The sequence below is a fragment of the Aythya fuligula genome, chromosome 1 (genome assembly GCF_009819795.1).
Source record: "Aythya fuligula isolate bAytFul2 chromosome 1, bAytFul2.pri, whole genome shotgun sequence".
Lineage (NCBI taxonomy): Eukaryota > Metazoa > Chordata > Aves > Anseriformes > Anatidae > Aythya > Aythya fuligula.
In genome coordinates this window covers 129,184,702-129,256,790 of record NC_045559.1, presented here as the reverse complement: position 1 = coordinate 129,256,790, position 72,089 = coordinate 129,184,702, and positions in this window count along the sequence as shown.

The window sequence follows — 72,089 nt, the reverse complement described above, 5'->3', positions numbered from 1 at the left end:
GCACAGTGAAGAACTAATCTTAGTGCCAGCATGCATAATACATCCAAACTACTTTACCTGTCAGGAGCAGGTTCCTTAAAACTGCAGTGCTTAGTGGTACAATGGACTGGGTGACCTCTAAGGTTCCCTTCCAGGCCAAACCACTCTATGATTTTTACCATCAGCAGTAGTGTAATAGAGGGAAATGCATACAGAGGCTAAGAAAACCACACAATATAAATGCACAGGGACAGTATATGCGATGTGGAGGATGGGAAGATGGGAACAGGATTATTAACCAGAAGAGGTCCTGTTTTTTTCAGAATAGACCACCAGTGTAAAAGATCTTCGTTGCTTCATATGTGAGACTGAAGGACCAACACAAGACTTTCAGCATGAGCTTTTCTGTGGCCTCATTTTGAACAGCTATATTCTTGTTGCATCGTCATTTCTCAGATGTGTTAAGATATGCTGAAGGTGCAGGGTGACAGCACGGTGCGATGACTGTGGCAATTAGAGCAAGGTGTTAATGGCAGGTGATGGGGCTCCAAAACAAGGGATGCAGAAGTGGCAGAGAACTGGGCATTACTGTCCTGGGGTTAAATGAGACACAAGAAAGGATGTTCTTCTGATGAGTATGACGACTCAGTGAAATAAAAACCAAAGAAAGGTTTGTCAGCTCTTATTTTAACCAAACTAGTTTTCTCTTCCTTGCTTTCAGAGCACAATACCCAGCATATTCAAATGTGTGGTTACATGCGAACAGTAAGCACGCTCTGCGTTTGGTTTCAGTTGAGTTCAGAAGCCATCAGAAGTCCGATCTCCACAACATGTGTCTGTGTGTGTGCATGTGTTTCTGTGCATCTGTATTCCACTAGAAAGGAAAAATCCCCATTAATTGCTGTGGGCGGGCTTGTGGGCAGGGATCTGCAGGCAATGGGGAGATCACCTCAGGGGCAGCTTCTCGCTCTGACAATAGCACTCAGCCTGCAACAACTTCTTGAGAATAAGCTGTTTAAAAAGACAAAAGACAGATGCCTCATTTCTGTCAAGAAATTTTGTACTTAAACTACATTTTCAAGCGAAACGTGCCCTCAAGGAATCTCCCTAGTGATCTCAGACATTGGCATGCCTCGCTCACAGAGGTGGCGAAAATGGAGGAGAGCGAGCCAAAGGAATTGAGAGCCTCTCCCCCTTGCACCGCTGTAATTACCATGCAGAAAGCACTGCCCGTCCACCTCCTGTCCCTGAAGTGCTACGCTGTGGCACTCCTCACACGGTGCTGTCAGCAGTGAATTTCCACGAGCCAGCCGTGACCTACATTCGAGGCAGCAGCCCCGCTGCCGGCGCTGTGAGTGCGCGCAGGCACCCGGCCTGGCTGCCTTCCAAGCCAGGCTTGAGATTCGCAGAGTTTCATTTCCTGGCTCGTCCCCGACCAGCTTCGCTGCGGAGCATTCGCATGGGAAGGTCACCGCAAAAGGAGGGGCTGGAGTGAATGTTTGTGGGAGGCTTACACGCTCGTCTGACATAAGTTATAAAAATATAGCCTACAATGAACACAAATGAATAGGCGGTGAAGAAAGTAGCAGGCTAGTTAAAGTCTGCGACTATAAGAGTCAACGCTGTGATTCAGTCACAATATGGTTCTTTCAAGCTTTGGGAAACTCTTTTCATTAAGTGAACTATTGAATTAGAAGTTTACTGTTTGTCTTTGATGCTTCATCCTGCTCTGTGCATTCACTTACAGATTAAGCTATCTGACCTGCACAGCAGTGAAAAAATATTGGATAGCCAAACATAAGCACAATTGCAAACCTCTGATGATGACAAAATGAGAGCATGCAAGTTGACTGCATGGTAAATTTATTAATGTATTACTTTAGTTCTACAACACCAGCAACCTGGCTATGAACTTCCTATTTATGGTTTGAATTTTGTTCTGCAAATGAAGCGGTTGCTCAGAGGGCTGCAGAGAGTCATGGTGAAGTGTGTGAATCATCAACATTTTTCAAAGGGAAGCTCTGCTCTAAGTGTGGCTGTCCCAGTGGTCTGGTGGCATGGAGACTGGGCGTCTCAAAGCCAAAGCAGGAATTAAAGAAATGAGCCAAATCTGCTTAGAGATAACCATTTCTTGAGAAATTCAGAATAGCTGTTCCCTTGGACTCACACAGCACAACTTGACACACACTTCAGAAATGCGGCACTGATTTCACTAACGGCTCCCACAGCTGTGAGAGTGACTGAGCATTAGAGCATGTGGCCTGGGCTCCAGAAGAGAGGTCACCGTTCAAAGTCACCTCCGCCTAATGTGAAAATGTGCATGAGACAGGGGAGGGCATTCTTGTCCACTCTGCTCTGCCACACTTCATAACCACACAGAGAGAAAGGCGAACAAAATAAAGAGAACAAGTCAAACCATTCACCAAAAATAAAATAAAAATTAAAAAATCCCCCCAAAATTACAGTCCAAGGACTGAAACTTTCTGTGACTTTGGCAAACCAAGGAGAACTTTTCTTGTCTAGTGAATGAATAGGGAAGATATGTTTATGAATCTTTCGGGTTTTGGGAAGGTGAGCTCAGACTTCAGATCTTGTTTCAGAAGCTAGTTTCAGGCAAAGGACAGCCATTGGAAATGCTGAAGAGGCAGAATCAAAATGATGAATTATCATGACTTCGTGAGCATTTCTCGGTAAGCTCTTTACTTACTGTGAGGCTTATGACAGTGGGGAAGTGCTAGCCTTTGTTTTTGCTTTTCTTTTTGTTTTTGTTTCTCTTCTTAACTTCAGCTAACTGGGGCACCTATACATGAAGCTACTTCAAAATAAAAATGGGTAGGATGTGATAGGAATACCAGCTGTGACAGGGAAGCTTGGCGATTTTGCATTTTTTAATTCCTGGCTATTCCCCTTTAACCAGGAGGGATTTCCCACCTTATTTTCCAGTAATCTCCCTTTCCAGAGTGCCCCACTCACTACTGCTCTGCCCGACCCAGGAGAACAGGCTGGGGCAGCTTTAGTGGCTGTTTGGTGCAGTGGTGTCTCTAAACAGCAGCTGGGCTTGTGCTGGGAACTCACAGCGGAGCAGCGCTGAACTGCTGCGGCTGGGCTAGTGTTAAGTGTCCTTCCAAACCCTCTTTCACTTCCATTTCTGCTTTCACAGCTCCAGCATGCTGTGTGTCTTACTTGTTTCTCTGTCTTGCTCTGGCTGCTTCTCCTTTTCTTTGCTCTCTCTCACATCTCACATCCGACTCTTTTCTTCTTCTCACTCAGTGTGTGTTACCCTTCTGTATGCTTCAGAAATTGCTGCTGTTGCTCTCCACCACCAGCACTCATGGAACTTCACCCTTCTTGAGCATTGAGCAAGACTATGAGTTCAATCAATACAACAAACCTGGTGGACAAATTTAATCCCAGAGATCTTTTCTGGTTGTTGTGCTACAGAAAAGGTCATTTGGGGCATGAAGCCCTAAGGCTTGCCAGCTGTGCTTTACCTGAAGAAATGTAGCAGCCCAACCTACACCATGCTAATATTAGCTGCTAGGTCCAAAGCTAACACTATGCTAAGCCAGGTTTTTAATCTGCAAAAACAAACACAAATGTAGAGCTGCATTGTCCAGCAAAGAATTCAGTGCTCTCGTTTTTCATGAAAAAGTATGGGAAACTGAAGAACAACACTCTGCCACCAGGCACAGCATGAAGCAAGATACAGAAAAATTAATAGTACCAGGCTGCTTTCTTTACATAATTGATGGGGAAAAACACCTAAAGCAAATCTGAATGCTAAAAAGTGTTTGGAGGGATAACAATATGAAACAAATTTTGATTGTTTTGTTTTGTTTTGTTTTTAATAAGGTGCCAATACTTTGAAACTTGACCATTTCCTCAGTACGTAAAAATGAGTCTGCTTAGATTCCATCTCTCCTGTTGACAGCGTGAGAGTAAAAGCTTTTCTGAAAGAAAGAAAGCGCACTTGTGTATTCACTTACCATTCAAAACAACAAATGCTTTTCCTTCTAAAGCTGAGGAACTCAGAAGTGCATCTTTGCCTATAGCAAGCTGATAGATTATGTGTTGGTATAAGCAGCCCATGCCCTGATGTCTCTAAACCTTCTCTTTCCTTTCTATCCAGCCTTCTGGAAACATTTCAGGGTAACACTTCAGACAACTGAAATGCAATTCTAATACTAATATCCCTTCCTCATGCTTGTATAAATTAAAAGAAATCACTAAACTGAGAGCATGCATTAAACATCATTAATAAACACAGACTGCACCAGGACATCAAAAGAAAAATCATCTGAGAAAATTCCTAACGTTAACTCTTCCTTTCATCTATTTTGATTTTTTACAAGAAAAAAAAAAAAAAAGTCTAGTAGCTATCTTAATTTCTTCTATGTCATAGTTACCTTTAATCAAGCCCAAAAGCCTAGCCAAAGTGCTGAGGAGACATGAGATAGACCAGTTCTCAAAGTGAGGAGAGTAGAATATATTTGAGGATGGGGACAGAGATGGACCAGGGAAAATCTATTTTGGCTTTGTTTCTGTTCTTTCTCCCCTTCTCTTTGGGACCTCTTTCATTTTGGTAGCCACAAGATGCAAAGAGAACAAGGAGAGCATGTCAAGCTGAGGTTGGGGTCATGGGAGCTGCATTGGCACTCCACGGGGGCTGTGCCTGGGGAAGGGGAGAGCTGGCAAGATAGGGTGGGAGTGCAGAAAGCTGCCACAGCAGTGGGGATGCATGGCACAAGGGGCCAGGGCACTGGGCTGAGCTGGACTCAGGCTCACTTTGCCAAAACTGTTGACAGAAGGGGTTTAAAATACTTTTCTTTGACATTGGGTTGATTGTTGCATGGGCACATTGTGAATTTATATCCCATTAGTTAATCGGTTTAAATGGATTGTACAGTCTGAAGCAAACAAAGAGACAGGCGTGGGCAAGACGGCAGGGTGCAAATCCATGTTACAGCTAGTTGGTGCTGAAAGGTGGATTCACTCTTCCCACTTTCCTCCCCTCCCTTGTGCCAGTGGTGGCACTTCTCTTACTGCAGGGTGCTGAGCTCGACCCTTCCTTTGGCAGGGTGAATTTTCTACCTTCTTTGCTCCATGAAGAAACAAGGCACCCAGAGCTGGCCATGGGGGAGGAGGTGTGGAGACCACTCTTTTCAGCAGTGGCACTTGTGGAGCAGGTCAGTCAGGATGCTAAATGCTACCCATCTCAGAAAAGGCCATCTCACCACAAGTAGCCTCTCTTCTTGGGTCCATAGGGACTCTGTTACAGGTTGGTTTTGTGAGCAGTACTCAGTTTCAGGTATCCTCATAATTCAGTAACTGCTCAGTTTGGGTAAGAAGCTTGGAACAGAGCTCTAGGCTTGTTCAGAAAACTGCTGATATAACGAAAACAGTACCTTTTCTACCTTTTTCATGCCATCCCCTTTTATGTAACTCCCTAACCTTGCTTGAAAATTGTGATAAGGATTTAATTACCTATAAAATACCTCTTGCACCAATTTAAAAATATAAAATAAAAAATATCACACCCTTCTTGGGTTTCCTGGTTTGCAGGGTTTCTTGCATTGTGTAGCCCAAGTCTCAGCCCCAAAGGTACATGTGGTATTAGGAGCAGCACAATTCCCAGTGACTCAAGCAGCCAAGGATATGTGTGGGAGAACAGCAATGCAGGGGTTTGCCACCAACACTGTTTGCTGGGATCCTGTTTCTCAGACATAACTGCAGTTCTGCATGTCTCTGACTGACACATGTACAACATCTGATGTGAAAAGCCAGGATTTGCACACTAAATCCCTGTGGCATGAGGAAATGGAAAACTTTGCTGAGACATAAGATATACATGTACATGTATACCACATGCAAAGCTTGAATTTTTGCACGAGCTACAATAAAGCTAGCTTTACATATGACTTTCCAGAGAGCTTTGTGGGCTAGAGAGATTGAATAATATTGTCTGGCGTGGTTTGGAAGATTTCAGAGAAAGAAATTCAGTGCCCAGGGATTTAAGAATCATTATTGTACACAAGAAGCCTGACAAGTGTGGGTGGGTGGGAAGGAAAGTCACCCTGTTCCTGTTGCAAAATTATGATCAATAAGAGCAGGGTGATGGCTAGAATGTGCAAAGAGGGTTGCACTGTGAAGAACCAGGATAAGTGAGACAGCAGTAGCTGCAGTCAGTATAAATCAGCTCAGAGCTCAATCATCACTGCATACCGCATGCTGGGGAGGAAGGAAGCTGTTTGTCCCTTGTTGCTTCTCCCTCCTGAACTGTCACCGGCTGCCCTGCTCCTCTGCTTTAGGGGAATGGACTCTGCAACCCCTTCTTCCTCCTTACTCATCCAGCTTTTCCATGGGTTGCCTTTTTCCTGGCACTTCATTTTGGCTATGTCCCACCACTTGCATCCTGGTGGAACTGTATAAGAAAGTGCTGCGCACCTCTGCTGCTCTCTGGTCTATTCTGGGCCCATCAATCCCCCACAGCTCCTCTCAGAGCTGGGTGCAGTCACTACAAAGCTCACTGCTCTCTAATAGTAGCAATAACTCTTTGACTGCCCCCTTAAAAATTTCCTTTGCTGTTTTGCCTACAAAAAAATAAACACAACAGGGAAGTGATAGCTTTGGCTTGCTGTAGTGATCAATGTTGCCCCATTTGCTTTCTTATCTGATCATCCACATCCATCTTCTGCACAGTTTCTCCTTAATGGGACTGGGAAAAGCCTTCAGTAAGCTCACTGGTTGTAGTCATGCACAACAGAAACCACAAATGAGGCTGTCGGGCACCACATCCATTAAAAATATAATAAGCAGAGATATAAAAACCAGCATCAAGCAATGTTTGACTTGGTCAGTCTTGATTGATAGGTTGCAAAAAACATTGTCTGCTCTTCTGATTTTTCACAGTTGTCTCAGACATTTATTTGGGAATCTGTGAATGCACTCTTTAGATTTCTCTTGTGATAATCAAATAATGAGGATACAGAGAGGTAAGAGATTGGGAAGGAACTCAAGGGAACTAGTTCAAACCGCCAGCCCAGCATTCTTGTTCCCAGCTTGTAGAGTCCTTTTCTTCTCCTTCTGCAAAGCTTTCTTCTCTGTGCTGCGTGGTTACTCCCTTCTTCCCCTGGGAAGCAAGCAAGAAACAAAACTTGATAGCAACCAGAGACAAAGCTTGAGAGAGTGTGTTCTTGTCAGCCAGCTCATCACCCTCATGCAGATTTGGTGGGTGTAAGGCCCAGTGCATTTTCTGTGGTGGGCTGCTGCACCTCTGCTTGCAGGGAATTTGCAGAACACTCCACTGCAGGATGCAGAGTGTTGTGTTTGTAAATAAGAAATCCTCCTCTTCACTTTTCTCATCCATTACCAGTCATCTTCAGTGTGTCCAAACAAAAACAAACCCCAGAGAATAAAAAGCCCTGAGAACTCTGCCTTAGACCACAGAAGCCTTTTGCAGTTGCAGCCTGCCAAGTTCACAGCCAGGACACAACCTATATTTGTAGCCAGGGTTTGTCACTTCCTCAGCAGCTCCCCAAGCATTTCAGGGCATGTCCCCCCTGGGCATGCAGGGGACCTGAGTGAGCCCAAATGGTGCAGGGCTTGGTGAAGGTGCTCATAAAGGTGCCAGGCTGGTTGGCACCCAGTATCTTTGCTGGAAATGCTGGGGGAACCTCCCTGAGTTGCTAGCCAAGGGCAGGGGCCTGGTAGCCACAGGCAGTGACTGAGAGTGCCTGCCCAGCCCAAGTCCTATCAGCTGTGTCAAGAGTGGGCTGTGATTTTAACAGCAGTTTTTAACCAAGTTAAAGACCAGTTATTAAGTAATTAAGACAGAATTTTTGTGCTGTGTAAGTAGACATGGCATAAAGACACAATGTGCCATAAAGAGGATGCCACCGGTGATGGGGTGTGAAATCTAAGTTCTTTCTCTTTCTCTGGGCTGCCTCTGCATTGTGGGTGAGAGACATGGAGAGGAAAGATACAGGATAAGAGCTTTAAAGCTATCTAAAGGTTTCAAGGAAACTATACTGGATCAGTTTCCATTTACACATCTTCAATCTGGTTGAGGAAAGCACCAAAAACTCCTCACAATGTAGCCTCAGATAGGCTGTTCTCAAGGGTGGGTTTATAACTGGAGATTACTATAAGCCTACAATGACGTGGTTTACTATCCCTTCTGAAGTATTTCTTGTTGGCTTTTTTTGTTAGCCATTTAAATGCCCATTCCTTGGGTTCAGCAGCCTTCCTGGGGATAAAGCAGCCTTAGCAGAGTTTTGCATCTGAGCCAGTGTCCCTTCCTCTACCATCATCACCCCGACACTACTTCACAGCCAGCAAAAACCAAAAGCCTGAGACAAAAGTGATGACAGCCCCCTTGCCCAGGGACTTGGCAGCTGGGCACCGTCTCATCTGTGGAGAGGGGAGTGGTGGGGTTTTCTCCCAGAGGGTGGTCCCATGCCTGGGGGATGTTTCTGCTGAAGAAACATGGAGCGGGTCTGGCCAGGGATTGGTGCCTGTCCCCAGTGAGCACAGGCTGCATTGCTGGGTGGGCAGTGGTCTTGGCTGTCATCACAGCTCCTGGGGAGTGAGCAGCTGGTACCACTGAGTGCATACATACCCAACCCTGCATGTGTTGTTAAGGAGCCATTTGAATGCATCTGAAATTATTGCTGCAGTAGTGAGCCTGCTATGGTCCTATGTGGAGGTCTTTTTGCTAAGTACCACCAGGAGAAGTGCTTACTTGTTGCTTATGCATTGAAAATCATCATTGTTCCTGTGCTACAGTTCCTGCAAATTCATCCTCAGCATTTTCCTGCTGCTTCCCTCTCAGAAAATATTTTCCCAGTGCAAAAGCTCTCTCCCCATTCCCTCTGTTCTGCAGAACTAAAATATAAACAAAAGCATGATCTAAACACACAGGTCTCCTGTGTAAAGCTCTAACAAGCAGTGCTCCTGCTCAGGGCTGCGTGAATCATCCGGAGAGGGGCTGTTTCTAAGCGCACACCGCGTGTGCTTTAAAGCAAAATAGGAAATACCTGCACTTCAGTCCTGTAATAGTTGTGTTTGAATCAAAGCAGATGATTCGTAGCCAGGGCTGGGTTCACAAGAAAGGGCGAGGTTGCTAGAAAATCATAATGATAAAGCTTCCTGTTTTTAACGATGTATTTCAACAATGATTATTGCTGCCTCAGAGAAGGAAAAGGATGCCTGCTAGCTGAAAAGTACCTTACTATTTCTCCCTGCGCTTGTGTGCCAAAAAGTCACACAAACAAGTGATTTGTGTTGGAAATGAAAAGAGTCTTCCTTCTGGAGTTTTCAGCTACACTGAAATTACTACGTGCTTGCAAAATTAGGGCTGCTCTGGTTTTTGCTGTTATGCAAACTTTAGGCTTTCTCCTTGGCAACGCCGAGTGCCCTTAAGAGCTAGACGTGCTTGATGTCTTATGACTTTATTTTCTTTATATACACAATGATTAAAACGAAAGGCAGTTGTTAATTTCAGGGGAAAAACAAAAACAAAGCAGCAAAACAAAACAAAACAAAAAACAACTGCACATCCAATATATCTTTTGTGTTGCACCAAAATAACCCGCCGACTCAGGCAGACAATTTAGCATAAGAGTTGTCTGTCTTTGGTACTACTTACTAGATGAAGATGTTCTTTTATTTCTAAATATATAGAAGAGCAGGCTGTATGTTCACATTATAAAAGTGAAATCTCACTTATTTTTTCTTCTTAAATGGCAACCGACTGAAGGCATGACATGTTTTCTGCATCCTGACATGAATATTCACCATTCATTTTTCACCAACATCATGTGCTTTTGTGATACAGATGACAGATTTCATGCTCGTTCCCAGTTGACTGAAAGTCATCTTGAGCTGGTGGACAGAAAGGCCTGAATCGCCTCCTTGCCACCAGGGCTCACCTTTGCCATGCTAAGGCGCAAGGCAGGAGGATATGAAGCCCTGTGTGATTTCCTGTTTTTCCTGCCCCAAAACAATTGAACTTTACTTCAGATCAGAAGTGAGAGCGAGTCATCACGTAGGGGGCTGCCCTTCCGCCTCACCATGAGCCATCCCCATGGCAGACATCTGGTTTGCTTCAGCACACTGAGGAGCACCAGAGATGTAGCCCTTCCCACAGCTAGCTGTCATGCAAACACCAGGCTTGTCCTTACTGCATCAGCACTGCATGTTTGAATTTGAAGGATAGCCATAAAACTGAATAGACACACGTCTTTATAATAACACTGGTTTTAATTCACTCTTCCCTGGTTCTGACCAAAGCAGAATAACTGCTTATAGTAGATGAGAATAACTATAGCAGTAAAATCACCTTGATTCAAAAGGAGGTATCCACCATGGGACATGTTCTTCAGCAGTCACATAGAAGTGTTTCTTCAGTTAATATTTCCTCATATGGAGAGCTTCCCCTGTTTGTATCCTTCAGAATCAGTTGAGCTGAACACCTGAAGCACCATCAACACCATTAAGGAGATCACACACCCTCACAGGGCCATAACTCTGCAGAAACAGATCCATAACACAAGCTGATGTGTTATCGCTGAATGGCTAGGCATTTACTGGGACAAACAAATCATGGCAGAACCATGCAGAATTTCAATGCAATGCCTTAAAATAAGCTTTAAAATGCTGGGATGCAAAAAGGATTCTGCCTGTGTGTGTGAGCTCCTCAGTGAACAAAACTGTTTCTCTGTTGAGCCACTCCTGAGGAGAGTAATGAAGTAGCAGTCAGGTAACTAGAGAACACTGAGTCAGCCTGTTTGGTTTAATCATTTCTCAGGATCTATGGGCAAACTTCATGAAAATCTCTGTGGATCTCAAGGGAGGGAGGATTTTACATGCCAGGTGTTATAGAGGATTTAGTGATCCTTCCTCTTGGTTTTAACAGTGCTATAGAAGGAGATACGTGCAGTTCTTTGTTAGGTTCCTCCTACACCTCTATTCTTGGAGGCTCAAGTTAAATTCAGAGTCACCATGAATCTCATTTTTTTTCAGAGTATTTGTTGTACAAGCAGGTAATTTGATACAGAGAAGGTACAAAGAAGGTAAATTACACAGATTTTATGTTTCAGAAGAGGGATTACTTCTGAAATGAAGTTTATGAGGTGATAAATTTTAGCAGTAAAACTCAGATTCAGCTTCTTCCAAGATCTCCCCTAGGTATGGTGGTGCGTGAATTTGGGTCTTGGCTTGTCTTCGGAAAAGTCAGTTTAGAAGTTCAGACTTGGAGCTAGGTACACTTTTCAGACCACTTGCTAGTAGAAGTGTGGGAATAGATTTAAGGAAATTCAAGAAAAAAGATACAAACAAATCCCAAGAGGTCTTTTTCATATTTGGTGTTTGAAAAATATCTTCAAACTGATAGAACTCAGATCAACTTCTGATGATTTTTTATATATTTAGAACCTCTTCTAAGTATAGGCTTGCATATTTTCATGCTCAAATTTTGCAAACCCACTGTAGGATGCCTGCAATTTTCTTCTGGTTTTGTATCACTGGAGCTTATGTCCTAACTGTGGAGTTACCACTGATTCACATTTTGAGAACAGAATAAGGGTTATTATTGAAGTTCTTTTCCCCCCGGCACAATTTTTAAAAATGCCTGATATTGCCAAGAAATGTTCATTTTCACACTGGGAGCATTTTGGAGTTGCTGTCCTCTCGTCTGCAGCCAACAATGAGGACAAGTGAGGGGGGAAAGAGCATGGTCAGAGCATCTGCAGCTATTGGAGCAATTCAAGGATTATGAATTGGACCATCTCAAAATCCTGTTTTATGCTGGGGTTTGGACCGGTGGCCAAACATCCTAAGGACTATAGGAACTATCAAAGCAGTTCAAAGCAACCTTTGCCTGTTGATATCCCACATGTAGTTGAGAAGAATGAAGGAATTCAGCAGCTTTTATGAATGAGCCCTGACTGATAACAGATGAGAGGGAGGCCACACCAGACTAGACTCTTATCACCTCTCCACCCCATTGCTAGCTCACTGCCTAACCCTGGTTTTGGCCACTTGAGCAAGAGAAATCTGCTCTGAAGGGGACCATGGTACTTGGCTGAGTGGTGGGAGATGAGTTTCTGGCCATCTTTTATGCAATAATAAAGACACCTATCTTGACCATCTTGCCAGATTCTCCCCCTCCCTTGTAACCTAGGCATATTTAAAACAAAAGGAAAAAAATCATTCAGAACACCTAAAATGAACAGTAAGACTGTAGTTCAGTCATACAGGGAGCTCTTCTGTGTTGTTGAGTACCATATAAAAAAAAATCCAGCTGGTCCACAATGCAAAGAACTGACCTGATAGAAATACATTCTGTTGATTTCAACCAGATGAACTGCAGGAGGACTGGAGGACCTCAGGATGTTCCTTTCAACCTCAACTATGTTATAATTCAAAGTTTTGTGAAATTTTCTGGAGGATTAACTATGTCCCAGAAAACTTTCTGCCTCATCTGGTATATGCAAGTCTATGCTACTCCAATACTGTGCAGAGAATTTCTGTTCTGATGATTGGCATGGCATGAATATAAAAATGAAGGAATGAGATAAATGTATTTCTGGCAACTCTGCCTTATCAACAGAAATGTCATTTTATGCTCAGTCTTTATCCAAATCACACTTGATCACCAGTGTGTATTTCTGATATCAGCCATCACAAAATCACATTCAAGAGTCAAATGAGAGCTGTAATATTATTTTTTTTTCCTACCTGGCTAGCCAACCCCTAAAGCAAAGTAGCTAGCCTTTCTATTCTTAAAAAATACCTTTATTTTTTAGGTATGATCCAGTAAAATGGATTTTCTGCTGTGCTCATTGGTAAATTTGCTGAAAGTTTACAGTCCTGCTATTGCTGCCACTTGACTTTCTAGCCACTGGACTTCCTTACACTATAGCCATATTTTGTGGAGATGGGCTGATGGCTGGGACTTTCAAACCACAAGATTATTCTAAAATAATCTGCTCTGAAATTGTAGCCATGAACAGATGCATATGTACATACCATGAGGCCAAACCTCACTGAAAAGAAAACAAAACAAAAAGACACTCACATAGCAGTCAGTCTGGCTAAGCTTTTAATAAACCAAGATCCTGGTTTAGAAAAAAAAAAAAAAAAAAACTTTTTCTGCAGGCCAGGCACACCTCTAAATACATACCTGGAATTTAGACAGTTTGGGGTGGGAACAGAACTATTTTGCTTCACAAATTCTGGAAGGCCTTAGGGGGGAAGGTGGAGTGAGATTTCTTAATAGTCTTATTTATTGCAGCTGAAGGGAGATGTTTTGACTGTGTAATAAAAACACATCAGAAAAAAATGAAGAAAACAACAACAATAACAACAAACTAACCAACCAACCAAAAAAACAAAACAAAACAAAAACAAAAACATCAAAGTGGTGAAGTGTGCACTGCAGCTTGGGACTAACACTCTTTAAACTTTGGGATTTTCTTCTCTCCTACCTGAAACATCCTGATCAGTAGCAATACCAGTGTACTTCTGATCATGCGTCTCAGCTCACTAAGACCATGTTTCCACTGGTTAGTGCTTTGAAACCACCAGCAAAATCTGTAAGTGCTGCCTAGTTTTGACCCGAATGCTGATTCACTAGTATGGGGCAAAATCAAGGGGACCAGTCATATCTCTGTCCCAGCAGACCTAGGGCAAGTGTGAAGAACATAAGAGCAGCGGGATAAATTTTCTGCTGTGATTTAGAACAGTTAACTGAAGGCAGTTGCACTCCTTTGGTATGAATCATATTTAACACGCTAGCCTGAAGGAGCCTACAGGCTGCATGCAAGCTCTGTGATGTGAGAAGAATTGCAGACCATAACCATTCACTCTGTCCCCCTTTTCATGTTCTTTAGATATTTTATCATGAGACCTTTATTTACTTTTACACATAAAAGTAGTTTTCTGTTTTTTTTTTGTTTGTTTGTTTGTTTGTTTTTGTTTTTGTTTTTGTTTTTGTTTTTGTTGTTTTTTTTTTTTGGTTAGGTTGGTTTACATGTAAGGGACCTTTCACAAAAGACACTGGTTTGTTTTTCAAGAATTTAGAGCTAGCTATTTAAACTCGTGGTTTGGTTGTACTTTTGATTGATGGCTAGTTCAGCATATTATTAAAACTCATTACAGACTCAGTAGAGAACAGGCAGAGAGGTTTCTCAGATGTTATGAAGTGCATGTTACCTATAAAGTGTAGCCTAGATTTATCAAGCAGGGGATGGTCAAAATTTAGCTAGGTGGAAAATAACTCAAACTTTTAAATAGACGTCAAATGACCACCTAGCTCACCCAGCTGTTTCTGGTGGTCTAAACAAAATAAAATGACTAGGATTTTTTAATAGCAAAGCCTCAAGGCAAAATAAAGAGGGAAGAAAGATGTTTGAGGAGGTCTTCATCAGGACTCCTGATGAACAATTTCTATGCGGGCAATATGGAAACCAGGCTTATTTAAAATTGAAGTCAAAATGAAGCAACCGAAGCCCAGGGCTGAGGAGAGTCTAACATCCCAAAAGGGATCTGCCTTCATCTGTCACAGATGACAAGCTTAGTTTAGCAATGGGAAGTATACTTGAGAGGCCAGTAAGTAAAAGACTCCTCCAAGTCATTTGCTAATGTGGATTAAGGAGGGAAATACTTGTCATAGACACCAGCTGCAAGCCCATTTCCCCCACCCTCACCACCCCCAAAGGAGAAATTCAGCAAATTGTCTTGTTCCAAGCACCATTGCCAGTGTACAAATCCTTGTCTTTGGACTGTGAATTAACAGATTTTCTGTTCTGGATTAAGCAAAGGTTGCTTGTTTGACATATGGCAAACAGAACATCATTTACAGTGCCCAGCAATAGATTCTCATTCAAAGTTCATGCAAATCCCAAAGCTGCTAAAGCTGCACAATTATTTACTTCATAAGGAATTAGCAGCAATGGGCACTGGTCTTCAAGCAATGACAATTTGTGTTTTCTCCTTAGCTTTGATTTTGTTATGGATATTTGTCTTTTATAAATATCTCATGTGCAGATTATTTTGCAGCAAAAGCAAAACTCTCCAGAACTAATCAGATTCTGAACTGATGAGCAAGGCACAGTTTGATTTCTCTTTTGGTTTTAGCAGCCTTTGGGATTAGTTTTGCTTTCAGAGCGGCAAAGTTGAGCAACTGTTGCAGGGTATTCATTCCCAGCAAGCAACCTGTTTTTAAAATTCAAGCAAACATGATTCTCCCCCAGTGTCTGTGAATTCCAGACATCCAGCTGGGTGCTGCTGATAATGAAAAGGAACTGACAGCTATGTCCCAGCTGTCCCAATGCAGAGTTACCTTCCCTGGTTCATGAAGAGAAAACCAGCCCTGAGACTTGCTGGTGTCTCAAGGGGGGATGGCGTAATTGGGCATCAGAAATGATGTCTGACGCAGGTGAAAGTAGAATAGTGGATGGAAAAGTAAGAGATTTTTCACTTTGGTAGCTGAAAAAAACAACCAGCCTTCTAATGTTGAGTAAAGCATGAAGCAATCAGTCAACTTCACATGCAATATATTTCCTTTCTGTTCACATCCTTGAGCAGCATACTCTTCTGAACCAAAAAATATTAACCTTGAGGCTGGATGCACCACAGAGCACGGTGCGAGGATTATTTCTGTGGTCTGAGAGCAATACCTCTTCGGCAGCACCAGTCTCTATCAGTAATGCGTATTCATTGGTGTTACTCTGAGCATGTACAAATGTGGCTCTTTGTTCCATCAGCTGCTCTGCGTGTGACAGGGGGCTCTTTCGGAAACAGGAGTTCCTTGTTTGTGCTGCCCTGAGGATGAATGAATACATACTTCGCAAAATACCCTCACATTAAATGTCCAGCCCTCCAGCCTTGAAGAGTTAATGTTGCCATGGTCTTTTAAAAAGCACCATCAATTTTGTGATTGCATGCTTCTCCCCTCCCTCCGGTGTCAGTGAGTAGTACATGCCAGCTCTGGTGTCCCACAGTGCATTACAGTTACAATTGTATGGAAACAGCCACAATTACTCATGTGTGCTTCTGCTGGCTTTCTTTGCCATCATCTGACTGCTGTTCTTCAGGCACGCCGTGCAAACCTGCTGGTCATAGCTTTTCCTGAATGCAGCCAGCCTTACAAGGGATGGAAGTTGTAGCAGGGACTGCAGCATTCCTCAGATGTCTGCAGCCTCAGTTTGCTGTGCTGAACCATTTTTCTACATTAATTAACTCTTAATTTTTAAGCTTCTGATGAGGTATTTTTCTGTGTCTCTTCTCTCCAGTCTGTGATCCCAGTGGAGGAATTTTTGCAGGGCCTGATTGCTTCTATTTCCTAATAATTACCTGCTAATTACCTTTTGCCAGTGAACATTTGCTAATGATTACCGCCATGGTATCTAAGAGAAAATTTCCTCCCTGTAAGGAGCATGTAAGATATCTATAGTAACTGTGGAATAACATCTGGTAAATAGAGACTTCCTTAATGAAATGCCAGTGCAAGTTAGGAGTGAATTTAAATGATTTGCACAAGACTTTTTAAGAGGTCACTCAGCGTCCTTGCTATCAGAAAAAGTATTTTGGACAAGTAAAGTAAGTCTTCCATCCCTAATTTCAGAAATGTTACCTCTCCTCGACAAAGGAAGGACATTGTTTCCACTGTAGAGTCTACTGCTAAACGTATTTTAACTTTGCTTTGCTATCTACCACTGGCACATCCTACTGAACCTGGCTGGGGAATATCTATATAGCCACTCTCCTTTCTGTGCATTGTAAACTGGGATTAGTCGATATTACCAGGGCTATACAGGCTGCTTCTGCAAGGTGTGTAGCACAGTGTCATCTCTTGTCTGCGTGAGCATGTAGAGAGGGAGGAGGTTTATTGGGTACACAGGGGAGCCACCATCCACGTGTCCTTTTTACTGACATGCACTTTCCTACACAGAAATGCTCCATTGCAATTTTTCCCCCTTCACTATTGCAGATGCCAGGTCCCAGTGATACAGAAGGAGGAAATGCCGTGTAGTGATTTTGTCCCCCAACACGTGTTTGGCTTTCGTAGCATTTTGTCTTTACAAATAAACTCTTCCTGCTGAAGTCAGACTAAAGTAAAGCATTTACTTTAGCTGCACCCACACTACCATGGACTGAGGAGAGCATCTCTTTGTTGTAGACCAGTGTTCATTTTCTGCTATCAATAGTCATTTTAAGTACCATGTAATCTTTGATGCAGAGGTACTTCTATTTATTATAGTTGTGCAGGACAGCAGAACTTTGAAAACTGTGCACAAAACTTCCAAAAGAAGACGCTGCCACTGCTGAAAAAGTAATTTCAGATCTTCGAGCCTAAGGTAAGCATGCAGCTTTTGTGTCATTTGCTGAGCTTTACTAACCATAATTTAATTTCTCTTCTGTTTCTTTCTGTAATCACTTTATCTGAGTAGCAGAGGTAATGTACCAATATCAATGTGCACAGAGGAGCAGAGGTTTATGCCACAGACCATTTCCTAGATAGCAATGGCAGGGTGACTAGAGGAACACTTGTGAATGGAAGACAAAAGTACAAAGAGTACAAAGATGCACTACCATCTTGAGGTCAAACGAATGCCTTCTTCCCTGAAGTTATCGTGCTTCAATCAACCAGTCACTGTTATCATACAATCCATCAAAAGCAGTTGCAGACACAATCTGAGTGAGGGGAAGAGATTCAACATGACAGGTCAGGTTTACCAATATGAGACTGTGATGAGCATCTAAGTTCTTTGATACAGCCAGGAGCAGCGTAGAGCTGTTTGGACACAGGTCACTGAAATGTTCCCCAAAAGGCCCAACGAGGCATCACTGGGGTCTCACATTGTGTGTGGTGTGAGGTTAAGTGTTGAAAGCCTAAAAGCTGTGGGGCTGTTGTGGATGACTGCAACCATGCACTAGAAGAGGCCCTCTTTACCCCTACCTTGCTCTCTCTTATTCCCTGACTCCAGCACTTTGACTCTGCACTAAAATGCAATGTGCTAGCATTTCAGCATCAGAAAAAGGACAGGGCCTACAAGAATCCACTCACATTGCCTCATAAACCCACCTCTGATCCATCGGGATTGAAAGTAACAAATGGGAGACAAGGAGAAGTGAAACTGTGGGTGATATCCATGGTATGCCCAAGGATGCTTTACACAAACAGTGTCAAGGTCATGCTGTAAATGTAAAGACGGGTATGTGGAGGCAGAAGTGTCAAAATACTTACGGTAACAGTGGGGACAAATTTCAACATGGAGCTGCAGTATGAATTTGACACTGCATATTTGCTGTCACCTACTGAAACAAAACATGATGAAGTAGGGGAGGGACAGAATTTCATCTGTATCTGTCCAGATGAAAAGTGACTGGGACTAAACTCAATTTTACACAGAAAAGGTGAAAAGGAAATTAATGCAATTTGAAATATGACATTTATATCTAAAGAACTTGTGACCTTGTTTACATTTTTGAATTATGATTTTCAAGTGTTTTATACATCACTTTGAATTATTGCAATTATTATTTGGATATAAAACTTTTACCTTATTTACTTAGAAAACTAATCCTTACATAGACATTACATCCTTTAAGCAGCAAGACTAATAAATAACCTTAGAAAATCTTTAATGTATTCCTTGAATAGATAGAATAGCCACAAAAGTGCATAATGGTCAAACAAATCTGTTGAGCAAATATAACCTCCTATTCAGACTGTTATTCTGAATATAAATATTTATTTATGTAAATATTTACAATGCTGATGAATTCTGTGAAGACTATTTTGAAGTAAAACCTGCTTGTGGAGTCATTAATGAATAGCAAAATATAAATGGTTTTAGACTGCTTCATTTAATGAGGTGTCTTATTTCCAGAAATTTTCAAATACCATATTGCTACATTCACCAAGCTCATTGAGAGGGTAATAACAGTGATTAATGAGCTATAGCAAGTGAATTATTAGAAGGAACTAAATATATCATTCTTGTTGACTATGAAAGGAACACCTGAAAATATTTGTATGGGAGACTGTGAGGTCTTAAGTCTGATATACAACAAAACAAAGGTTTTACCCACCACCAGGCATCACTGAGGTGGAGAAGGTGTCTTCTGGATCACCACACCAGTAAGAGTGAATGACAGTAGTGTCAGGCTTGAAAAGAGATAAAGGAATTATTGGCCTGATAGCAGTTTAGGGATAAGATGGTAAGAAAGAGAAAAACATCCAGAAGTTTAATGACAGGAAAATATTTCCTAAAGGCACAAATTATTAAGAGTGAAGAGGAATTCCCATCTTTAGGGTTTCACAGCATTGCACAACACCACTAGGACTGTTAGCATAAATTGGCCTGTGCTGGCAAGAAGACGGTGAATGCCACCAAATATTTGGTGATATTCTCTAACTGTAACATTTTTTATGATTCTAAAGCTTTGGTGTGACATCCAAAGATCAAGGTTACCTTATATGGATATGCAGCACCTCAAGTTCAATATGAAGAAAAAATTCCCAGAAAAGGTTATAAATTATTTTGTTGCTTGTCTGTGAGGCTTCTGACTCTTCCTTGGAATACGAAGAAACAAAGTGAAACCTTTGAAAAACACCTAGGTCACCACCCAGCACAAACACCAAGGATCTGCCAAAGAGAAGCATGATTATACTTTTGTGTCAACTGTTTTGGCTGCAATGATAAAGCAGAGAAATATAGACATGCCTGATGATGAGGAGCGTGGAGACAGAAGAATCCATTCACTCTCAGACTTTCTACTCTGAATTCTTATTTTTCGTATGTCCAGGTTTTCTAGATGTGAAAGAGCCTCCTCCCCTATTCTCCCTTGTACAGCAAGTCATACTGTTGCTTCAGATCTGCAGGTGGTGATATCTTCTTTCCTCTTGCTCATTTCCAGATGAAGCAGAAAAGCAGACAGCAATCTGTGGCTGGCACACAGAGGTGCAAAGAAAACTCTTTTTATTTCACACCCATTGTTTTTAATTAAGGCTCCAGCAGGACCTTTCTGCACAGAGACCAAGATTACCTCGTGCAAAACTGAGGGGGTGTGATGTGGGGAATAATGAATCCTAAACCACACAAAACTGTATTCATCAAACTAATTTGGGCTATTGGGAGGCCAGGGAGCATTATGGAAATGAGGCAAGCAAGTAAAGCAATGTCTAAAGACAAGGGAACAATGGCCTGCACTTTCCCCATCTCACATGATTGGCAACAGGCAAAAACATGATCCAGAGGCTTCACAGCCATGGTCCTGCATCTCCCCTGTGCTGGCACAGCAGTTGTAGCTGCACCACAGGAAATCTTCCCTCTGAGCAGTTGACCCAGAGAGGTGATTTCTGCATGACTGAGTGTGTAGATGCTGCTGGGGCTCTGGCAGCCCTTTTTTTTTTCAGTGGCACTGCAACCCCAAACCACTGTTGGCTGCCAGGCTAAATAAGTTCTCTCTTTGCCTTGCCTGTTTACACTCTCAAGTAGTCACAATTACCAGAGTTCTTGGTCAATGTTTAACCAGCTGTACATATTTTGTGCTGTAAAGCTTTCTACACATGCCTTTCACTATGCTTCTTAGCTTTTCTTTTTTTTTTTTTTTTTTTTTTTTTTCCCCAGAATTTCCACTGCTTTGTCTGAATATTTCCCATAGAGAAGCATTTAAAGCTGTGAGTGAGGACATGTTACCTATCATATCATTTGCTATTTGAATTGTGAGAACAGGGCAACAGTTAAGTGTTTCAATTCAACATTACATTTATTGCACGGAGTCTTAAAGTATGTCTTTGACAGCTTTTTGGCTGTGTTGAAACAGTAAACCCCAGGTGTGCTTCCCAGTTGGAAGGTAGAGATGAACACATCTGGCAGGTTCTGACTGAATTTTAGGCTGAGACTCAGATAACCATGAGTTTGGTCCCATTGATGCCCTGTGTACCTTGCTTTCCAGGTGTATCAGATGTGCAGAAACAAATTGCTTTCCTGTAGCTCTCCCAGCGGGGACAAGCAAAGGAACAGGACTGCAGGGAACAAAAACTACCAGGAACCCTCTCTCACAGTGGGCTCACAGTCTTGATGAGTACTGAATGAGGGAGGATAAAATAAAGGGAAGAAGACAAGGTTATAGGAACACGCCTGTGGGTGGTATCATGCCTGTGGGTGGTATAACTTTCAAGCCCAAACTACATTTTTCTCATTAACATAGTGTCACTGGGTATTGTCAAAAAGCTTAACTTTGTAGTGACTGCTAACAAAATATTTGGGAGTGGGACGAAGAAGAAGAAGGAAATGCTTAACCTACAGCCCAGGACTGCACAGCAGTGTGTGACTTGTAGCATGATACAATGAATGGACAAAATACAACATATGAAAACTCATAAAACAAAGTGAAAATGAGCCTTAGAAAAAGAGATGCAAAATACAACACTGTTACCTGAATTACCACCAGCTCATTCAGTCATGACCAGGCCCAAGTATCTTTAAACATCTGACAGGCAAGCCTTACCTAAAGAAAAGCATCATGTATAATTTCAACTGTGGAACTGCACAGCTGTACACTGAGGCTATCCGCAATGTTCTCTCCTGGCTTGATGACAGGGATAAAAGCAGAAATGGGAACTGAGTGTAGCAATGTCTAGATTCCCCTCTAGCAATGAATTTAAACTTTTGACCGGATTAAAGTGTAGAGGAATCCAGGGCAAACATACCTGCTGGTATCCCTTGACACCAATGGTCTGAATGACTCAGAGTACTGCATTTCATTCACAGCTTCTTTCTTTTCAACCATGTATGTGCTAAACTTCAGCCCTGTCCCATGTTCTCCTCCATCCTGCATGCATTATGTACAAAAAATGGACTGTTGCTTGAAGGAAGCATGAGAGTGGTGGAGTGAGTCTTCTCTTTTCCCCTAGCTCCTCCGGTGGAAACACCATTTTTATGTCTTTTTTTTTTTTTTTTTTTATGTCTCTTTTGTCTCTCATTTTAACAGTACAGAAACATCATTTTTAGTCTCTTTGCTATAAAATCCAGCAGAGAACCTTGCTGAGTTCCTCCAGTGCTGGAAACTAGAACTTTGGTCCAAATCCACTTTCAGTTTTGTGAGGTCAGCCTAGGTCCCTGGGACTTGGTTCCTCTTGCTCTAAACACAGTAGAAAAAAAGGCACAAACAGCTACTGTAATCAAGATCTCACTCTTATTCTTACATAACCTAAACTAACACTACTCGTCATGTGTTAGGCTAATGCCTAACCTATTTGCTACCTCATAGCTTGGACAAAATCTTGAACCAAATATAAAACAAGCCAGAGCCAATGCCTGGGTGACCCAATATATACTAGCCTTGTGTTATTCAGGTAGTTTCATGAGTATTGGAACTAAGGAAATTTTCTTTCCTACAGACTTCTGTCCTCTGGCTGATTTATGTCTAGTGAGGTTCAAGATCTGGTTAAACCATTGGCTTTGACTGGGGTTTTCACAGCTTCCTCTCCTGTAGATTCACTCTGGTGTGGTAACTTTTGACTCTGCAAGCTCAGACTGAAGCCCTTCCCTCTGTTACACTGTGATTAAAGCCTTTCTCTGCTGATGTAGTCTTCTTTTCCTAGACACAGATTTTCATGAAACATACTTTGTTGTTGCCTCTGCCCCTTTCAAACTTTTTTGGAGCCTGAGTTCAGATCTTACTTAAACAGGAGGACAGACAGGCAGAGAGATACATGCAGACAATGTGGTTGCACAAGTCTTATTTCCTTTGGAAAGCAGACAAAAGAAGAAATTGTCTCAAAGTGCATTTTACAAGCCTGCCTATTTTTACTCCTCGGATATTTGAATCCTCTGTGTCCAATCTGAATAAAATGCATTCAGCATGATGTTGGTGTAATGGAAAATCAAACAACTCAAGCCCAATGGCTATGAAGGAAACAAATATTGTTTCATATGTTCAACTCGCCAGAGGCCTACAAACAACATAAAAGTAGATACAGAGATGAGATTAATAATTCAACTCTATTTTGGGGGCCTTCCAATGTTTAGAGCTCTCTCCTTCCCTCTTCTACTCACATACAATGTCTTTTCTTTCACTTCCTTTGCACTTCCAGGGACCTCTGTGCAGGGCAAGTCTCCCCTCCAGCCATAAGATGCTGGCATATGACTCTCCCCAAGACTTGGCAAAGCCACACAATGAAGGCGCTCCACTTTGGAGCCTACCAGATGAGAGCCACTCGTCCTCACCTACATCACTGGGGCATCACTACATCTCTTTAGCTTTACTTCCAGCTGTAAACTACATTCCCCTGTTTCAGATTCACAGAGCTTAGACAGACTTTTTGGAGCATTTGGACCAAATCCAATTCACCTCTGCAGCTGCGGATACCTTGGCACCCTGCATTTTCAAAACTCATCATGTGAGAACACCATTGATAATGGTATATGAGCTGTATTAGCTACACAGCTAATACTGCCACATTTTTGCTCGCAGAGACATTGTGCAAAACTGCCATTTAGAAAAAGTGCCATGAGTGTATGTAGGAAACAAATATCAGTAGGTGATAATCCATGCTTTACTAGCAAAGCTTTGTTCAGTAACAGTGTTAAACATAGATCAGAGACAGACTCCATGCTATTTTTGTGAGACATATTATTATTTTGATATCTTCTTCACTTCACAGTCACAGAGGAAAGATAGGATGAGTGTTGATATATCCATAGTAGTAGTATGTCACTTGCTAAATCCCTGCCAACCAAACTGTGAAGCCAGGAATTACTATTTCACATTTATTCTGACTAGTAAGAGTCAATAATTCTATATTGGGGATTACTTCCCTTTATTCCAAATGAGTTTAATCTACTTATGCCTACATTTTCCTAAAAATAAATGAATAAGTAAATAAATGAGAAAAATATATCCCGTTCTATAAGCAACAGTTTCTTTGCTTGATTGTGTTACATTTTTGCCAGATGAACTTCTCTGACGTGAGTATTCATATGAAGCTAATAAAAATACCCCTAGTCCTCTTAAATATTTCCATCCCTAAACCCTATATACTTTTATCGCATATTTTCGGTAATATACCAATTAGGTATTTGTTAGCAGACAACCAAAAGCATTCCCTTCAGTAGAGGGAAAAGCCTGGGAACACACTATGTCAGGCACCCTGTGCTAGCCATCTAAATTATTTTTTTGCAAGATCTCTTTTTGCTCTGATTGTCTGTGACTTTGATAGGTTTTTGTTTGTTTGGTTGGTTTAAGTCACATATCCAACACTGCATTTTACTCCCTAGTGCTTTCATCAAAACCTGCAGAGAATGTGCTGGAAGCACAGCATTTCCCCAGTAGCCTTCTTTTTGATTAGAAATTCATACTCTCAAGCTGAAAATCACCCCTGTATTCACCGGAGGCAAGAAATGATTTATGGGCAGGTTCATTTAACAGTGGCTGTTCATAAGGAAAGATAAGACATTTTATATGTGAGGGACTGAGGCCAAAGTTGCCCTCTCTGACATTGTTGATCAATGCCTAGGCTTTGCTAGAGCTGCGATGCACAAGCTGCCACTGCTGTTTCTAAAGATGCTGGGGACCTGGGGCCATGCTCCACTATAGAGCATAGCTCCCTCCAAACTCATATTTTCCTTTGAAAAACTTTTCTTTATGAAAGAACCCCAAAGGGTTCCCAGAGAAGGGCTGAATGGCCACAATGATCTGCAATGTTTATCTAAGAGCTCCTGCCAGAGCCCTGCTGATGCATCAAGCACTAGGATATATTTAGCACCAGTCTTCTCTGCAGAAAATGCTTCTATTTTCATTGCTGAAAAACATTTGCTTTTTAACTTTCTTTATCCTGCAGGGTCTATGCAGTGAGAGGACCTGTTTTTCTTCCTCAGGTGGCCAGTCCTGGCTCCTCTGCATGGAGGCAGCGAGATGCCCAGCTTCTCTCTCAGCCCCTGTGTGAAGGGTACATCTTGTTTTACTACAGCCCTTGTGCTCAGGCACTTCAAATGCTTCCTCTTCTCTTTTGACCCCAGATCTACCAGATGAATGCAAACTCCTAAAAAGATCAGGAGACAGATGTATTCCAAGTACAACAGCTGCTGCTTCCTTCTTCCCTGCTTACTGTTGCTGCTTCAGTAATGCTGAGTTCACATAATGCCCCAGTGAGGATAAAGAGCAACACTGTGTGTGTCTTGAGTTTCACTTGTTTACGTTCTACTGACTGCGGCTTTTCCTTCAGTGTCACTGTCACAGGGGTGACATTATCATGGACCAACATTCAATTTAAAAGGAGGAAATATTTCAATTGTTTTTGCACTGATAACCCAGACATCTGCTGTTGCAATGTAATCCATTGGTCTGAGCAGTGGTGGCATCACTGTCCTTTCCCCCACAATATACATGTTCTGTGGGTGTCGTTAAGTGTTTGCAAACCCTTATCAGCAAAATTCACTATCTGCAGTGTTTCCCAAGTGCTGGACTTGGCCAGTGTCTCCCACAGCATGTTCATTTTTTTTTTTTCTGTGAGGACTACAACTTTGGGATCCTCAGCCTTTTCTGATTTATGTCCCTTTGCTTGTGGTGTTTTGTACTCTCCGTCCAGTGTGCAGGGTGAGTATTCTCTCCATCCTCTGCAGGGTTACCAAGGGAGCTAGTAGCATCCTTTGCTCTCACTGCCTGCTTAGGAGCAAACCAGAGTTCTTCCAGGAGGCTCCATGTTTTGGTGCAGCCCATGGAGTCCATCTGGTCTCCTACCAGGGGCTATCTAAGCCCCTCCAGTTCACCATCTCAACCCTCCTGCTTTCATCCACTCACCAACATTTCTCCCCAGCTCTCTGTCTACAGATACATTTCACAAAAGAGCTACTGTCTGTGGCACAGCTTCACACTCTCCTAATGAGAGGCTTTCAGCCACAGCTCTTCACAGATGTCAGAGCCACTGCAACAGATCAACAGATGAGGAAAAGAAGGGAACTTGACTGGCCCAAGTGGAAATCTTCTATACACTCCACCTCCCCTGAAGGCATGTCTTGGGTAGATGGACCAAGTTTCTGATTCACTGCAAAAAATTATCTGGTGTTGAAGGATTTGCTTAGAGCCCAGTTCCAAGCTAACCTCCAGGTGAAGGAGACTGTAATCTCAATCTCTGTGTGTATTTTTTTTTCTCAAGCCGTACTTTTCTTCTGTTAGTTAAACAGCTAAGTGAGACAAACATGCTTATTAGTGATAATACTATCTACATTTTGTGCAGAACGTGGTATTACCTGCCTCAGCCTGTTGTGTGTAGGAGGGTCCTGCTGGTCCTGCTGTGAATAACCACCACTGTTTTTGTGTAGCTGATCAGAGGACTGAATTAATAAAAAAAAAAAAAAAAAAAAAAAAGATAAAGAGAAATAAGAGAAATATAACTCCTACCCAAAAGAGAAGGCACAGTCTCTGGCTTAATTTACATAGCTACCTTCAGAGTTGATCTTGACTGCAGCTGTGTTCAGTTTTTTTAGCAACAGCACCAGAAAGACATTTATATAAGCAGAGCATCCAGGCACAAGTGTAGCCATATCTGACAGACCATTAAATGGATTTTTTAAATGGGAAAGTGTATATATATACACTTCATTAGAGTTTTGGGGAAAATTTACCTCAGAAGTCCCATAAAGAAACAAAGCAGAGCTCTCTACCATGAACTTTAAGTACGATTACATTATTGAACCTTCTTGTTGCATGAAAATTTAATTTGTTTTCCATATAATTTATTTCCCATTTAAATGTCTTTTTAACTGCTCTCTAGGTGATAAGCAAAATAAAATATAATTTACAGCACTTTTACTAACAAATCCATTGTTCATTTTCCTATGAAGCTTAACAAACTAGCAAGGTAATTTTAAAGTATCTTGTATTCAGATAGACCTGATGTTTTTTTCAGAGAAAATGTGTGCCAGCTTCACAGCCTGAGAGTGAGAACACACCTTTCTTTTTTTCAAATATTCACACAGAAAAACGTGAAATGTTGTCCCAGCTGAAAAGAAAGGTTCCTGCGAGACCCTGGGGGAGACTGTACAGCACAGACACACAGCAATTGGCAAATTCCTCTTTTCAGGTCATTGGGATTTTCATATGGCAACTATATGCTTTTGCTTCAAAGAGAAACTACCACAGTACACTAGGCATGAATAAAAATTGAATAGTAGGCTATTTATTTGGAGGTCATACCTCCCTGGTATCATTAAGCATGATGAAGTTATATTTAAGTTAAATAAATTAACTACATTTCTCTATATTTCTCATTCTCGTTTTTTGCCTAACTGCTCTGCAGTCCCAGATACCATACAATCATGTAATGAAAGACAGATGCTGCTATAAGGAGCTTGTAGGTGAAACCTACAAGCATGCACAGAAACACGAGACCTAATACAGATGTAGAGTTATCAGACCAATAGACCTTATTAATTTAATGTTTTTTCCAGAGCCATCCCAACCAAACTGAAGTGCTACAATTAGGAGCATGATCACCTGAGGCTTCCTGTGGATTTGATGGAGAAGTATGGTCTTTGCAGAGGGAGGCTTGGACCTCAGGTTAGCACCAAGGGGAACCCCACGCTCAGCACCTGGCCTGCAGGCTGAGCACAGCAGCACATTGGTCATTAAGGATGAGCAAACCCATGCCTGGCTGCCACACTGGGCTGTGCCCTTTCTACTGTCCCTGTAATGTCTGGATGAGAGGGATCCCCAGTTGTGTACCTGGCAAACTTAGGCTTTGCCCCTTTCTTTAAGGTCCTGCAGCCCCGGGGTGGCAGTGACCCTTCTGCCTGGCATGGAGGTTGCTGCTCTGAGCATCCTGGCTGGGGGCTCCACATTCCACCCCACCAAGGTCATCTGCTCTCTCCCAGAGCCACTCATGTGCCAACATCTGTCACCAGCCATGTTTGAATGCCACCAAAGCTCCTGCTGGGCACTCATCACCTGTATGCCCCAGCACCACAAAGCCAAACTCATGTCAACTTTCCAAGTGATCCTACTGGTGTGTTTTTTCCAGTCAGCACTCAACTGCATGCTCCCAGTGCTATATTTGGTTGATGTTCCTTATCTTTATATTTTCCTTTCTTTTTTGTTGATGTTTTTGGTTGATACCATGGAATGTTTTCCGAATCATAAATCTGTTATTCAACAATCTCTCTTTGTCCCCCATGGAACATTTTCATCTGATGCTCCATTATTCTGCATTTAGTAACAAGAGAACTGTGTAACTATCATAACACCATACCCAGCTTGCAAGGATTTTGTCATGAATAGTGTCCAGACTTCTCATTTTTCAGGTGGCCTTTTTGATTAAATAAGTAAGTAGCAGCTTTGCAGACAAAAAGCACTCATCTTTTTTTTTTCTTTTTTTCTTTTTTTCTTTTTTTTTTCTGTAAACCAAGTACCATTCAGATATTTTGGTGTAAGATGTATTTTTCATCAAAATTATGGTTTATGGCAAGACAGAAATTATTCCCAAAATTTAACAGAACTTGTGATTTCTTCAGCTAGAAGACAGATATCAAGAACAAGAAAAAGTATTTTATCATTTTTGTTGTTTCTCAAAACACCATTGGGAACAAGACTTAACAATAAAAGAGCTTAAGTACTGAAAATAAAATTTAACATTTCTTTTGAGGTCAACTAACATATTTAATTTGTACCAAGCAAAACTTTAAAGATATTCTCTTTCTCTCTCAAAAAAAAAAAAAAAAAAAAAAAAAAAAAAGAATCATGCAACTTGAAAAATGTCTTTTAAGTATAATCTGATTCACCCAGAAGATTGAAGAACTCACTGTTCTGGCCTTACTTTGTGTGTCGATAACTGATCGAGCCTTAAGAAACATCTCTGGAAATCTTGGCTTCTAAGTCCTTATATTGTAGAAGTGCTATTGGTAATGCAGTATCAGAAGTATTTCAGTACAGACTACTCTGTACGTGGAGGTGCAGAAATCCTTCCTTCAACTATCCTTCGGGTGGTTGGTAAAACAGTAGGAAGCTGCCACTTATTCCAATCCAAGCCTCAGAATAAGACTGAAGCAGATGTCTGAACATACCTGCCTTGCCTTTCTTTTACTGGTGTGATCTGAATTCCACAAATTGTCTATTTTTCTCCCTGCTTTGGGCAGGCTGTAAAAATAGGAAAGACACTGGTACTGGTTCTGGAAGAAGACTTACAGACCGACAGCCTGAGAGCCACCAGCAGCCTGGGATCCAGCTGGAGAAATGAACCTCATGGAAACCAAATCCATAGAGGATCCACAGGGAGATGAATTCCTGAAGCTCAATGTGAGCTGATTTGGGGAGTACATTGCATACTGAAGTAAACCATGACACTGCTGTAAGGCACAGATAACCAAGGTTCAAATCCCTGTACTCTCTTTGGTTCACACAGGGGGGTTGAACCAAAATCTTCCACAACCCAAAGTGCTCTACCTGAAACTAGTGCATGCGGCTTTCTCAATTTCTCCTTCTGGACATGTTCTCTTGTGAGTAAAAATTTGCATATGAAGAAAGAAGAAATGATTCTCCAGCCTTAGGATTTGAAATCTTACCTCATTCGGGGTGTGGTTATGTATACTGCTCTCACTCGGGTTTCAGCCAGGGAAAGCAAGCTCTGGAGGCATGCTGTGTCTCCAGCATTTTGACCCTGTGCTGCTGACTGTCTCAGGTGGGTGTAATCCCTCCCAATCCCTCTCATTGGACAAGGAACCTCTGGGCTTGACAAATTGCTCACATTATTGTCAGACTGGATGTCAGTTTCTGTGCGAATACAATGGTATTTTCTGATGAAAGTGTTTGCAATTGGGAGGAAACAAAACAAAACAAAACCCCCAAAAAACTGACAAGTTCCATGTATGTTACATGTGTGCATTTGATTATGTGAGCATTATGTGTGGTAGTTTTTCTTTAAAAAATGATCAAACAAAACCACAACAAAAACTCATAAAGACTTAATTTCCAGTGAATTCATCTGAATTTTCCTCATTAATTTAATGGAAAGCAACATAGAACCACCAGACCCTGCTTTAATTATTCTGCTACTTCTATATTGCGTATTTCTTATAATAAAAACTACTCGCTTATTCCTTTCTTTCTACAATTGTATTTCTACAATTGTAATTTCTTTCTACAGTTGTAGAAAGAAAGGAATGGAGGGCTTAATTTGAACTATGTTTGTATTAAGAATTCAAATAACTTCAATTTTATGAACAAGTCAATCACCTGTTCCAATTCTGTTAGCTGGGCAGCTCCTGCTCTTTGCTTCTTTTGGGGCGAACACAGCGAAGTGGTCATTTCAAAAGCATCTCTGTGAATTAGAGGTTTAGGGTCTCAGGCTTTCCCTCCTGTAAAAGCATTAAAAAGGAAAAGACAAAAAGAAAACCACACACACACAGAAAAAAACCTGTTTCACAGATAGCCTCAGGATAAGCCACTAATCTCACAGGCCAGTTTTCCAAAGAGTCCCAATACTGCACTGATTACCTGAAGTGCTGAGAGCAAAGATTTGGTGCCCTGGCTCCACCTCAACCAGCCGCACCTTCCCCCTGCACAGGGCTGATGCCTTGCTTGGGTGGGTTTTCGATCAAGTCCTCAGAGCACACAGGGAACTGAGACTGGCCACCACATGATTTTTCATTTCTGTTTTCAGGGCTGCTAAAACTTTTACTACTTTTGAAATTGTTCCTGAAGGGGAAGAAGGCCTAGCTAGGGCTAAAACAAAAGTGCATACTCAAGAACAGTAAAATGAGCTTTTCCACATAATTAGCTCAGTTTTAAGCAGTGGACAAATTTCTTCTTGTAGTATGTTTGCCATGAGCAGAGTGCAGGAACCTGGGATCTGGCATGTACAGGAATAATCCTATCCTGACAAACATGACATAATAAACCACCACATTATTGTGGTATTGCAAAATATGTAAATCATTTTTTGGAATCTATTTTAATTATGACCTTTTTTTTTTTTTTTTTTTCTGGTGAAATGTCGATGAGTTATTATTCATAATGTAAACTGACTTGGCAGTCAAAACATCTACATCTAAAATTCAACAGTCTCAACATATTTTAGAGAACACTGAAGAGAAAACTAAGGAGACATGGGAAAATATTACCATCAGCATTCATGGGTCCTGTGGCCTCCTCCTCGTCAAGACACTGCTGACTGGAAAGCCATTTTGCTTTCTGCCCTCTAACCTCACAGCTTGGTAGCATGGTGGCAGGGTCTCACAGCCTGAGGAAGAGCCTGACACATCCAGTGACATTAAGCATGCTCAAAGTTTTAAGATCCTGCTTATCTAAATTAGGAACTATTTTATTCTATGTATGTACCAATGCATCCAAAGCTCAGCTGCTCTGATGGTTATTCATCGTATTCTGCTCAAACTCTGGTGGCAGTTGTCTACTAGCAAGAGCTGGCAGGTGTATTGAGAGCATCTACAGCATTAGAAATTAGAGGCAGCTTGGATCAACCTGACCCAGACCAAATCTGTCTGGGAAAGGGGCAGTGATGCCCTGATGTGGCAGGTGGGTGCTCTCCTGGGCTGTACCCACACCTGTGCTCAGCGCTGAGCCTGCCAGTCCTGGCTCCCCAAGCAACCGGAGAGGGGTCTTGCTGAAAAGCACTGGTATTCCCTGTCACCTGGGTTTCTCCTGGGCACTGGCAGATAAGGAGAGAAGGCTATGCATCCCAGCAGGCAGTCGGGAGGCAATGCTATCACTGGCAAGTGCATCCAGGTGCTGAAGTTTCCATGTAGCTCCACAGAGGAGATATCAGCCATTGTGCACACCAGCCAGTGCAATGGTATCTCCACCTCACCCTGGCTTTGAAGAACGACATAGCTTTCTGTTCCAATGGTTACTTTCTTTTTGCATGCTGACAACACTTAATTAGCTTTTTAGCTTTCTTGTACTTTTTTCCTTCTTTTATCTGTCTGGTTAATGCCTCTAGTTGCTATTCATTATGCTTTTAGAACTACAGCTTACCTTCTCTGAATGCATTTAGAATTGTATTATGTTTGACAAAGCTGCTTGTCTGCCTCTACTGTATGGGCTTTGTGGCTTGACTTTACTATGGTAAAAATTAAAGTTGGGAAAAAAAAAAAAAAGAAAAAAGTAGAGACTACAGAAGGAGCTTCAGTGTCCAAATCATCCTTGCAACCAAGCAGGAAGTCTTTCTCCGTGGTCATGCCACAGGGTGTTACGCATAGAGGTTGCACAAGTCGTTTAGAAATTAGAAGAGCGTTGTGTGCTTCCTGTGCAGATCTGGAACTGGCAAGGCTCTTAGTGACCCTCAGCTCCTGCCAGCCACATCTGGGTCACCTGCTTGACCTTCTGCCTGCAGAGATTTCTACATTGTTCTGACAAACACTCAGACAGTCTGACAGATGCTCCTGGAAAGCTGGGCCTGGTATGTTACATCTTGGTTTCAGACTTGGAGGTCTCCTTGTAAGAGGTCTTCTGTCCCTCGGTACTTCTAGGATTTCTAAGACAAAAGAAAAAGATGTACAATTGAGATTTATTTATTTATTTTTCCTATTTGGGGTTCATCATTTTTCAGCTTCAGTGTCTGTCATGGTGGAAGCAAAGATATCTTTGCAACATGAAGGCTCATGAATCACTAACTTTGGGTGAGAGGGACACGATGTGGTCCACAGTAAATACAACGAAGTGGCAGATGAATGAGTCCATGCTCAGTTTAATGGCTGTTTAGCTCACAGGTTCACTGTTTAGAAATGGAAGGACCTGAAGCTTAGATGTAAAACTACTTTTGAAAAGCCACAAGCCATTGACATAAGTGGCTAGATTTTCAAGTGTTCTGTCTGCATTTTCAAGTGGAGTGGCTGTAGCCAGATGTCAAAAAGTACCAAATTCCCAGTGCCTTAAGCTACATTGTATTCATGGGCAATCTCTTCTGGTAATGAAGATGAGCCTATTTGTGAGTCTGTCCACAATGATGGGGCTGGCACAATAAAGAAAACAAAACAAAACAGAAAAAACTTTAACAGAGAGTTTCAAATACTGTTGTGGAAAACATTTGAAAGTCCCTTTTCAACAAAATATGAAAATGGTGTTTTACAGGAGGAACTGCAGCTTTTCATAATTTTCTTCTATATGTCAGAAATCCCCAAAGTCCAAATCATTCTTCATCAAAAACCTTTATTGCTTTTTAAACAAAAGTTTGGTAACAATAAATACATGCCTTTGCTAAAAGCATGCACAACAACACTTTGAAAACGTTATATGCTGTTTAGATCTGTTTCGCTGCTCTTTTTCCCCCGATAATTGCAGTTCTCACCTCTTAAAAAGAAAACACAAAAATAGCAAAATTGTAGACACCATTACCTCAAGGCCACTGTCCACTCAGCTATCAAGAGTAATTTTTAACCCTCAGCAAGCAGCCAAGCAGGACAATCAGAATATAATATGTTATGAAAGCCTCCTCTGAAACCACCTGTCCAGCCAGAGCTTCCCGAGTTTAGAAGGTTTACAGGAATTATGGTACAGATGTCGGCTGGCACTAGAGAAGGAGAGGCCAGAGGCGGGATTCGTAATTCTCAGTCCTTTCTTTGGCCTGCACTGAGTGGGAGGAAAGGTGGATTTTGTTTCTTTGGGATCCTACTGGATAACAGTGAGGGGAGAACTGGCAAGTCATGACTGTGCAGACTGGGAAGAGCATGTCCCTGGCACACCTTGAGAAGTTTCCTGCTGCTCCCTGGAGCTGAATCTGAATTTCAAGACTGCAGGGTTGATCCCGGTTTGCCTTGCACCCTAGTGGAGATGAAAACAGACAAACCACTGGGAAGAAAAGCAGGTAAACAAAGGGCCATTTGCAAATTGAGTTGGCTCTCTTTCAAATGCATACAGAAGCAGACAGGAGCACTTCTGAAAAAAATTCCCCCCTTTGAGAGCCGTAGGGCATGGGGTTCATAGCTGCATAATCTCACTAGCTGTTGCTCCGAAGGCAACTATAAATATCAGGTTGTTGCAAGAAAACCCACAAAGGTTTCCTGTTTCTTATGGTTCAAGATAAAGGTTGCACACAGCATGGGCTCTGTCCTTTAGAGCAGTTGTTCTCTAACGGGCTAGAGTGAAAGATCTACAATTAACTCAATTTCAAGCAGCTTATAACTTTTCAAAGTAATTAAAGTCACTTGGCACAAACGGCTGTGCCACCAGAAACTGAAAAGCGCAAAACTGTGGGCGGGTTTGGTACAAAGCACGGTCCCACCTCCTAGAAGAGAAAAAGCACAAGACATGAGTTTCTCCTAGTGGGGAGAACCACAGGCTGGTTTGCAACCTCAGTGAAACAATGAACATGGCTGTGCTTCAGCTCAGAGCAAAGGCTGGCTGCTAGCTGCTGCTGCAGCAGTGGAGATTTCTGAGGCTGTGTCAAGAACCTGGGGGAAAATGTTGCTTACACTTGTAAACCTGATCTGTTTTAAGGAAAAAAAAAAAAAAGAAAAAAATAAAAGAAAAAAAAAGATCTGGGGAATAAAAAAGAATGACCTTTCAGCACAGTAATCTATCCACCACGGTGGATTGCATCTCCTGTACTTTCCTCTTCTGGTGGCTTCTTTCCAGCTCGTTCCCCCTGGAAACAAGAGGCGTTTGAGCGATGCGAGAGAGAAGCAGTGAGTCAGTGTGCACGGTACCACAGCGGCTGCCCTGCTGCCGTGTGCGTAGATGTATCTGAGCAGCTGTGGAGCACGCTCCCAGTGCCGGCGAGGAGGAGCAGCTTTGGCAACGCAGGGACAGCGTGGGCTGGGGAGAGCAGAGAAGTGGTGTGCACGCTCTGGGGACCCTGCGCAGGCACAGCATGTGCTGAGAGCTGAACCTCAGCTTGCTCTAGTGATGCAGCTACGTAAGCTCAAAGCCTGAGCTGAAGACAAGGCTGTTGCACTGATGTGAACCCACTTGGAGATAAAAATCACCTCATCTGCTCTTGTACCAGGTCCCACTGGGGATGCTGCTGACATGGCTTTGAGGTTTGTGCTTGGCAGAGCTTCAGGTAGGGCACAGAGAAATGCGAGGAACTTGTGCTGGTGTGCACAGTTTCAGCATCTCCCTTCAGCTGACAGACCAGGCATCCTTCTTAAGAGGAAGGCACGAGGTTGTGCTGCTTCTAAGAAGCTGTGTGCAGAGGCACTGAAGGAGATGGCTGCTGTCCCTCGGTGAGGCTGCAGCACCCCCAGCACCTCTCCCAGGCAGAAACCAACAAACAAGTCTGGGACTGGATCACTCAAACTTGTCTCACCACAAGCTTCTCTGCTTTTTTCCACCATGTGACAGAAAGGCAGTACCGCACCTGACCAAAAAAAAAAAAAAAAAAAAAAAGTCAGTTTCCAAAGGCTGATGCTTGAACAACCCCCAGACTCTGCTGGTGAAAAGGAAGTAAGCCCGAGCTGCTGTGTGAAGCATTAGCTCATCTCACAGGGGAACCACACTTACATCCATTTTTTCTAGCCCTGATACTGGAGCCCTTGAACTGAAGCTGAGAGTAAGCTTCGTTTGGACCCATTTGGAAGTAGGAAATGCTCATCCCTACTTGGGTGGAGGGCAGTCACATTCACTAAGACACCACTATGCAGTAGTGCTATACAGCAGGTCTCTTTGTTGCTTTAACCTCCATGGCATGAAATCCTCAAGTAAGACCTAGTGTTTGCATTGGACTTTCACCACTGAATTTTGCCTGAAAGCATACATACACTTCACCAGCTCTTTCTTTTAAATCTTAAAACAAAGTGCAGAAACTCTTGCTCAGCTGCCCCCTAGCTTAGTGGCTGTTAAATTTCGCAGACACTTTACTTTATGAAATTCTCACAGTTCCCTTTCTGTCCAGAAGTATTCTAGTCCTGATCAGACCAGGCAACTGGATACCCCCTCATCTTTAAGCCCATTTTATAGTTAAAACCAAAGTGTTCCTCCCATTTCCTCCCCTGAGAAAGCCAGGCTGGGCAGATTTACCTTGAATATGCCTAATACACACCAGCAGGATCTTCACAGAGTTCAATTGCTTCATTCATTTAAAACACTTACACAGCAGCTACAGCTTCCTTTTGTAATAACCTTATGTGCTTTCCCCATACTCTGGGCTAATTTCTGCCTATTTGTCCAAAACATTTCCCTTTCAGCTCATCCTGATGCATTTTGAGGGGGTTCTGTTTTTATCTTAGATTTCTTTATTCTTGATGACAATTTGTCCATGTCTGCCCCAAGTATCTGTGCACACGCAGGGTAAGTCCTTCCATTAAAGACATGCAGAGGACTGTAAGGGATGTCCGCCATCTGACGCACATTGGCAGCTCACCCTGCTCTGCACCTTGTGAGCTCACTGAGACATCCACAGCAGCCTTTCTTCATTTCCAGGTTGCTCCGTAGCCTGAAGGGATACCCACCCACATTTTCCAGACCACAGGGTAGTCAGGATGGGACTAGTCCTCGCTCCTACTGATGAAGCAAGATCCCTGAAGTGACTGAAATGCAGAAGACACGTGGCCACAGAGGGAAAGAAAAGGCATAGAACCGAGTCTGTCTGCCTTATACAACACACAAGTAGCCAAACCACCAATTATTTAAAACACATGGGGGATGGGGCAGCACCACACTCCAATTTGCAGGTACTGCTGCTATCGAGTCAGATGCAGGATGCTTGTGTATGGGATATGGCACAGGTCCATATCACATCCTGTTCCTGGGCCGAGGCTGCAGCCTAGCAGCAAGCACAAGGAGCAGGCAGCAGGACTGAGAGCACTTCATCTGACCGATGTCCTACTCTGTGATCACTTTGAGAACCCCCTGGTAAAGCGTGCAGCTGTCAGCTGGACAGGCCTCAGGGGATCTCAGCAGATCACACCTGACCCAAGGTGGGCAGGGCGTTAAACTTTTGTAAAATGAAGCATCTCACCCAGGATGTAGTAGTTTAGATGGCTGATAAAAGTCTCTTTGAAGTAAGATTTTGGTTTCAGGTTGCACCTAGAGTGATAAGTGAGAGCACTGCTGTGGAAAGTAGCTATCCCATTCCTCCCTTGTCCCACCTGCAACTGCCATAGGGTGAGTCAGTTCAGCTGGAGGAGCTGGCAAAAAATAACCCTGCAAAACACAGGAAAAAAAGAAAAAATATCATTAGATCAGCCACTGTATCCTCTCATCCTCTAGCCAGACAATTACCAATTCAAGGCAGAAAGAAAAGCCAAGAAGTCTTTGGAAAGAAAATCATTTGGAAGGGCTTCCTATTAGCTGATGTGTAATGCAAACCCACAGCCTCAGGGGCCCAGGTAAGGAAAGTCAGCAGCTGAGCCTCAGGTACACCTTTCCTTTTGGCAACACTGTTATGGGAAGGTATTCTTTGCCAGTAAGGCAGGCACATTTTAAACAGCCAGAGATATTTACTCAGTGATTTCCTATCATAACCCTTCAGGCTCCAAGGCTCCCATGTGAGCTCCTTTCACAAGGTCTTGATTGAGCTAATGTCTCACGGGCACTCAAGTCACTACAGCAGGAGACATTTCTCTGTAGGTAGAGGGTGGGATCTGCAGAGAGATGGATGTACCCTTCCATGTCCTGATCTCTACACAATGCTCTGCAGAGGAGAACGGTCAGCTTGGGTTTCTTTTGACACAGAGGTGTTTGCTCTCTTACAGAGCAGGGACCAAACCCTTCCACCAGGCTGCATAATCTTACTCAAGAAATCTGGAAACATAGGTCTATGCAGCTAAAGTGGAGAAAGCAGAAATATACTACACCCATACAAAAATCTGGGGCAAAAAATAGATCCTGTTGCTGGAGTGGCCTGCACTCTGACATGTCCCTGTTAAACCCAGTGGAATGCAGAGATACTGAGGAAAGCAAGCATACTCAGTCCATGTACCTCATTTCTTGGCTGCACTGCTCTACTCTCTGTAGTCAAGTGTAGTGTTTTTGTTTTGGTTTTGTTTTGTTTTGTTTTTCCAAATGCCATTTTAATGATTAGGATGTAGTTTGTACTGCAGCAGAATTTCCTCTGCTAAGAGTGGATTCATCTCTGGTGCATGTAAATGGGCTTTTTAACTCTGCAAGGAACACTTTGTGCATTTGTGTTTTATTTACATGTATCTCAAACTTAACTGTGCTTGACATGAGCCCTGACACAAAGAGATTTCCCAAATGCTAAGGGCAATCCAAAGTCACTAATCACTTTGGCAAATCCTCGCTATAATGGTGCCTGATTTAAAGCCCAATAAAGTCAATGGAAAGAATTTCCTCTGACTTCATTGTCTGTCAACCATGTTCATAAAATTCCCATTCATGTCTGTACAAGATACCTAAGCACAGGTATGACAGGACAGGTTGCAGAAGGTTGTCAAACCACTCCCATAAAAGGTTGCTGGATGACTACTGCTTTTGCTTTTCAATCACAAGCCCATTGGGCTCTCCAGGTTTGTATGTCATTCATGTCTACTCCTAAGGATGGAGACCTGCCAGTTGTTTGGCATGGCTTCCACCAGTTCACAGTGCTCTGATCATCTTTGTTACAAAAACAGTTTGGTTTAAAATGGTGTTTTCTGTTAGGTGGGAAGACCCTCTTTGTCTCCACATCAGACAGCAAGATCTCTACCTGGCAGAGCTCCCCCAGGAGGTGCCTCCTCTGTTGCCCCCCTGAAAGAAGCCTTCCTGCTTCTGCAAGAAATAGTTCCAGGTGTGTGAGTCTACCTCCAGCAATAGGAAAGTAGAGGAACAATCTCCTAAATGAGACAATATTGCTCAAGCCTGCTTTTAAATGCATGCAAGAACATGATGATGACCGGCACATCTTTGACGCGTGCATTCACATTGCACTGGCACACTCAAGCCTTGCTCTTCTTCTCCGAGTTCTCTTTTTAAGTAATGCTTCTCCATCAGTACCACTGAATGCTTCTGTTACTTCCCACAGATGACACTTCTTCCTCTGGATAATTATTGAGAAGCTGTGTCCCAAGAGAAAGAGGGAAAAATCTAACCTGGGTAATTGTGCAGAGTGAGGGAATGTGTCCCATGTGTCACCCATGCTGCTCCGCACCTCCGTCAGCACGCAAAGCTGCACACCAGTCGGCACATACACATCTTTTCACCTGGGCTACCAGGCTTCGCCTAAAAGGCAGCAAAACATCAAATCTCACTGCCTAACACTGACACAGCTCAGCCTTCATAGTTTAAGAAACTGGAGTCAACACCTAACCCTTTCATTCTAACTGAAAATAACCTCTCTGAGAAACTGTGATGCAATTTAGGAAGAAATTCCCCATATTTGGCAACAAACATGCCTCATTCCAGAAACCTTAAATCACACTGCCTAACCACAGGCATACTTTTGATCTGAACATTAACTCTTTTTCTTTCATTAAAGGAAATATAATCATTCCTGCTTATTTCCATGTCTGAGAAGAGACAGGGGGACCCAGCTGGGAATTTCAACTTTTTGTCTGATTCATTCCTTTGCCTAATTCCCCATCTTCCTAAATAAACATCCTTCATCCTAGATGTGAAAAGAAATGCTTTCATTTTTGCTTTGCAGAAATTATATTAATTACATTAAAATAAGTATCAGCTATGAAAACAGGCAATGTAACTGACAAGTAACTGCCTGCATATACATTGCTAAAGAGAATTGACAGAAAAGCCATAAAACTAAGGCCTGGGCTCTGTTGTCACTGTTTTTCTTTATCAGCATTGTTGAGCCATTGTCCTGCAAGCTCTGTGTCTATATTTACATAGACAGATATGTCTGTGTAATAATGTCAATTATTTGGAAGAAAGGAAGAAGCTGCCAGAAAGAAAGAAAGACGGAGAAATGATTGTTAATTTCTCATATCTAGCAAGTAAACAAAGAGGGAAATAAATCTTTTCTTGTTCATTTTATCCTTTTTAGATATAGAACTTCAAAGAATCACCCAATTTGCAGAGATAAGGCTGTCCTTAAAAGCAAGTGAGAGCCTGTAGTCAAGAATGTGCAAGTTGATTAGTCAGGTTGCTACTAAGTTTGGGGAATGAATTAACTCTGCTGCCAAATATGGGCAGATTTTTTTCCCCCGGTCAGATTTATCTGGCTGGAAATGCTGTATTGCCTTGCTATTTCAAGGCAATCTTGAAATTTATAATGTGCCCTGAATGTAGTCACAGGAGTAAAGAAAAAAATCTTGTGCACAGTATGTTAGTGCCGATTACAGAGCTTGAGGTTTTGTTGTGACACTGAGCTCTCCCAGGCAACTTTTTAAACAGATCTGCTATGAAAGGCGACACTCATTTTTTTTCCAAGGGGAGTTGATGAAACAGGTCAAGAAGCCATAGGACTTAGGCAGCTCTTTTCCTCAGCCAGTTTCCTGATGTAGACCTGAAAAGTATGCTACTAAAGTTTTCTGCACCCAAGCTGAGGAGTCCAATCCTTCACTCCACCTCTTTGGTGTAATACAAGTCATTTGCCCCTAGGCAATGAACCTTGCCTGCCACAGCCCAGCATATACGCCTGCAGCTGACTTCTTCAGGAAAGCAGCTGCTGTGAACCTGAACCTTCCCCTGTACTTCGCCCCCCTTTTTGCATCCACCTATTTCATAGAACGTTCAAGAAAATCCTCTTTTCTTCCCATAACCTCCGTTTGTTTTTAACCAAAAAAATAATGAACAGGAAACTAATGAGCAATAGCCATTTATTGCTTAAGCTACCTCCGTGCTTTATTACTTGGCTTCCCAATCAGGGAACCTGCTTTTTTACAGTTCTCATTTCATTTTTGGAATGGTTTCTCAAGCTCCTCCTCCCTGGCAAAGGTCCCTGCTCTCCCTCTGTGCTCTGGGTGGCAGCAGGTCCAGCACCACCAGCCATCCTCTCCTGCCAAGCCATTCTGAAATACACTTCCAGCTTGGGCTCAGCTCTCACTGCTGCCTCCACCAATATTTTGGATGATTCCCACATTTCTGTCATGTCTTTGCATCCCCCATTTTTCTTTGGCATTAGAACTGCCTGCCTGCTAACAGCAATTTGCTCTCTCTACTGTTTGCAGCTGGCCAAGTTCAATAAACACTGGCCTGATGTATCTGGTCTAACATGTTGCATGCAGGCACTTGTGCTGAATCATGCACCCACTACCGTGCCTGCTGCATGAACAGAGGGCCATAGCTGGCTCCTCACTTTGACTGTGGAAGAACCCAGCAGCACAAGGTACAGGTACAGATTTTCAGGTTACAGGCCAAGGATGTTGAACCTACACACTGCCCTCCTTCCTATGAGGAGCACATGAGCCTCAGCATCCTCAAACCTTGCTACAGAGAGCAGGGTTGCTCCTGTAGGTAGGCAGCTGCACATCCACACAAATGCAAGCATCATCTTGGCAGCCAGCAGTCGGGGATGGAGAGGACAGGATAACATACAACAGGAAGGCAAGGTTGTAAACAAAGGAAAAGGGAAGCATTTGAGCAGAACGTCCAACTTCCATGAGAATTTAACTATTTAGTCCCTCCAATGCTGTATCACAGTTTCAAGACAGTGACGTGCTCTTTCCAGTGGGCAATGGTGTGCCAGAAGATAAAGTCTATATTTTACAGTGTGCAATTATTTCTACAGTACAGGCAGGCCTTGTTCCACTATGTGCTGAACAAATACAGTGGGGAATAGCTCCCAAAAGGGCATGCAGTCACTGTGTGTGTGTGGGAGGGGGGGGAAGGATGGAGAACACACACAGAAGGACAAGTTGCTGAGAGAGCGCATGCTCCTTGCTCAGCACCCATTCTTCTCAACGTTACCTGTGCTTCAAAGACTCAAAGTAATTGCATCCTCATGCATGGTGTTGTTCTCTGCCCCAAGGCCAGCAGTTCAATGATGTAATCTCAATTCCTCTGCAAATTTTGATAGCTGTGACCCCTATCACCATAAAGCTGCTCCACTCAGCAATGTAGGCAGATTTGGAAAGGCAGCAGGACATACTGTCTCTTTCCCCTCTCTAGCAATGACAAGTGATCCTGCCCAGCTGAACATGGGCTTTCCCACCAGGAAGTCTGTGCAATAACATGTGGCTGTGTGGGACTTATTTTTACAAGACAGATGGAGCCTTCAGTTCTCATATATATGTTTTAATATCTCATTGTTTATATGAGAAACTAAGTGTTCTTTAAATTGAGGTCCTTTTATTTCAGGGGTAGACACTGCCAGAAGCAGTAATACTTGATAAGTTCTGGGCAATAACATGATCTTGGAGCAGGGACAGTTCACTCACTTTTGAATTTTACTTAGATCATATTTAACTGTTTCCAAATAATACTTTAATTTTTTTTTCTTTTCCCAAGGTAGGGGTTATTTTAATGTAGGAAAAACAGCTTCTAACAGAGGCCGAGATTAGCCACTGGAACAAATGTAAAAGGAGAAAAGTGGATTCTCACTTTGGCCTTCAAACTAAGCAGAAAGATACACTCTGGCCAGAATTACTTTGAGGCTCAAAGCACTGGTAGCTAGTAACTCTGCCATACAGGGAAGCCAGAGAGGACATTGTGATCTTCTTTGTAGCTCCTCCATACCTGCTTCATACCCAATATAACTCTTTATCTTGGTGCAGATACCCATCTCACAGGGTGTCGTGGTTCCGCTCGAGTGGGCAGCCGAGCTCCACCACAGCCGCTCTCTCACTCCCCCTCCTCAAAGAGGAATGGGGAGAAAATATGTGAAAAGGGCTCAAGGATTGAGATAAGGACGAGAAAATCACGCAATAATTATTGTAACGGGCAAAACAGACTCGGCATAAGGAGATAGTAAGATTTATTGCCTACAACTAACAAGCGAGAGAAGTGAGAAAACAAAGGAAAAAAAAAACAAAAGCACCTTCTCCCCCCATCCACCCTTTTCCACCTCCTCCCCCCGAGCGGCGCAGGGGAACGGGGAATGGGGGTTATGGTCAGTCTACAGCACTTCTTCTCTGCCGCTCCTTCTCGGTCACTCTCGTCCCCTGTGCTGTGGGGTCCCACCCACGGGATGCAGTCCTTGATGAACTGATCCGGCGTGGGCTTCCCACAGGCAGCAGCTCTTCCAGAACTGCTCCAGATATGGGTCCGTACCACGGGGTCCATCCCTCAGGAGAAAACTGCTCCAACCTGGCTCCCCTACGGGCAGCAGCTCCTGCCAGATCACCTGCTCCTGCGTGGGCTCCTCTCCACGGGCTACAGGTCCGGCCCGGAATCTGCTCCGGCAGGGGTCTTCCACAGGTGGCAGCCTCCGTCGGTGCAGGGCCACCTGCTCCACCGTGGTCTCTTCCACGGGCTGCAGCGTGGAACCCTGCTCCACCGTGGTACTCCATGGGCTGCAGGGGGACATCCTGCTTCACCATGGTCCTCACCACAGGCCGCAGGGGACTTCTGCTCCGGCGCCTGGAGCACCTCTCCCCCTCCTTCTACACTGACCTTGGTGCAAGGCTGTTCTCCCACTCCCTTGACTCTCCCGGCTGCTGTGTGGCGCAGCGTTTTTTCCCTGTCTTAAATATGCTCTCACAGAGGCGCAAAACAACATCGCTTATTGGCTCGGATCTGGAAAACAATGGGGCCCTTCCCAAACATGGGGCAGCTTCTAGATCTTTCTTACAGAAACCACCCCTATGGCTCCCTGCTACCAAAACCTTGCCACGTAAACCCACTACACAGGGGCAGGCTGGCAGAAGCCAAGCAGGGAAGATATGTAGCCACATCAAGTGACCAGGAATAGTCACAGTTCCTGAGGCTAAGAGGAAGGTGCTCCAGCATCCTTGTAGCTCCCCAGTACATAGAATCATTTAGGTTGGAAAAAATCTCTAAGATCATCAAGTCCAACCATTAACCAATACTGCCAAGTCTACCAGTAAACCACATCCCTCAGCTCTACCTCTACATGTTATTTGCAGAACTCCAGGGACAGTGACTCTAATTCCCTGGGTAGCCTGTTCCAGTGCCTCACAGACAGAGTTTCGGTATCTGAGGTCCTCACAGCATGCAATAACAGCTTTTGTTTGGATGTTTTGGGAGCAGAAAACTTCTGTGGGAGAGATATGAAGCAAGGAACAGATGCTTCTGCCTATGCAAGCAGTGGCAGACACGAGTGCACTCGTTCCAGTCTTCATGCTCCTCAGGTACAAGACATCTTCCAGAACCCAAACTGCATTCCCTTCTGTGCAAAGTAGTTTGTCAGGTTAATGCCCTGATTTCAAAGATAAAATACCCTCTGGATCAAGTAGGGAAGGAAAGGAGCAGGTTGTTTATCTACTAGAGTTAAAAACATTTTTCCTGAGTGTATTTATCCTTTGTGGAGCCAGTTTTCCCTGGACAGTGGTCTATAAGATTCCCCCTGCTAAACCATATCCCTAAACACCACATCCACAGCTCTCTTAAAAATCCCCAGGGATGGCAACTTCACCACTTCCCTGGGCAGCCTGTTCCAATGCCCAACCACCCTTCTGTCAAAGAAATTCTCTTAATATCCAGTCTAAACTTCACTTAGTGCAACATGAGTCCATTGCCTCATATCCTATCACTTGGCACCTGAGAAAAGGAACTGAAGCAGTATCATTTATTTTCTCTGTTCTCTAACAAATCAGTATGTATATTGCTGTGTCTATACAGCTTCAATCTCCAAATCACTATGCTGGTTGGGAGGATTATTTTTTAAAGATTTAATATAATACAGTACAAATGAGAATTTGGAAACACAAAGCATGCTCTACAGCACAGAAGCTTATTCCTTTCTCACATGGGAAATCCGTAGGCTACCATATGCACTTTTGTGACACTTTTTCCAGACTGAGCAGCTTTCTTAGACCAAGCAAAAATCTAGAATATTATTTCAGAGTCTAGAATGAAGTATCAGATTTTAAGAAATATGGTAACGTTTTTTTGTTTGCTTAAACTTCTTTTTATGACGATGAGATTTTCAAAGGTTTCCTGAAACCCACCTTTATTTCTAACCATCCTCCCAACAGAATGTAATAATGAAGTGGTTAGAGTCAGAAGACCCACTAAAATATGGAGGTGGAAAATCAGATCTGATGTACAGTATTTTACAAAGAGATATTTATGAGATGTATCACAGAGAAAAAGCCTAAAGAAGAGCTATTCACAGACAGATGTCAAGGAAAGAGTATCCAATAAGCAACATTATCTGTAATATGATTCTGTAATTATACTATCTTTTAAAGAGATGGCCATGAGTGACAATTTCCAAAGTGATAATTACCATGAACTTGTCTTCTCAGTGCACGGGGAGAGCTAAGTTGGATGCTTGTTGCTCAGGATAAAAATCTGTGGGTGACAAATATGAGGTACCACTCTGTCTGGGCAAGCAGCAATATTTCCTCATACTTTCGTATTAGTGTAATATTCTCAATACTTCAAAAACTTCACACTTCTGAACTGATTCATCTGATCACTCAATGAAAGTGTAGCTTTAAGGGTTTTTGTTTGTTTGTTTGTTTGTTTTTAATAAGGGAAAACAGCATAAAAATATGTTAAAATTTATCAAACTGATTTGAGAAGACCTCAAATCTACAAGTGCCTTGGGTTTCAAAAACATTATAGGAGCTATTTACTGTAGTGCCATCAAGGATATCTATGTTTTGATTAAAATGTAGCTTGACATTGTTTGTTAGAATATACAAATGGCTTAGTAACATTTATAAAGGGCTGGAAATGAACCTTTATTTCCTCAATGATAAATCTGGTTCCATTTTTTTGTAGGACTTAGATCTAGTCACCAGTTTTACTACAACCTACAACAGTTACTTACACCAGTAAATTTTAGTGAGAGATGGTCAGGAGAAGATATTATTTATTTTTCAATTGTGTTTTCTAGGAAAAAAAAAAATCAATTTAATTCAGAAGACTGTACCTAATAGATTTAACTTCAAATCTGGCTAATTTTAAAATTTCTTACCGTGTTACTTGGATTCACAGGAACAAGCATTTACACTTTGGTTAGGGTTGGACTTCCTGAAGGCCAACCCTTTCCAAACAACATGTATTAGAAGGTCTTATTATTCAGTGAAGTGCAGTCTGGCCAAACTGTTTTCCAGGGAAAAAATAAGCACATCAGACTCCAAAACCACAACATCACAAGGCAGTGGATCCAAACAGAGAAACCCTGAGGTGACCTGGAATGGAGCTCATGTCAATTAAACAGACCGGAATGACATAAGTGGATATTTTGGAATCGAAGTGTTTCAGAGTATTTCTTTTTTTTTTTTTTGGATCTCTTTGATCTTTTTTTTTTTTTTTTTTTTTTTTTGAGACAAAATAGAAAATCCAACACTTGCATTCTTTGAAGAAAGTGTTTAGAACTGAAAGTCCAATTACTTTCAAGAAACTTTGGTGCTCATTAGGACATTAGATGGTAAATGTTTTTTAGATGTTGGTTTGAGTTTTTCAAGGATTCGTTGCAGATCAAATAAGGTTCCAAAGTATCAAACCTCACAGACAAAAAGAGCATGCTAGAAAAAACAAGTGATGGTAATGAACACCATTCCACAAACTGCTGTTAAACAGACTGAGCCCATCCAAATGGCTGAACGCTAAGGAAAATAGATGATTGGTAGTTATATTAGGTTACGTGAAAAACACAACTTATTTAAATAACAGTAGTTGAGTAGAGTTTCTGAAAGGGAAAGAGGAAAAAAAATACTTTATTCCTGGAAAAGGTATACTTAGCATTTTCAGGCAATCATTAGCCAGTTCTATCCCTCTCTAGGCTCTACTGGCTTGCATCTGTTGCATAGATTTAACCATTCAGTGTCATTAGGCAATCAGCGGTAATCAGATGGAGATGCCTTTGGCCCTGCTAGATATTGATGCAGAGGCAAGTAATTAACCCCTAGCTCTCTATGGCCTACGGTATGAGCTTGAAGAGTAGGCACACAGCACCTGTGCTGTAATCACCTAAATGCAGGTCTCTGAATCTGGTGCTGATGCTGCCAGCCTAGAAGAAAAAGCTGGAGCTATTTGTGTGAGTAATGTGTTCTAGATGTGTTCATGTGAATAAAAATTACCTATTTGAGTGAATAAAGCAGTGACAGAAGCTTCAGCAGAACTAGAATCCCATCAAAGTGAATGAAAGTAGCATCCTGTTTGATAAGCATATTAGGCTTACACCTTTGTGGGGCTCAAGTGCTAATAAAACTAATGAGAGAAGAGTCTGAGCTGAGTTACTAAAAGTGTGATTTCTTTTAACACTCCTTCCCACCCATCACTTATTCTCACTGAGGCACACTTTTACCCATTCTTAGTCCCACTGAAATGGAGGGAGATGCTAACTAATGAGTGATGGTAGTCAAAATCTGCTGGCGGGAATTTAAGAGGAAGAATTGTCTCAGTGAATGCTGCTTTTGCTCAGGGAATGGGTGGATCATTAGGGTTTTCCTTCTGGGTTCATGTTTTTTGTTTGTTTGTTCGTTTTTTTTGTTTTGTTTTGTTTTTAGTAACAGGGTCAAAATTAAATTATCTCTAAAATCCATCTGGTTTTAGGTATAGATTAAACAGTTAAGTGCCTGAATTAAGGACTGCAACCCACTAATCAGAGTGAAACATAGATTTAAGACACGAAGATAAAAACTAACAAATAGCTCCAATATTAAGGAAATTCCTTCATAGCAATTATTTGCTTTTTGAAGCAAGAACATTGCTTTTCTTGAGTTATTGTTGAGACACTGGGGCACCAGTCAGACAAAAGGTGCATTCAGTACTTCAAGCACAGTGTGTGTGACCTGCCTGCACAGTTTTGCAACTGTCCCTTCTCACATTGCCTGCCTTTCAGCCCTTCCCCACTCCCTGTCTCCTCCTAGTCTCTTCAGGGTCATGAGAGATTGTTCTTGACTCCCTCCGCTGCTGTCAGGGTCACATTACTCCAGAAAACAGCCTTGAGGGTAAGAGGGAAGACAGAGGTCACCAGGCAGAGGGGTGGATAGACTACCTCAAAATGCACTTGCTTCTCAGGGCTGAAGCTTCCTGCAACAGCTGTGTGAATTTAAATGTTTTCCCCTTCCTTTTTTCCCATTTTTTCCCAGATCCCCAGCCATAGCCTTGTCAAAGGACTTGGTGTTAACTGCAGCTCTCATCTCCTCAAAATTTTGCATTTAGTCTATATAGTCTGTGTTGTTTAGACTCCCATCCTAAAACTACACTGTGAACTCCTTCTGAGAATTTATGCAACAAAAAGCTAACCTGGCAAAAAAAATAGTGAGGAAGGAAGGCAGGGAGGGAGGGAGGAAGGAAGGAAGGAAGACAACGTTTTTGGTGAAACAGCACCCTTGAGCGTGCACTTTGTCAAGCATCAAGGAGAGAGTGCAAGGGGAAATGTTTGGATGTGCAACAAAGTATAGGAAGAGAGCTGCAGAAATTTCACATCGTATTGGTTGTTACTGAGGTGAGTGAGACAAATTGCTCATGGAAATACCTATATCTCTCCACTAACTACAAGAAAAATACCTGTATAGCTATCTTGGGCTGGACACCTACCTGTCAAACAACTTGAATTAGGTAAAATGCATCCTTTCCCTTAAAGCTACATGTATTTTTGTGGTTAGTGCTGAGGTCTGGATCCTGCCCAGATTCCTTAAAGGCACACAAGTGGGAATGAAGGGAACTGTGCATCCTGCTGGGGCTCTGTTTCTTTTTACTGTGCTGGTTAAAAATCCTGTGCACAAACTAATCATGGAGTAACACCTGGCCTATTGCACAGTTAGTTAACTTAGATATTGGGACTATTTACAATTCTTGAGAGTCAGATCCTTCTTGGCAGAGAACTGCACAGACACAAGAAAATACTTTCTGCTCTGCTTTATTTGCAAGTATTGGCAAGAAGGCTTTTTTTTTTTTGCTAGCAAAAGCAAGTCCATATTTGATCATTGCTGTGCATTTCTGCTTTTAGAACTCCAGCTAATTATTAATGGGTTCCTGGCTCACATTCCTCAGTAAACAAACAAACAAACAACAACAATAACAACAACAAAAAAAAATAAATGTTATTGCTCTTGGCTATAAATACCTGCAACTGAAATCACAGCTCAGCAGGTGACAGGGATTCCTAATACTCACAGACTCCTGTGAAACCATGAGGGTGTGTACTGTCTCCACTCTTCAGTGGTGCACTGAAACACTCTGTCCTCAGTTTGTTTCTTGACTCCATTGCTTCACACCAGCTTGTGCACAGACACTCTTAAATAAGAGAATTCCTCCAAATTCCAAGAAAACCAATTTAGATGTAGTGATCTTCCATTAATTCAGGGTTTAGCCACATCTAATACCTCATACCTGTTTGGTTTTCATATATTGTGGTGAAGCTCTGGTTTCAATCACCAGGAAGGCTTTCTGTGATAGATTCATTTTCAGCTTTGAACAAAGGAATTGGGATTCCTTGCACATATGGCCACTTCCCACTGCATTCCTGAGACACAGATGTTTGGTCCAGTTACATGCTCATAAGGCTGCTGGCATTCATTTTTTTTCTGGAATGGGTTTTGTTCTGGTATAATGATAATACATCAAAGTGGGCCCACCTTTTCTTATCAATTTCATAGAACTGTCCACGTTTGAAGGTTGCATTTCCCATCAGTCAGGAGAAATGCAAGAGCCGAGGGAAAAGTTTTCATCTGGTCTTCCATCACAATGGGAAGAGGGTGTATGGATCTCATCTCACCTTCGGACATCCAAACTTCACAGTATTCTTCCTCATACCCAGGACTTATTTCTAATGCAAAAGCTGTTGGAATGACTTACTATTATAGTTATATATATATGTACATCTATATATATTCTATCATTTTACTTTTTTTTTTTTTCTTGTTCAATACAATGATTTTAATATCAGTAAACAAAAAAATGAATGGAAGACTGTTGTTGCACTGGACTTAGATAGGAATATTAAGGTGGTGTGACCACTTGGTAGTGGTATAGATGTGGTTAATTCTTCCTTGCACTGGTAAAGTAAATTGGACAGCTGAAATCTGCACTTGCACTCATTTGGAGGGCTGGGACATGAGTAGCCTGTAGCAGAGGGAATTACAATAGTTGAGACATGAAAAATGCACTGCTACTTTTTGCAGTGTCCCTTAATTCTGAGCTTTGCTAAGTAGAATGCATGTGTGGAAAGGCAAGTAAATGCCAGTTGTTTGACAGTGACAGGTGATGGCTGTCCCTTGCACACCTTGCTGAAAGAGTTGTCCAATGGGCTAACAGCTCCTCCAGCATCTATATGGTAGGGGTGGTGTGACAAGGCATACCCCACGTCTCGTTCCTTTTGCATCAAGACTTTGCTGAGGGAAATGCCAAAGCGAAGTCTGCTGTGCTCTGTATAAATAGACACATTTTGTCATAAAAAGGCTCAAGGTTCCCGGGCCCTGGTCTTTGGCCTTGTAATGTCCCAAAGCTAACACATACTTTGCCAGTATGATGGCTCCTTTATCTGTTTACAAGACAGGAGACATGAGTTTTTCAAAGGTGTTTTGCTTACAGTGAAATTTTACTTTACACTAGTTTTTCCATTCCTTGTGTTGAAACACCCTTACAGCTATAAAGGGCACTCTGTTTAGTGTGAAGTACCCTTTAAATAAACCTGCAGTAAATGATGTTCATCTCAGTTCCGCTCACCATGTAGATAAAGTATATATTATTCAAAAAGCAAGTCAGCTTCCATTATGTTGACATGAATAAAAATAAAAGGGAAAATATTACTCTACCAAAATCCAGAACCTTGACAGCCAGCGCTGCAGAAGGTTTTTGTTTCAGATTTTAAAGGACCAAATATTTCAACTAAGCCTCCGGCTGGAGTCTGTATATTTACATAAATTCCTTTTCTTTCCCCTGGAGCCTGACCCTATTTCCTGAGGCTTGGGTGAGATACAGAGTTGCCTTTTTAGCTTTTGAAAGGCTTCCCTTTGCACTCCTGCTTTCTTATTAAGTATAAATGAGAGACCCTTAAAATCAGTCTGCACCACTTGCACTTGATAGAAGATCCCCACTTAAAGACCCTTTTCTCCATCCTTAGAATTAAGTGTTCCTTAAATTACAAGTTTTCTTTAACAAATCACTTGCATAATATTAATGCTTACCACTCAAATCCCTATGTATCATGGGACTTTGAGACTGCATTAGTTTGGGGTCTTCCAGCTCTGTTATTTATGTCTCTCAAGTATGAATAATAACTCCTCTGATACAAATTCATCTAGTGAAGGCAACTTTATTCTTAATAAATATTATGAACACTTTCAAAGTGTCACATGCAAAAAGAATCTCTCCATGTATTTCCCATCAAAGGAGAGGAGCTCTAGTGTGCATGGAAATCACTTTAAGCCCAGCTCAAGTTTCAACCTGTCACTCTGTGTGCTGAAGTGAGTGCAAACCCTGTCCTGATACAAATTGGAAATGAAAGATGTTGACAAAAATTTCAGCTATGTGAGTAATGATTTGTGACTGTTTTGCCTAGGTACCTCAACAGCATTCATGAATAAAGCACTGGGGTTTGGGGGAGCAAATAACTCATTAGAAAAACAATTTCAACTTGATTAGAGATTATTAAGGAAAAAGAACCAAAAAAAAAAAAAAAAAAAAAGGAAAGGAAAGACATTTTATGAATCAGTGTGCAAGTGTGCACTTCAGTTTCCCTTCTTTAAATATCTATAGCAATATGTAAAATTTGGGTCAAGTCTTTAACCATAGGCACCTGCCAGTGGCAAGTTGCCAATGCATAGTGCTGCTGTCAGCAGATTGTTTCTGCAGGGTTTTGGAGCACATCTTGTATAAATGTACAGCTTGCTATGTGTGACTGGCAGATAGAGTTTCACTACGTAGCTATTACAGAAGAGCAAAATTTTCTTCTTTATTGTCTAGATGTCAACCCAAAGCTCCTTTTGCAATTAACGATAAACATAATAGCTGGTTTGACCACACCTGAGAGTCCCACTTTGGATTGGAACCCATCATGATGTCTAAATGTGAAACACATTCACATGATCCTGTAAGCCTCATGGTTTTCTCCCATTCTGGACTGTCTTCATTATACAGATAATATTTTATTAAGTAATAATATGATAGAGAAAAGAGGCCCTGTTGCAGGCAAATTCTACATGATACTGAAAAGCTCTTGTACAGAATTCCTAGAATATAATTCTACATCTGAAAAGAAAAACAGATTTTCCCTTCTGTCCAAAAATAAGATAAAAGTATTTGAAATTGTTGATGTATCCATGCATATACTTGAAAATATGGACTCTCTCAGACTTTAGGCCAAGCGTGTACTCTTAAATCCCAGCATTTCTGTAGCCAGTATCTGCAGAGCCAAGCACCAAGAGCCCCACTCTGCTGGAAAGTGGTCCTCCCAGACATCCTTTCATTCTAGACATGCCCATTCAGACACAGCTTTCACAGCCTTTTAATCCAATCAGCCCTTACAATCTTTCTTTCACATCACCATCCAGTCTGTTGCGCACATGCAAACCAATTTTACACTGCAATTGTCCCCTCATTTCTGAGCATCACATCAGCCCCATTTTCACTCTGAGAAAGCTAAATCCTTTTTTTTTTTTTTTTTTTTTTTTTTTTCAGACTGCCATGAAGCTGAGAGAACTTTATATAACCTGTATGTTGAGGAGGGAGCAGGAGAGACAATTGGAGCAGGAGAGACAATGACAGCAAAGCTCAGAAGCTCCCAGAAGGAAGATTTCCTTCTGCTTTCTCCTCTATGCCCACCTTTCATCAGACCTAGCTAGTAGGTGTAAGAAGGTGTGAATAGCTTTAAAGAGGAATCATAGATGTAAGGAGACCTAAATACTACGCATGTGATCCTGCACTCCATCTTTAGAAGATGCAGACCAGAATCTGAAGGGAGTCCTTGAGATTTTTGTAACCTAGGGCCAGTTTTTCTCACCTGAATCTCTGTTTACGAGAAGAGTTCTCAGAAGGTTTTCATGTTTATTCTTTCTGGTGTTAAAATCAGGGAGTGTTAGGATCACTTTACAACTTTCTGGTCCTTTATGCTGTGAATGCAGTCCAAACTGGGACAGTGACCCTTGTCCTCAGCTTTGCTGTTTTGTCCTCTGAGAAAAAAATAAAAAAAAATAAATAAATAACTGAACAGCTTGTTTGTCTAATATGAGCATAAAATACAGCACCCTGTTGTTGCAGTTTTGCACACTGATGTGACTAGTGACTTAATCAGAAATTGGGAACACTAATACTGCCCTGTGATATATTCCTGCCAAGATGCTGTCTGAAGAACAGAGATAAGGGATATCAAATGTGGTAAGATAGGCAAAAAAGTTTTCTTAGCAATAACAGCCACATAAAAGCTCTCCAACTGATGCTCTAACAAGGAAATAGTTAATGAGAAGTGCTAATAGCACTGAAGTGAAATCAGAATAGCACTGAAGTGAAATCAGAGAGCGCCTCATAGGCAAAATAAATTATATGAGCAGAGTGAGTGTCTGTTTTAAGCAGTTTCCAGATTATCTGGGAGTTTGAAAACCTTGACATAAATGGCTTTCATGACGTTGGCAGCCTAATTTCTACTTAACACCAATGCTTCTCCTTTGTATGTTAGCAACATTTCAGTGTAGTTCATGACATAAAAGAGCAGTCACTCTGCAATTATTCATTACAGTCCCTATGAAGCTCTAGTCACACCTGAGAAATGTGAGCAGTCCTCTTGGCCCTGGAGGCAAAAAAAGGCCTGAGAGCCTGCAGTTTGTATGGTTGTGGTGGTGATGCCAATGTGCTGGTTTCAGACAGCTGGGCTGTAAGATCAGCAGTGAGGCACCATGGGGCTACACAACCTTAGGTAAGAGGAGCAGGGCAGATGTGAAGGGCACAGCTTGAGGCAATTCTGCCTCAAGATGTTCCCTGGCCAGCCATGCCTCTTGGCTACCCACTAACCTCAGCGGGAGTGTGCAGAGCGATAAATATCAGGGAATCTTGTATAAACCTATTGCAGACCACTGGCTTGAGTGAGCTGTACTGCTCCAGAAATATTCACAAAAAATTACTGAGGCATACCTCTGGGTGTGTTGTGCTGCTCATGCTGTCCAAGCATGTACAGTACCCCAGGCCCTGCATGATTTCAATGCTTTTTCAGTGACCAGACTTCATCACACTTGGCCACTGTGGGTTAATACAGCGATGTCATATTCAACCAAATCAGCTGTCACATCAGCTCTTCATTTTCATACAAACAGCCAACAACAGTTATTTCCACTTGCAGCACTCACCAGCTAAGTCAAATTTTCCACTAATATTTTAACACCGAGGTCATTTCATTGACAGTAGCTAAAGGAAGCAAATTACAAATTCTAAATAAACATTCTCTAACACAGGAATGAGATCCTTTTGTTTATGCAGTTCATATTTAAAGCATCTATAACAAAATCATCAAATTTGTGATTCTCTTTTTCTATGGATGACCAACCTATCTCAATTCTAAGCTGCCTCTTTCACTGCATCTCACATGTAACAACATTGATTAAAAAATTCACTTCTCTGCAACAGCACTCAATCATTCCTTGGTATCTGCATACTTTTTACTAATTCAGTGCCTATGACTTGAAAGTCAGATGATTTCTTACTAGGAAAATACTAATGTCATATTATAACAATACTGATTGTGTTACTGATGTTGAAGCTGTGCACAAAGCAAGCATTGTACATTTTTATCAACTTAACAATAGCAAACAAAAGACCAGATTCTGGTTAAGGAAATATATATACTAGTAGCCATCCTGATGTTCTGACTATTACTAAACATAAGTAGACTGCTAAATTGGGCAGGTTGCTCTTAATCTCTTCTAGCAAATATGTTCAGCTTGGCATAAATAATTAAATATCCAAACATGGATTTGAGCCTGGCTGTTCTGTCTCCCAAGAAAATGCTTTCCCAAACTAACCTCACTTTCTCCTTGTGTGACCAAGCAGCACTTAATTATTTATGCCAAGCCTAGGAGAGGTTGCAATAGCATGCCCATCACGGGTTCCCAAAGCACCCCTTGTGAGTGGGAAGTCTAAACAGTCCTGTCCCTGCTTCTGTAAGGAAAGAGTGGTCATGTTGCATGTGTGCACATCCCCAGTGCTGCTGGATCTAAGGTGTAAAGTTTCTGTACTGCACACTGGATTACGTCCCAGAGGTGAAGAAAGTCTTCACCTCTGTGAAGTGCTAAGTGCTAATCACCAAGGTCTGTGATTTCCTCTTGCACTCAAGTACAGAGGTGGCAATGTGTTTCTTCATTGATTTCATGGACAGACACACAGACCATGAAAGGAAGGACTTGTCTCTGTGTTTTTGTGCAGCAGAGCAGCAATTTGGGGGTGTAAAATATCCATCAGGCATCTGAATCCCCCTGGGGATCTGGTCCATGATTCACGGCACTGCTCAGATGCTGACTCCAGAGTATGATTTCAGCATGGGTCCTGTGCCATGAGTAGCCACCCAAACTCATTAGGGGTGTTGAATGAATTAGGCTTTGCTTGACAGGTGAAGAAAGAGAAATGTGGCCTTTTCTCAAACAACACTAAACTAATTCATCTAGGCTGTCATATATAAATATTATCAATAATATTATGCTTCATCAGTCAAAGCACAGCAGAACCAGAATAGAGTTGAACAAAAGAATAATAGCAGCTGGCTATCTACAGCCGCACAGTACAAGCTTTTTCCATTTAGGTTACATGAACATCTAGATTATTTTCTAATTTTCTTTGTTCCTTGTAGAGGAAGGGATCAAAAGACAGATAAAAAAAGGCACATAAAGTGACCCCAGTGCTTTAATAAATCAGTGTTTTTTCAACATGACCATTCTTGTGGCAGTTTACAAAAGGTTTCAGCTCTGGGCTCTGTGGCATCCTCGTGCTAAAGAGAGAGAAAAAGAAAAAGGATCTTTGTTGTTGTTGTTGTTTTTCTCCTTTCCTTCCTTCTGGTTTTGGCTATCTAACCACCATTTCAGGTCTGCTGAATGCATCAAATGCAAATGTTACTGATACCTATTGTCTCAACATGCCTCTCATAAAAATACTGAAGTTACCAAATCAAAACATATAGGGCCAGATTGCAGCTCACCCTGTAAGCTCATTACAAGCAAGGCAGGGATGAAGGCAGGGAGGGAGGGAGCTTTCTCAGGCGGGTGCCTCCTTCCCTTCCTGCAGAGGGGGAAGGGGAAAGGAGCGGCTCCTCACGCAGCTCCCAGCACAGCTCCCAGCCTTGCCAGCATGATAAGGGACAGAGCAGCCGAGACATTGCTGGGCTTTACAGGCTGTTGGTCATAAACAGACCTTACAGCTCTGCCAAACCCAGACTCTGCCAAATCTTTGGTAGTGGGCCAAGTACTGAGGCTTGTTGTGCTCCTGGTCCCTGGGCCATGCTGAGCCCAGAGGAGCCACAAGCTCTGCATCGTGCATCCCTGGAGCTGCATGAGCAGGATGGGTTACAAATGCCTAAAAATCCCCATCTGCTCTTGTGACGTGTGTGCTGGCACCTTGCTTAGGCTCTCCCTCCTACCAGTTACTGCTGGTGTCACAGAAGCACATGTGACTGGTAGATGGGGCTGGACCAGGTAGGGAGCAGCACTGTGGTCCTGCCCCATGCTACAGGCTGTGCTAAGACAGGCTGAGCTCAGGCAGCATGCCCCAAAACTTCCTGGAAAGCTATACCCAAACATGGCCATGTAGTGCTGGCTAGGGGCAAGCTCAAACCTGTGCACATACACCATGCAATGCAGATGAAGTCAGGGTATCTCTGTGTAAATAGCATTTAAATAAAATGAAGCAAAAGATCCTGAGCTTGCACTTCTCTTGCATATCTTCCCTTCATGCAGCAAAGCAAAGAGGGAACAGCTTCTGCACATCACTGTGAATAATGCTCTGTGAAAGCAGCCCCCACTTCCCTGATACTGGAAACAGGAACGAGCCTAACATTGCAATTATTTTCTCTTCCCCACCTCTCCCTGCTAATTTTCAGTTACTGGAAAAGACAGGAAAATCAGAGACATGTCTGCCTTCTTGTTCACCCCACTCTGCTGCAACATGCATGAGAAGACATGTTGCTATTGACTTGCAAGGCGATGCGCCTGTTGCGAGCCTGCTCCCTGACATGCCTGTAAGGGGGAAGGCGGGAGATGCAATTAATTCTGGAAGGAATCCTTCCTGCTGGCAGGCAGCCAGAGATAGCAGAGCCATAATAGCTTTTGGGCAGCCACGGCACAGAAATTACAGCCATTCACCGAGGACACTCCCGCTAAGCTTCTGCTTTCTCGAAGTAATTGCAAATAATATCACTTGGATTCAGATAGCTGGAGGGGAAACTCAGACACCGACGAAGCATGAAACAGCCTGGCCCGAGACCTAAAATAGCTCTGCATAAAAATTCACAGCTGCCCGTTGTTAGAAACATAAACAAGACCATAACCTCCTCTGCTCACCATCAATGAATTTCCTTTTGTTCCCCTCCCCCACCACCAGCCACCCCAGTTCCAGACCCCATTTCTCCACCCTGGTTCCTACGTAGCTGTGCCAGATACCATTGCTCCACGTCCCAGTGTCCAGGGACAGGGTCACACTGTTATGATGGCCAGGGGTGGCTATGCTCCCACCACGCTGCTGCCTCCGTCACCCCAGGGTGGGGACTGCAGCCTGCTGCTGATGGCACGGATGGCAGCCCTGCCACGGCATCACCTTAGCAGCGGCTGTTTCTGCATAGAGCACCCCTCCCCAGGGACTTCGCTCGCTCAGATGTGGGGCATGTAACTGCAGAGGGGCGGCGTGGAAAATGCCAGTGCCTCCAGGCAGCTGTGGCCTCATGTCTTCTTACTGGTGTGTGGTTTTACGGAACACATGGGATTTGTCAGGAAAAACGTCCCAAATTTATATTGGAAGGTGGAAATGTAAAACAATCTCTCAAGTATTAAGGTTAATAATGTTGATTCATTGACGAACTAGACTGTAATCCTTTCCTCACATCAAGTAATGGCTCTCTCCATGAATTAGACATCAGGCTAGTCATGTCAGAATCTGATCCATGATCTGCAATATAAAAGCAAAGGTCATATAATGACAGAAGGGCCTTGCTGAGAGCAAGAGGCTGCTCCAAATGAGGAAGGCTGGCAGTTATCTATCCCGAACTTCTGTCTTAGGCAATTCACATTACAGTAGCCCTAATGGCAAGACCACAACTAGAGCTTCTGCTGCCTTTGCTGTTGCACAGGCACTCAGTAACCTTGCCTCAGAGCACTCGTGATCTAAACTGATAAGAGAAGTCAAGTAAGAAGGTGGAAGGTAAGGCTGTCCTCTGTAGGAGGAATCTGCAAAACAGTCAAGAACTCAGTCTTGTGACCGAGTCCTGCAACAACTTCCTTATCAAACTTTTTTTTTTTTTTCTCTAGAAATACGTCACCACAACTAGTAACACCTTGCACTGCTCTAGCCTCCTTTATGCAAAGAACACAAGGTAGCTCCCAGAGGAAGGGATTCATCTCACTGAACATGGCTGTCTGCAATGCAGACACCTAAGCCTGAGCTGTGCATGATTCACAGCCAGCATGAAACCAGTAAATGCCATCGGTGAGGCATTGGCTACCAGCTATACAACAGGACACACCTCATCCCCCACCGCCCTTGAGAGAGTTGCTCCAAATGGCTCCTGAGGCATGGGATGGAGAGCCTCATGGTGTCACCTCTGCCAAATGTCCCCTGCAGCCATGGGCAGCCCTGTGCACAGTGACAGTGCTGCAGTCCTGCTGGGCTGGGAAGGATGCAAGGTGAGGTGCCTGCCAGGTAAAAGTTTCACTCCAGGGCTAAGTGGCAGCACTGGGACTGGAGCAGAAAGCAGGGGGAGAGGCTTACTTCAGAAGGACAGATTTGGTCAGACTCCCCCTCTGGACACTCAGGGGTCCACTGTGTTGCACGTTCACTCCAGTCCTTGCATCCTTCAACTGTTGGAAGTCAGCAGGCACTGCTTTGCTTCCCTGCTTCTGTCTCTGCCTCTGCCTCTGCTCCTGGGGTGCACTAATAGTACAAAGGTAAAGAAAAAAAAATAGGAGCTCAACAAGCCTATTTGGTATAAGTAAGAAGTCACAGAGACTGTATGTTTACCAGATTAGAGTGGGTAACCTCTTAATGGATTTTCATCTGTGCTGTTGTGGTGTAAATTCCTTATCTAGCGGGCTGTCTGGTGGTCTGTCTCCCAGCCCACATGAGTGCTGGGTGCTGGCCTCCTCTCCCTCAGGCTTTGAGCAACCCCCTTCACAGAAATTACCACAGAAAGTAAAGTTTTCCTTTTCACTGCTTAACCCTTCAGTGGCAGACCACATGCATGAGATACAATGTATGCAAGCACACAGTGCATGCACATACACAAACTGTACATAAAGCATTGCATGTGTGTGCTGTATAAAGAAAGCCAAAATACACACTAATGTAATGGCATGAAAAATAAATAGCTCATGACACAGATAACATATGCTGCATATGTTTTTCTGCCTCAGTTTCTTCCCTATATTCAGACATGACTTATTCAGGGCAAAGTGACTTACAATGGGCTCAGATTTACCTTTAAAATGTTATGTATTTATTTATTTATTAATAATTATCTGAATTCAGGAACCCAGCTGCAACTCCCTCTAAAGGCAAGCTTGTCTCTCCTATCCTCCTGGCTAAAGCTTCCCAGTTGTTTCTGGGATCCTTCCTTTTGATTATCCACTATCACCTGGCTTTGTGCTGCTTCTAGTAACTTTCCACTCTTTTAAGCCACGATCCTCACAGCCAACCTGGAAAAACTGGTTTGTGTAAGCTTTGGGTAACCCTTTGTGCCAAGCCTATTTCCACCTCAATGGCTGAACCTGGAGATGTAATGGCCAAACACTGTTCCCAGCAGAGGAGTTAAAGAACATTTCAGGAGGAGAGAAGAGAGGAGAATTCAGACTTGCAAATACATTTGGCTGAAATCTTCCTATAAAGTTTATGCTAAGATTCAGATCGTACAATTACAGGGGAGTGATTAGCGAGAAGTGTGCCAGGTGTACTAATGTGTCATTGCCAGTCAGAAAGCTTGTATTTGGCTTGGGAGTGAACTGATCCAAAAACAGGTGGTGCCTGGTGGCCAATCACACGCCCAAGTGGTGAATCACTGTTAGCAGTGTTATCAGAGATAAATCATGCACCAGCAGAATAAAGGCTGGAATAAGTCTGCATAAATTATTTGTGGACTGGTTCCAGCGGACAGCAAGCCTAGCTGTGGTTTTACACTCCTGAGCCACTTGCCTTCACTGCCTTGAAATGCAAAGTCAACACTAAAAATCAAACAGAAATGTTACTGTATTTACAGGAGATATAATTGCCTCGGTCAAATAGAGAGCATTCGTTTACCAGTTTGCATCACTATACAAGCAAGCCAGGCTCCCCATGTGCTTGGTTACAGCATAGCAGCCTGACACAGAGCAGTCCTCCCGCTGTAGGAAGCTGAGTGTTCGCAAGGAAACACAGCGAGAGGCTCACAGGATGTTGGTAACGGGATGTCTGTGTGGGATGCAAGTAACCTACAAAAGACTACACACAGCCTCAAATCAAGGCAGGAAGCATCTGTGGGGGTCACTGAGGAGCCACAGAGAGCTAAATCCATTTGACATTCTCCAACTCACAGCATTTTTAAATGAAACATTAAACGAGCTTTTAATGGGAATTATTTCTACCTCTTTCATTTTGTTCTTACGTTATTGGTACTATAACTGGTCAAATTAGATCCTGTGTCAAGCAAATTGTCTTCTAGATTAAGGAAAACAGACAAACAGTTTGACCTGAAATACGAGGGAGATCTAGTTCTACACCTTAGTGAAGTTTTAGTGCTTTCAGTCTCATGGGAGGCAGATGGTCTGGGATGGAGAAACCAGACTTCAGATACATAGAGGAAATGTGTTCTGGAGGAAGTCTAGTAGCTACATTAGTAAACCTCTGTGAAGTTCCCTGAAATGTTTTAAGTAGGACACACCATCAGGGAAACCTTTCGTTCTTTTAGCCACTCATTTTCTTACCTTTAGACCCTTAACCATTTTTATTGAGAGATTTTCAAAAGGTGATACTTTTATAGGCTTGTTTTTCCTCTCTATCCTGTCCCCTTTTAATCAAGCTGTGAGAACAGTCACGGCAAAGCAAAAGCACAGCAGACAGCCCACTCCTTATTCTTCTTTCTGAGCTTTCCTATCAGTGACCAGGCTCCAGAGATCAGTATTTTACTCTTGCATTTTAAATTCAAGAAGTATTCCTTGGCATTTGTATTTCTTGATAGTGGTGTTGACTATATCAAGTAGCACCATCATTGCTGAGGGATAAGCTGTCCATCCTTGCAGTACAACTAATGCCAGGAGCCAAGCAGTCTTTGTCTAGGGAAATGGGAGAAATGACTTTAAAAAGACAAAAGAAGCTCAGGATCTCCTCTCAGCTATGAGTGAAAACCATTCTCTAGGAATGGACAAAGACTGTAACAAAAAATCTCTAGTCACTTTTAAAAGAAATTTGGAGAAAGCACCAGAAAATGTATTGCCTAGACCAAAGACAAGATGAACAAGTATTTTTTTTTTAATTTCTCATTTCCCTGATTCTCAGCCACATGATAGCACCTTCCTTGCTATACATGATATAAACTTCTGCTTTGAATATTGCTTCCCAAGGTCTAAAGACTATATGTTTGTCAGTATTGTTCTTAAGTTAATCCTACACTGAGAACATGTCCTAGATTCCTTTAAGATCTTCCATTTTTTGTTTGCCTAGTAAGACTTATCTCAGAAATTGATTTTTCTCCTTGGGTGTAGTGCAAACATCATTATATAATGAAGAGATTGTTAAACCAGCAAGGTTGTGCATATGGTAAAAATAAATGAAGAGGTCAGTGAATTATCCTGGACCCTAACAGAAGGCCTCTTAAGAGAAGAAAAGCTCTCAGGTAAGTCAGAGAAAGCACAAGCTTTCCTTCTAAAAGAAAGGGCTTCTTTAAACAAGACTGTTAGAAATCAACAGCAACAGCAAAGGAACAACTAAAGCATCTATCTATAACAGATATTGTTCTATGTCTGGGAGGGCCATCTGACTTGGTGAAACCTTCACCCAAACTACAGCATCTTTTTATCAAGTTTTGCAGAACAAAAACTACAAATCAGGGGGCCTAAACTGATTTTGCTTTGAGTATATAGCAAAAGTGACCATATCTATGACTTGGTTTAGTTTTCTTGGGATCGAGAGTTTTATGCCTCAGCTAAGTAAGAGGGAGGAAAGCAATCAACTACATTCATTATGTGGACAGGATGCTTGGTCCTGTCGTAGACACAGAACTGACAATGAGTTCAAGGCATAGCAGAAGAGCAACAACTGAGATTGGGTTAAAGCTCAGCATGACCAGAATTGGTTTGGATTGGAAACAAAATATTCAGAACCTGTAAAATAGAGTGAAATCAGTTAAATAAAACTGTTGCTGCATGGTGAGCTTTTCCTGGAAGTTAATAATTCTGGTTTTGTTGTTGTTTGGATCCACAGGTTGCTCTTATGACCATAGGTCATACTGTGGAGTCAGTAAATGCAGTTTCAGCATCTGACCTATGTTAGGTACCAAGCAAAGGTGACGGCACAAAGGGAGGGTCCCACTGTGAAAAGTGTCTTGCAGTACAGCACTCAGGACACTTTACGATCAAGATGAAAGGTAAAGGCTTAACTTCAAATCTCTAGATTCCCATTCTCATAAAAGATGTCTTGCAGAGATGTCTTCACTTATTCAGTGCTACATTCATTATATTGTCTGTTATCCTCCTTGTAAGTACAGGTTCTCATCATGAGCCTTTACAAATATATTTGATTATCAAGACACAATTGTTACCCTATTTAAAATACCTCTTTAAGCAGGAGACTAGGAATAATTCACAAATCAGTATTGCTTGGACTATTTGAAAATTCAGTCCTGCAAAAGCCTGGCTCTTGGATCTGAAATAACACTTAGTAGATGTTCAGCTCAGCTGCCAAATATAATCAGAATTGATAAGGGTTATATAGAGATCAGAATAAAGTACCCACTCATTTCTTTTCACTGACTGCAACACAAGCCAGGCAGTCCCAGGCAGTGGACAGGCCAGATACACTTTGGGAACTGGGGCCCTTGGTCCTCCATCATAGCATTTTTGACTTGTGCCAGGGGAACATAACCCTTTCACTCACAACCTGTTCAATGCTACTGCATTTGGAAGAACATTTACAAATGACAGGATATATTTGGAGTGTAAGAAAATACTAGCTTGAACTAGAAATAATATAATAGCCACATTCTTTATATGCATGGCATCTAACCCAAAACTGAACAACCCTTTCAGAAGTGATTGTTTTCCTTTATAGAAATGTGTCTTGAGCCTCTCAAAAAGCTACAGCCAGACTGAAATTCCAGAAATCACATGCGATATCTGTTGTCTCAGTTCTCCATGTTATTCATAGATATTCTTAAACATCTTGAAAATGAATATATTGAACCTAATATTTGTAATACAGGACTCTAACTTAAAATCAGAGACTTGCTATTCACATGGTAGCATTTTGCAGCAAGCTCTTTATTCAGTGCTTCATTCATTATGTTGCATGCGGTAGTCATTACAGACAATTGTCTGCTAGCGCTACCCACACCTCAGCTGTTTGTACAATATGAGTCACTCACTGCAAGCTACAGTTCCAAGCAGAATTTCTTCATCCTGCAGTAACCACATACTTTGTTCCAGATTACCTCCTTTCCTTTTGAGTAGGCAGAATTAGTAAAGTACAATTAGCGATAATGCCATTTGTCCCCAGGCTGGTACTTTTGCTTAAAGCACTTAATCTTTCCTGTGCCTCATGTATTACATCAATAAAGCTGCTGGAGTACTGCTTGTAGCATGTAATAGGCACAGATCCCAAAAGAAAGATGCATCTCTCCTGCTGAAAGGAAGAACACTGGCCCACCAGCATTTGATTCAATGCATAAAAATATTTCCAAGCAAATATCATGTAGTCTAGTCTAATTCAATTTATCTTTTGTGAAAGTAACTTCCTACTTTATATTAGGAGGTAACAGATTATGCTGTACCTTTCTTTTTCTCTCCTAATAATGGAAGACAATACCGGAGGAAAACTGGACAATGCCTTGTCCTTTTCCTAAAACTATCTGTTTGCAAATATTCATTCTAAAAATGTGAGCATTGGAGGCAGCAGACTATCAGTCTGTTCATCCTCTGTGTCTGCTCTTTTCTTTCCTACCTTTCTTCCTGTTCTGGTTTCTGACTGAATGCTCTCTCTCTCACTTTCCATTTACCCCAAATATAAACAAAGTGGATGTGTCTTTTCATTGAGCAAATCATTCCTAACACCTCAAATAAATGAGAGGGTGCCTTTTCCTATTTTCCTCATGTGTAGAGCAGGGTAAAATATCTTCGCATCCGTCTCACAGAGCCACATTTTTTTTTTTTTTAACACCTTGACTTGAATGGACTCGAACAGTGTAGAGATGTATATGGAGTTAATACACATGGTGTCTCTTATTCCAGCATCTGTCCTTACACGTATGCTTTTGGATAGCACTCTTTTAACCCCGTGGGGAAATTACATAAAATTAGTAATGGATTTATATGACAAGCCAGGTAAAAATAACTCACAGTGCTCAGTTGATCTGTTTCCTTGGGCTTTTTTTGTTTTTCGTTTGTTGTTGTTTTTGTTTTTCCATTTTTTTTTCCTTTCTTTCTGTCTCCCCCCTATCCCCCCCCTCACCCCAAAATGCTTTTTGAAAGACACAATAATTCGTGTGAAAAACTGAAACAGAAGAAGAGCAATTGCTCCCAGGTGGCAATACACATCTGCACCTCTGGGGTGGATGGGACTGGCCCATGAATGAAGCTACACTTACCAACAGATAAAGCTGAAACCCAATCTGAAGATTTGCTCAAAACAAGGCAAACTGAAGTACAGTTCTCTTAATCTCTAGCAAAGTGGCATTGTGGTGGAAAACACAGTGCTTTATCTGTTGTTGACTTGAAAAGCATGTTGGCTGCAGAATTGTCACAGCTTCATCAGTTCATTCACTTTTTTTCCCTGTAAAATTACCCATGTTTTTTGATGAAAAACAAGCGTGTTCAGCAGGGACAGGTGGCTTTCACTAGTATACTTTGTCTTTCAAGGGTGCATACTGTTTTCTTCTTTAATCCTCTAGGGGAGGGTGGCGTTACCTCACAGTTGGAAGTAGATTTGTAGAAACAGAAGAATGAAAGAGGTTTTCTCTTCAAAAGTCACATCTGAAGAGTTATAGTGTTCAGCATTCAGGAAAACCAAGTGTTCAACCGCCACTGAAAGATCTCCTGCTGTTGCTGCTGCCACCTACATGGCACCAGGGTGGCAGAGCCACCATCCTCCCCATAGAGCTTGCCAAGCCCTGCTTCTCACCACCAACGTCCCCTCCTGGGGGCCTCAAACACAAAGACACAATGCCAGGGGACAGGCCCCACAGCCACCAGATCTACCTGCTCTGCAGAGTTGATGAGTATCAGTAAATGTGGATGAGCACCCAGGGAAACAGCTTGCCCCCAAATGAGGACAAGGTCATCCATCTGCAGCCCAGCCTTCAATTACCCCAAGGTTTGATCTTAGTAGTTAAAATGTTTTCTGTCATGTAATGAAACCAAACACAAATTAGTTCTTTTGTTCAGAGCTCCTGAGAGGGCACCACTGGCCCCCTCACACCAGGTTCATTATGTTAATCATTATCATAAACTCTGCCTGTGGTTCCTTTTGTCTGTCTTACCTCACAGTTATATTACAGCACCCTGGCACTGCTGGGTTTTGACAGCAGGATAGCCAGGGACAACCACAGCATGTCAAAACCAGGCTTCTTCTTTTTTTTAATTATTACTTTTATTATTTTGGTAAGGAGGAGAAAACACAATGTAAGTGGGAGAGATTTTTAATCTGGAGGGATGCTGAAACAAAAATTTCCAATGTGACTGCTGAATCAGGGATGATAGGGACTCTAGGAAGTTCTGTGGGCTTAAATTATGCAGTCTTCAGGCAGACGTGTGCCGGCTGCTCATGTTGAGTGGTTTGGGTGGTCCCCCCATGGTCATCTCTGTGAGGAAGTCGACTTGCTGGGCAAGTCAGACATCCTTCAATGCAACTGCACCTATTTACAAAGAAGATGCTTCCAAAATCCTTTCAGTCTGCCCCTAGCCAAACAAGTGCTTTCAATTTTACCTTCCCAAACTTATACAATCAGCACTGGTCTAGTGCTGATTTTTATTTTTTTTCTTCTCAAATGTTTACTCTGCCTGTGGACAGGGATAAAACAAATCCTCACTTCTTCCCACCTTTCTGCCTGCCAGAATCGGTGACACCACTTTACCCATGATACACATTCAAGAGTAACATAAAATGTACTCTGAAGTGCAGGCAGCATTTTAGCTGTGTTTTGGCTAGGGACCAAGCTGGGCAGGATTGCTGTATCCAACTGCAGACGTTTACAGAGCAGGCACTGGTATCTGCCTTAGTACAGAATCACAGATTCATAGAATAATTTAGGTTGGATAAGACCTTCAAGATCATCAAATCCAGCCAACAACCTGACCTGCTGAGTCCCATCAGTAAATGATCTCCCTTAGCACCATGTTCACATACCTCTTAAATACTTCCTCTATGGTGCCCTGGGCACCTCCTTACAGTGTTTGACTACCCTCTCAGTGAAGAAATTACTATGTCCAATTTAAACCCCCTCTGGTGCAACTTGAGATTGCAGCTTCAATCCCTCTTTACAGAAAATGGAGAGGAACACATGCTTCTAGGAAAGGATTCATCTGACCTACTCTTATACTGATTATAGGTGAGATTAATCACATCCTTGAGATGCACTTCTCTCCCTGGTTACATAAGGTCATATGAAATGTACCTCTGCCAAGGAACCAGGCCTCAGAGACAGCAGACTTCAGATATCTCTGACCTACTCTAATGATGTTTCTTGCATTTTGTTTATGCTCCCATAATTTGCTGTGTCTGTTCAGCTTGATCTAAATAGTGATAAGTCTCTGGTGCTTCCATACTGCTATTTTGTGTTCCCCTGCACAGAGGCTGAATTTGTTAATCGTGTGAAATGTCTGATCCTTACCTGCCCAGACAGCTTTGTTTTGATGTCCTGAGAGCACATCCTGGGAGCCATGAACAAAAGGTGATGTGAAAGTGCAAAGTCAGCAAGGCAATTACTAATGTGTCCTATAACACAGCACAGCAGGTAGAAGGGAGAGATGTCCTCTGTGCAAATAACTAATTACTGTCACTGTAAATAATCCCCCAGGGGAAGGCCCTGTGCACCTAAAGACTTCTCCATTTCTGCCATTTACATCGGCTGGCTCAGGGAGATATATTGCCATTCCTTAAATGCCTTACATGCTGTGAGTATCCCTAGGCCACTGCAGGTGTAATGACACTCTACTCCTACACAGCCTTTTTGATGTGACCCCAACCACAGAGCAGGATCCTTGTCTGAAGAGCAGAGAAGATGAAGAAGACAAATGGCACTTCCTACACAGCTCTTGCAAGGGAAGGAGTGTGTGGAGGTGATACCAGAGGGAAAAAAAAGAGCAACAGTGGCTGCAGGTGGAGGCTTCTCTTTGCCAGTTAATGCACTCAGAGGAATCAAAATGAAGAAACACTCATGAAGAAGAAAGTGGTAGCAAAGGCTGGGACGGATGATGTGAAAGTAGTAAAGCTTTGACTATTGAGAGAAACACACATTTCTATAAACTCCAGACCATGAAGCTGGAGAACTTCCACTCCGGACATCATCTAATAGGATTACTATGCTGTGCAAGGCATTGCCAAACCCAGTATGACCCATATCCAACACTCCTTTCAGGGAGCTTTTCTTATTCACAGAAACATCAAGAGACCCTGCAGGTTAAATCAGTAATGCCCCATCATGTGTACTTCACACAGGAATATGTCAACTCCTGTCCCAAAAGATTTGCACCAACACCACAAGGGAAGGTAGTGCAGAGAGCAGAAAACACTGATCCATTCACTCACATCACTCTTTTACCACGCTGTGTCCCAGCTTCAGCCCATTCAGCCCCTCTCCTGTCCCCTCTGCGAGCTGGGGAGCTCTTTACAAGAAATCCTCCCCAGGTCTCAAGGGACAGGAGTACTGCAAAAGCCATCCAGCCTGTTATGAAAGAGTGGCCACAGCATAGAAGAGCACACACTTCAGGCTCCCCTGTAAGGATTTCTCTTCATAAAGCAAGACGTTTACGCCATCTTGCAATAAGCTGAATTGGAAAATATCAGATATTTCCTAACAGCTTTTTCACAGCATGCAGCTTGTTAGGTTTTGACACTTTTGATCTTGCTTGATTACTTGTTTCCATTCTACCAGCAATTTTATTCTAACTGTTCTGGTTTTGAAGTATTTCTCTCTGACAAAACTTCTCCCCTGATTTTGCTACAAATCTTTCCATTCATTTCCATTCATTTAATCTCTAACTGAGCTCAGTGCAAGATATTTTTATCTGCTGATGTTTATAAGAGTCAAAAGAGTCAACGTTGTTGGGCTGTTTTTTATCCTGAAATATGCCAATTCAATACAACTAAATTTTATTTTGTGTTTTAATGGAAATTTGAATGTTTAGAGGAGCTCTTCAGGAATAGAAGATGTAATCACTGGCCATTGAGAATAAATGTTGCTTGTAAATAACATCATCCTAGGCAGCTTTCTTCTCTCAAGAATTAAAGAGAAAGCAAGATGAAGTACCATCTCCATAAATACTGCTTTGTTTCAGCGTATTTAAAATTCCTTGTGTAAGTTTCAGCATCCATATTTCTTCACCTCTATGAAGATTACAACAAAGCAGCTGTTAGCAGAGCTTGCCACATGTTTCCTGATGGAGGAAAATACTTTCTGTGAGATGGCTCAGTTTTTCATCACTCAATTTTTATTTATTTATTTAGTTAGCTGGTTTCAGAATATATTTGCATGAGCACTGGGAAAGGAGAGAGAAAAATTTTGTGCCTTGATAAACTCAGTTGCACTCAGAAATGCTGTCACAGCAAGAGTGTTACAGAGCAACAGACACAGTGGAAGTCATGGTCATACTCCCAGTTTTATTCTACTTACCCACTGTTTTGTTAATCAACAAGTAACTGGGTAGAGTGGACTCAATATCTGTCAAGCAAGTCATATTTAGGTGGAGAAGTTAAGAAAAGGAAATATCATTCAAAATTTATTTTATTTTATTTTATTTTCATGTCCCCTACTTGCTGATTCACCAGAGATGGTTGGGAGGGTATTCCAACGTCGTCATCATCATCTTTGCAATATGAAAAATTTTTTATCAAGGAACTCAGACATGGGAAGACAATAAGTAAATCCCTAATCTGTGCAGTATATGTATATACTTGGCCCATGTTGAAATTATACACAGTATGGTCTCTAGCCGAGTTAGATTCAGGCACTAGATGTGCAGTTAAAAACAGATGCTAGCACTGAAATAATAAAAAACATGTTGAATAAAAATCTTGCCAATCAGTGTGTAAGAAATGTGGCCTCCAGAAAATTCAAGGTTATACAGCATGACGTGGATCTTGTAAGGCTGTCTACCCCCGTGTCAGAGGATGCACACCCCACTGCCTCTGAGCGGGGGAATGGAGAAGGTGTAGACAGTGCGGCCACCCCGCAGTGCTCTGGTGGGCTCCTCAGCCCACCCAGACACACAGAAGCACTATTGCAATGTGGAAGCTCTCAGAACTTGGAAGGCACACAGTGCAACTTGAAGGGAAAAGAAGTCAGACTAAATAGCTACATCTATTTCTGACCTGAGTGCACAAATCTTTCATGGTCCCCCTGCTTGAGCCTGACTAAAATAAAGCATTAAACTTTCCTCACGGGACCTGCCGCTAAGCCTTTAGGCCATCTAATACTTCTGCGTTAATGGCAAAGTCGTGGTATATCTTTTTATTAGCAAATAGAGTGCTGCAGGAAAAAGTGTCAAATGCCAGGTTTGAAATGCCACTATCATCAGAAATTCCCAAACTGATCATTGGTGTGGAATAAATAATAAAGCAGCAGGAAACTGGTGGTTAAGAGACTATGGAAGGCTTTCAAGTGTCTAGTAATTCCTGGTGCTTCAATTTTAAAAAGTCCTGATTTTAAGAATATGGAAGTCCCCAAAGTCCACATCTCATGAAACTTTAAAGACTCTGGGTTAAATAGAGTAAAACTGGAGAATTGAGAGATCGCTACCCCTTTTTAAAAATCCAGTCAATATTCCTGCAGGTGTACATTTGTTCTTACCATATACAGCTTTAGTAGCCTGGGTAGCCTATGCACAGCACTGTCCTGTGCTGGAGAGATGCAGTTTTTCTCTCCCCTGACCTGAAAGAATGAAGTACCTAATATTCCACTGAGGACAGATGTTATATTTATTCTAGAGTGCAGAGAAGTGAGGTTGCCAAGTATGTCAGTGATGAAACTGGGTGCATTCATCCTGACTCCAAGCTAACTTTCTAATAACTGCTTCCCAGTTCCAACAGCAGCACCCAATTTACATCTCTTTTTGAAGAGGTATGGCATGATCCTACATCTACCACCACTGTCACAGAAGCACTTAAATTTTAGCTGCTCTACTGCAAGAAGCTACCATGGCTGGAGGAGGCCTTCTGGATGGATATCCACTATCTAACTCATAAAATACTGACAAACAGACAAACACATTGAGGTTCTTCAGTGACTAGGCTGATTAACTAAAAGAGGGTTTTGTAAATGACTGTTTCTACAGGTGTGGACCCTTCAGTGTTCCCTTTTCAGCTTAGCTGGATGCTATGGGTTTTACATAGCCCACTGAGAGAAGTGTAAGGGTCACTGAGATGAAAGCCCAGCAGATACCACCTCCCACCTGCACTTTCTGGAAAAGCCTGTGCAGGTTTGCCTGGGTTGTGCTAATGTGCATAAAACCCACATACCCCAGAGCGTATGCATTGGCCTTATAGGAGACTAGGTTTTAAAATTTGTTACTTACATGCAGGGCAGTCTGTTCATGATAAAAGCACTATAGTGTATTTCTTACCCTTCTAATTATAGCTTAAGGTGCAATTTGTTGGAAACTTTGGTACAGTTACAGTAGTTTACATCAGATGTAAGGCAGATATCTGCTCATACCTACCCTGCATATGATAATAGGGAACAGAATGCATTCTGCACTTGACAGCTGTAGAGAGGGAGAAGGTTCAAAGTTGTTGCTTGACCATTTGGGGATGAATGTCAAAGCAGATCTTCAAGAAAATTATGCTATCTGTATTGTGTCTGCGGAGCCTTTTGGTCATTATTATCCTGCACCAGGAGTATTTGGTGAAAGGGAAGAAGGAAATGGTTGTTCTCATCCCTCTGACATTGAAGGCAATGGAAGGATAGATGGAAAGATGGAAAGATAAGGACAGGAAGACACATGAAACAGAAGCAGATCCACGCAGCTAAGATTTTCCAGTTGAACTTTTCTGAGGAGCATGTCATCTGAGCAGTTTGGTGAATAGTTCAAGAGATGGAAATGGCTTTCCTTAGTCTTACTAAAGTTTTGGCAAAAGAAGATATTTCACTCACTTTTCCTAGTAAGGAAACAAGCAGGTCAAGATAAAGTACAAATGAAAGAAGCATCCAAAAGGAAAGGGCATCCATGTGAATGTGTTAATTGCTACCCTATAAAATGACTATCGTATAGAAAATTATAAAGTTTTTGTTTGTTTGTTTGTTTGTTTTCCATAGCTTTGTGTGTCTGTGTGTGTGTGTAGCAAATAACTTATGTGAAGCTGTATTCTTGTGGCTTTGGGAAACTGTTGAAGCTTCAGGAGGTGTTCGGGGCAAGCAAGGGATGCTGTACTGGCATTGCCTGAATTTAGAGCAGGGACCGTACCTTCACTGCAGGTTTCTCTCACATTTAATCTTTCCATGGAGACTTTGTGCAGTTGTTCACCCACCTGTATACCAGTGTCAGAGCTACAGAAAGAAAGCTCAAACATTTTAGTTTCAAATGAAGTTTAGGCAATGAAGGTCTTTTATTTGTTGTTATCATAAGATGAATACAGTGAGTTTTGAAGCAAAGAGTGCC